Genomic DNA, 72,089 nt, shown 5'->3' with positions numbered 1-72,089 from the left:
TTTTCAACAGATATATTTTTGTGTCACAACAGTCAGGAGACACTACTGTTTTTCTTTACGGAAAAAACTACCAAAAACTGAATAATAGAGATTTTTTACCGTGGGATGGCAAAACCACAGTTATTGTTTACTGGGGTATACCACACTTTTTTAAATAGAGATATTTGCGGCTGATCAGTGAGAGACACACTCAAACTGCTTTTTTTTTAGATACCAAAGGCCCAAAACTGGATAGTACAGCGATTTGACCCGTGGAACTGCGAAACCACACTGGGATGTCGGGCCTACACAAGACTATTTTCAACAGATATATTTTTGTGTCACAAGAGTCAGGAGACACTACTCTTTTTCTTTACAGAAAATATACCAAAACCTGAATAATAGAGATTTTTTACCGTGGGATGGCAAAACCACAGTTATTGTTTACTGGGGTAAACCACATTTTTTTAAATAGAGATATTTGCGGCTGAACAGTGAGCGACACACTCAAACTGCTTTTTTTTTAGATACCAAAGGCCCAAAACTGGATAGTACAGCGATTTGACCCATGGAGCTGCGAAACCACACTGGGATGTCGGGCATACACAAGACTATTTTCAACAGATATATTTTTGTGTCACAACAGTCAGGAGACACTACTGTTTTTCTTTACGGAAAAAACTACCAAAAACTGAATAATAGAGATTTTTTACCGTGGGATGGCAAAACCACAGTTATTGTTTACTGGGGTATACCACACTTTTTTAAATAGAGATATTTGCGGCTGAACAGTGAGCGACACACTCAAACTGCTTTTTTTTAGATACCAAAGGCCCAAAACTGGATAGTACAGCGATTTGACCCGTGGAACTGCGAAACCACACTGGGATGTCGGGCCTACACAAGACTATTTTCAACAGATATATTTTTGTGTCACAACAGTCAGGAGACACTACTGTTTTTCTTTACGGAAAAAACTACCAAAAGCTGAATAATACAGATTTTTTACCGTGGGATGGCAAAACCACAGTTATTGTTTACTGGGGTATACCACACTTTTTTAAATAGAGATATTTGCGGCTGAACAGTGAGCGACACACTCAAACTGCTTTTTTTTTAGATACCAAAGGCCCAAAACTGGATAGTACAGCGATTTGACCCGTGGAACTGCGAAACCACACTGGGATGTCGGGCCTACACAAGACTATTTTCAACAGATATATTTTTGTATCACAACAGTCAGGAGACACTACTGTTTTTCTTTACGAAAAATATACCAAAACCTGAATAATAGAGATTTTTTACCGTGGGATGGCAAAACCACAGTTATTGTTTACTGGGGTAAACCACATTTTTTTAAATAGAGATATTTGCGGCTGAACAGTGAGCGACACACTCAAACTGCTTTTTTTTTAGATACCAAAGGCCCAAAACTGGATAGTACAGCGATTTGACCCATGGAACTGCGAAACCACACTGGGATGTCGGGCCTACACAAGACTATTTTCAACAGATATATTTTTGTGTCACAACAGTCAGGAGACACTACTATTTTTCTTTACGGAAAAAACTACCAAAAGCTGAATAATAGAGATTTTTTACCGTGGGATGGCAAAACCACAGTTATTGTTTACTGGGGTATACCACACTTTTTTAAATAGAGATATTTGCGGCTGAACAGTGAGCGACACACTCAAACTGCTTTTTTTTTAGATACCAAAGGCCCAAAACTGGATAGTACAGCGATTTGACCCGTGGAACTGCGAAACCACACTGGGATGTCGGGCCTACACAAGACTATTTTCAACAGATATATTTTTGTGTCACAACAGTCAGAAGACACTACTGTTTTTCTTTACGGAAAAAACTACCAAAAGCTGAATAATAGAGATTTTTTACCGTGGGATGGCAAAACCACAGTTATTGTTTACTGGGGTATACCACACTTTTTTAAATAGAGATATTTGCGGCTGAACAGTGAGCGACACACTCAAACTGCTTTTTTTTTAGATACCAAAGCCCCAAAACTGGATAGTACAGCGATTTGACCCGTGGAACTGCGAAACCACACTGGGATGTCGGGCCTACACAACACTACTTTCAACAGATATATTTTTGTGTCACAACAGTCAGGAGACACTACTGTTTTTCTTTACGGAAAAAACTCCCAAAAGCTGAATAATAGAGATTTTTTACCGTGGGATGGCAAAACCACAGTTATTGTTTACTGGGGTATACCACACTTTTCTAAATAGAGATATTTGCGGCTGAACAGTGAGCGACACACTCAAACTGCTTTTTTTTAGATACCAAAGGCCCAAAACTGGATAGTACAGCGATTTGACCCGTGGAACTGCGAAACCACACTGGCATGTCGGGCCTACAAAAGACTATTTTCAACAGATATGTTTTTGTGTCACAACAGTCAGGAGACACTACTCTTTTTCTTTACAGAAAATATACCAAAACCTGAATAATAGAGATTTTTTACCGTGGGATGGCAAAACCACAGTTATTGTTTACTGGGGTATACCACACTTTTTTAAATAGAGATATCTGCGGCTGAACAGTGAGCGACACACTCAAACTGCTTTTTTTTTAGATACCAAAGGCCCAAAACTGGATAGTACAGCGATTTGACCCATGGAACTGTGAAACCACATTGGGATGTCGGGCCTACACAAGACTATTTTCAACAGATATATTTTTGTGTCACAACAGTCAGGAGACACTACTGTTTTTCTTTACGGAAAAAACTACCAAAAACTGAATAATAGAGATTTTTTACCGTGGGATGGCAAAACCACAGTTATTGTTTACTGGGGTATACCACACTTTTTTAAATAGAGATATTTGCGGCTGATCAGTGAGCGACACACTCAAACTGCTTTTTTTTTAGATACCAAAGGCCCAAAACTGGATAGTACAGCGATTTGACCCGTGGAACTGCGAAACCACACTGGGATGTCGGGCCTACACAAGACTATTTTCAACAGATATATTTTTGTGTCACAAGAGTCAGGAGACACTACTGTTTTTCTTTACGGAAAAAACTACCAAAAGCTGAATAATAGAGATTTTTTACCATGGGATGGCAAAACCACATTTATTGTTTACTGGGGTATACCACACTTTTTTAAATAGAGATATTTGCGGCTGAACAGTGAGCGACACACTCAAACTGCTTTTTTTAGATACGAAAGGCCCAAAACTGGATAGTACAGCAATTTGACCCTTGGAACTGCGAAACAACACTGGGATGTCGGGCCTACACAAGACTATTTTCAACAGATATATTTTTGTGTCACAACAGTCAGGAGACACTACTGTTTTTCTTTACGGAAAAAACTACCAAAAGCTGAATAATAGAGATTTTTTACCGTGGGATGGCAAAACCACAGTTATTGTTTACTGGGGTATACCACACTTTTTTAAATAGAGATATTTGCGGCTGAACAGTGAGCGACACACTCAAACTGCTTTTTTTTTAGATACCAAAGGCCCAAAACTGGATAGTACAACGATTTGACCCGTGGAACTGCGAAACCACACTGGGATGTCGGGCCTACACAAGACTATTTTCAACAGATATATTTTTGTGTCACAACAGTCAGAAGACACTACTGTTTTTCTTTACGGAAAAAACTACCAAAAGCTGAATAATAGAGATTTTTTACCGTGGGATGGCAAAACCACAGTTATTGTTTACTGGGGTATACCACACTTTTTTAAATAGAGATATTTGCGGCTGAACAGTGAGCGACACACTCAAACTGCTTTTTTTTTAGATACCAAAGCCCCAAAACTGGATAGTACAGCGATTTGACCCGTGGAACTGCGAAACCACACTGGGATGTCGGGCCTACACAACACTATTTTCAACAGATATATTTTTGTGTCACAACAGTCAGGAGACACTACTCTTTTTCTTTACAGAAAATATACCAAAAGCTGAATAATAGAGATTTTTTACCGTGGGATGGCAAAACCACAGTTATTGTTTACTGGGGTATACCACACTTTTTTAAATAGAGATATTTGCGGCTGAACAGTGAGCGACACACTCAAACTGCTTTTTTTTTTAGATACCAAAGGCCCAAAACTGGATAGTACAGCGATTTGACCCGTGGAACTGCGAAACCACACTGGGATGTCGGGCCTACACAAGACTATTTTCAACAGATATATTTTTGTATCACAACAGTCAGGAGACACTACTGTTTTTCTTTACGAAAAATATACCAAAACCTGAATAATAGAGATTTTTTACCGTGGGATGGCAAAACCACAGTTATTGTTTACTGGGGTAAACCACATTTTTTTAAATAGAGATATTTGCGGCTGAACAGTGAGCGACACACTCAAACTGCTTTTTTTTTAGATACCAAAGGCCCAAAACTGGATAGTACAGCGATTTGACCCATGGAGCTGCGAAACCACACTGGGATGTCGGGCATACACAAGACTATTTTCAACAGATATATTTTTGTGTCACAACAGTCAGGAGACACTACTGTTTTTCTTTACGGAAAAAACTACCAAAAACTGAATAATAGAGATTTTTTACCGTGGGATGGCAAAACCACAGTTATTGTTTACTGGGGTATACCACACTTTTTTAAATAGAGATATTTGCGGCTGAACAGTGAGCGACACACTCAAACTGCTTTTTTTTAGATACCAAAGGCCCAAAACTGGTTAGTACAGCGATTTGACCCGTGGTACTGCGAAACCACACTGGGATGTCGGGCCTACACAAGACTATTTTCAACAGATATATTTTTGTGTCACAACAGTCAGGAGACACTACTGTTTTTCTTTACGGAAAAAACTACCAAAAGCTGAATAATACAGATTTTTTACCGTGGGATGGCAAAACCACAGTTATTGTTTACTGGGGTATACCACACTTTTTTAAATAGAGATATTTGCGGCTGAACAGTGAGCGACACACTCAAACTGCTTTTTTTTTAGATACCAAAGCCCCAAAACTGGATAGTACAGCGATTTGACCCGTGGAACTGCGAAACCACACTGGGATGTCGGGCCTACACAACACTACTTTCAACAGATATATTTTTGTGTCACAACAGTCAGGAGACACTACTGTTTTTCTTTACGGAAAAAACTCCCAAAAGCTGAATAATAGAGATTTTTTACCGTGGGATGGCAAAACCACAGTTATTGTTTACTGGGGTATACCACACTTTTCTAAATAGAGATATTTGCGGCTGAACAGTGAGCGACACACTCAAACTGCTTTTTTTTAGATACCAAAGGCCCAAAACTGGATAGTACAGCGATTTGACCCGTGGAACTGCGAAACCACACTGGCATGTCGGGCCTACAAAAGACTATTTTCAACAGATATGTTTTTGTGTCACAACAGTCAGGAGACACTACTCTTTTTCTTTACAGAAAATATACCAAAACCTGAATAATAGAGATTTTTTACCGTGGGATGGCAAAACCACAGTTATTGTTTACTGGGGTATACCACACTTTTTTAAATAGAGATATCTGCGGCTGAACAGTGAGCGACACACTCAAACTGCTTTTTTTTTAGATACCAAAGGCCCAAAACTGGATAGTACAGCGATTTGACCCATGGAACTGTGAAACCACATTGGGATGTCGGGCCTACACAAGACTATTTTCAACAGATATATTTTTGTGTCACAACAGTCAGGAGACACTACTGTTTTTCTTTACGGAAAAAACTACCAAAAACTGAATAATAGAGATTTTTTACCGTGGGATGGCAAAACCACAGTTATTGTTTACTGGGGTATACCACACTTTTTTAAATAGAGATATTTGCGGCTGATCAGTGAGCGACACACTCAAACTGCTTTTTTTTTAGATACCAAAGGCCCAAAACTGGATAGTACAGCGATTTGACCCGTGGAACTGCGAAACCACACTGGGATGTCGGGCCTACACAAGACTATTTTCAACAGATATATTTTTGTGTCACAAGAGTCAGGAGACACTACTGTTTTTCTTTACGGAAAAAACTACCAAAAGCTGAATAATAGAGATTTTTTACCATGGGATGGCAAAACCACATTTATTGTTTACTGGGGTATACCACACTTTTTTAAATAGAGATATTTGCGGCTGAACAGTGAGCGACACACTCAAACTGCTTTTTTTAGATACGAAAGGCCCAAAACTGGATAGTACAGCAATTTGACCCTTGGAACTGCGAAACAACACTGGGATGTCGGGCCTACACAAGACTATTTTCAACAGATATATTTTTGTGTCACAACAGTCAGGAGACACTACTGTTTTTCTTTACGGAAAAAACTACCAAAAGCTGAATAATAGAGATTTTTTACCGTGGGATGGCAAAACCACAGTTATTGTTTACTGGGGTATACCACACTTTTTTAAATAGAGATATTTGCGGCTGAACAGTGAGCGACACACTCAAACTGCTTTTTTTTTAGATACCAAAGGCCCAAAACTGGATAGTACAACGATTTGACCCGTGGAACTGCGAAACCACACTGGGATGTCGGGCCTACACAAGACTATTTTCAACAGATATATTTTTGTGTCACAACAGTCAGAAGACACTACTGTTTTTCTTTACGGAAAAAACTACCAAAAGCTGAATAATAGAGATTTTTTACCGTGGGATGGCAAAACCACAGTTATTGTTTACTGGGGTATACCACACTTTTTTAAATAGAGATATTTGCGGCTGAACAGTGAGCGACACACTCAAACTGCTTTTTTTTTAGATACCAAAGCCCCAAAACTGGATAGTACAGCGATTTGACCCGTGGAACTGCGAAACCACACTGGGATGTCGGGCCTACACAACACTATTTTCAACAGATATATTTTTGTGTCACAACAGTCAGGAGACACTACTCTTTTTCTTTACAGAAAATATACCAAAAGCTGAATAATAGAGATTTTTTACCGTGGGATGGCAAAACCACAGTTATTGTTTACTGGGGTATACCACACTTTTTTAAATAGAGATATTTGCGGCTGAACAGTGAGCGACACACTCAAACTGCTTTTTTTTTTAGATACCAAAGGCCCAAAACTGGATAGTACAGCGATTTGACCCGTGGAACTGCGAAACCACACTGGGATGTCGGGCCTACACAAGACTATTTTCAACAGATATATTTTTGTATCACAACAGTCAGGAGACACTACTGTTTTTCTTTACGAAAAATATACCAAAACCTGAATAATAGAGATTTTTTACCGTGGGATGGCAAAACCACAGTTATTGTTTACTGGGGTAAACCACATTTTTTTAAATAGAGATATTTGCGGCTGAACAGTGAGCGACACACTCAAACTGCTTTTTTTTTAGATACCAAAGGCCCAAAACTGGATAGTACAGCGATTTGACCCATGGAGCTGCGAAACCACACTGGGATGTCGGGCATACACAAGACTATTTTCAACAGATATATTTTTGTGTCACAACAGTCAGGAGACACTACTGTTTTTCTTTACGGAAAAAACTACCAAAAACTGAATAATAGAGATTTTTTACCGTGGGATGGCAAAACCACAGTTATTGTTTACTGGGGTATACCACACTTTTTTAAATAGAGATATTTGCGGCTGAACAGTGAGCGACACACTCAAACTGCTTTTTTTTAGATACCAAAGGCCCAAAACTGGTTAGTACAGCGATTTGACCCGTGGTACTGCGAAACCACACTGGGATGTCGGGCCTACACAAGACTATTTTCAACAGATATATTTTTGTGTCACAACAGTCAGGAGACACTACTGTTTTTCTTTACGGAAAAAACTACCAAAAGCTGAATAATACAGATTTTTTACCGTGGGATGGCAAAACCACAGTTATTGTTTACTGGGGTATACCACACTTTTTTAAATAGAGATATCTGCGGCTGAACAGTGAGCGACACACTCAAACTGCTTTTTTTTTAGATACCAAAGGCCCAAAACTGGATAGTGCAGCGATTTGACCCATGGAACTGTGTAACCACACTGGGATGTCGGGCCTACACAAGACTATTTTCAACAGATATATTTTTGTGTCACAACAGTCAGGAGACACTACTGTTTTTCTTTACGGAAAAAACTACCAAAAGCTGAATAATAGAGATTTTTTACCATGGGATGGCAAAACCACATTTATTGTTTACTGGGGTATACCACACTTTTTTAAATAGAGATATTTGAGGCTGAACAGTGAGCGACACACTCAAACTGCTTTTTTTTTAGATACCAAAGGCCCAAAACTGGATAGTACAGCGATTTGACCCGTGGAACTGCGAAACCACACTGGGATGTCGGGCCTACACAAGACTATTTTCAACAGATATATTTTTGTGTCACAACAGTCAGGAGACACTACTGTTTTTCTTTACGGAAAAAACTACCAAAAGCTGAATAATAGAGATTTTTTACCGTGGGATGGCAAAACCACAGTTATTGTTTACTGGGGTATACCACACTTTTTTAAATAGAGATATTTGCGGCTGATCAGTGAGCGACACACTCAAACTGCTTTTTTTTTAGATACCAAAGGCCCAAAACTGGATAGTACAGCGATTTGACCCGTGGAACTGCGAAACCACACTGGGATGTCGGGCCTACACAAGACTATTTTCAACAGATATATTTTTGTGTCACAAGAGTCAGGAGACACTACTGTTTTTCTTTACGGAAAAAACTACCAAAAGCTGAATAATAGAGATTTTTTACCATGGGATGGCAAAACCACATTTATTGTTTACTGGGGTATACCACACTTTTTTAAATAGAGATATTTGCGGCTGAACAGTGAGCGACACACTCAAACTGCTTTTTTTAGATACGAAAGGCCCAAAACTGGATAGTACAGCAATTTGACCCTTGGAACTGCGAAACAACACTGGGATGTCGGGCCTACACAAGACTATTTTCAACAGATATATTTTTGTGTCACAACAGTCAGGAGACACTACTGTTTTTCTTTACGGAAAAAACTACCAAAAGCTGAATAATAGAGATTTTTTACCGTGGGATGGCAAAACCACAGTTATTGTTTACTGGGGTATACCACACTTTTTTAAATAGAGATATTTGCGGCTGAACAGTGAGCGACACACTCAAACTGCTTTTTTTTTAGATACCAAAGGCCCAAAACTGGATAGTACAACGATTTGACCCGTGGAACTGCGAAACCACACTGGGATGTCGGGCCTACACAAGACTATTTTCAACAGATATATTTTTGTGTCACAACAGTCAGAAGACACTACTGTTTTTCTTTACGGAAAAAACTACCAAAAGCTGAATAATAGAGATTTTTTACCGTGGGATGGCAAAACCACAGTTATTGTTTACTGGGGTATACCACACTTTTTTAAATAGAGATATTTGCGGCTGAACAGTGAGCGACACACTCAAACTGCTTTTTTTTTAGATACCAAAGCCCCAAAACTGGATAGTACAGCGATTTGACCCGTGGAACTGCGAAACCACACTGGGATGTCGGGCCTACACAACACTATTTTCAACAGATATATTTTTGTGTCACAACAGTCAGGAGACACTACTCTTTTTCTTTACAGAAAATATACCAAAAGCTGAATAATAGAGATTTTTAACCGTGGGATGGCAAAACCACAGTTATTGTTTACTGGGGTATACCACACTTTTTTAAATAGAGATATTTGCGGCTGAACAGTGAGCGACACACTCAAACTGCTTTTTTTTTAGATACCAAAGGCCCAAAACTGGATAGTACAGCGATTTGACCCGTGGAACTGCGAAACCACACTGGGATGTCGGGCCTACACAAGACTATTTTCAACAGATATATTTTTGTATCACAACAGTCAGGAGACACTACTGTTTTTCTTTACGAAAAATATACCAAAACCTGAATAATAGAGATTTTTTACCGTGGGATGGCAAAACCACAGTTATTGTTTACTGGGGTAAACCACATTTTTTTAAATAGAGATATTTGCGGCTGAACAGTGAGCGACACACTCAAACTGCTTTTTTTTTAGATACCAAAGGCCCAAAACTGGATAGTACAGCGATTTGACCCATGGAGCTGCGAAACCACACTGGGATGTCGGGCATACACAAGACTATTTTCAACAGATATATTTTTGTGTCACAACAGTCAGGAGACACTACTGTTTTTCTTTACGGAAAAAACTACCAAAAACTGAATAATAGAGATTTTTTACCGTGGGATGGCAAAACCACAGTTATTGTTTACTGGGGTATACCACACTTTTTTAAATAGAGATATTTGCGGCTGAACAGTGAGCGACACACTCAAACTGCTTTTTTTTAGATACCAAAGGCCCAAAACTGGATAGTACAGCGATTTGACCCGTGGAACTGCGAAACCACACTGGGATGTCGGGCCTACACAAGACTATTTTCAACAGATATATTTTTGTGTCACAACAGTCAGGAGACACTACTGTTTTTCTTTACGGAAAAAACTACCAAAAGCTGAATAATAGAGATTTTTTACCGTGGGATGGCAAAACCACAGTTATTGTTTACTGGGGTATACCACACTTTTTTAAATAGAGATATCTGCGGCTGAACAGTGAGCGACACACTCAAACTGCTTTTTTTTTAGATACCAAAGGCCCAAAACTGGATAGTGCAGCGATTTGACCCATGGAACTGTGTAACCACACTGGGATGTCGGGCCTACACAAGACTATTTTCAACAGATATATTTTTGTGTCACAACAGTCAGGAGACACTACTGTTTTTCTTTATGGAAAAAACTACCAAAAGCTGAATAATAGAGATTTTTTACCATGGGATGGCAAAACCACATTTATTGTTTACTGGGGTATACCACACTTTTTTAAATAGAGATATTTGCGGCTGAACAGTGAGCGACACACTCAAACTGCTTTTTTTTTAGATACCAAAGGCCCAAAACTGGATAGTACAGCGATTTGACCCGTGGAACTGCGAAACCACACTGGGATGTCGGGCCTACACAAGACTATTTTCAACAGATATATTTTTGTGTCACAACAGTCAGGAGACACTACTGTTTTTCTTTACGGAAAAAACTACCAAAAGCTGAATAATAGAGATTTTTTACCGTGGGATGGCAAAACCACAGTTATTGTTTACTGGGGTATACCACACTTTTTTAAATAGAGATATTTGCGGCTGAACAGTGAGCGACACACTCAAACTGCTTTTTTTTTAGATACCAAAGGCCCAAAACTGGATAGTACAGCGATTTGACCCATGGAACTGTGAAACCACATTGGGATGTCGGGCCTACACAAGACTATTTTCAACAGATATATTTTTGTGTCACAACAGTCAGGAGACACTACTGTTTTTCTTTACGGAAAAAACTACCAAAAACTGAATAATAGAGATTTTTTACCGTGGGATGGCAAAACCACAGTTATTGTTTACTGGGGTATACCACACTTTTTTAAATAGAGATATTTGCGGCTGATCAGTGAGCGACACACTCAAACTGCTTTTTTTTTAGATACCAAAGGCCCAAAACTGGATAGTACAGCGATTTGACCCGTGGAACTGCGAAACCACACTGGGATGTCGGGCCTACACAAGACTATTTTCAACAGATATATTTTTGTGTCACAAGAGTCAGGAGACACTACTGTTTTTCTTTACGGAAAAAACTACCAAAAGCTGAATAATAGAGATTTTTTACCATGGGATGGCAAAACCACATTTATTGTTTACTGGGGTATACCACACTTTTTTAAATAGAGATATTTGCGGCTGAACAGTGAGCGACACACTCAAACTGCTTTTTTTAGATACGAAAGGCCCAAAACTGGATAGTACAGCAATTTGACCCTTGGAACTGCGAAACAACACTGGGATGTCGGGCCTACACAAGACTATTTTCAACAGATATATTTTTGTGTCACAACAGTCAGGAGACACTACTGTTTTTCTTTACGGAAAAAACTACCAAAAGCTGAATAATAGAGATTTTTTACCGTGGGATGGCAAAACCACAGTTATTGTTTACTGGGGTATACCACACTTTTTTAAATAGAGATATTTGCGGCTGAACAGTGAGCGACACACTCAAACTGCTTTTTTTTTAGATACCAAAGGCCCAAAACTGGATAGTACAACGATTTGACCCGTGGAACTGCGAAACCACACTGGGATGTCGGGCCTACACAAGACTATTTTCAACAGATATATTTTTGTGTCACAACAGTCAGAAGACACTACTGTTTTTCTTTACGGAAAAAACTACCAAAAGCTGAATAATAGAGATTTTTTACCGTGGGATGGCAAAACCACAGTTATTGTTTACTGGGGTATACCACACTTTTTTAAATAGAGATATTTGCGGCTGAACAGTGAGCGACACACTCAAACTGCTTTTTTTTTAGATACCAAAGCCCCAAAACTGGATAGTACAGCGATTTGACCCGTGGAACTGCGAAACCACACTGGGATGTCGGGCCTACACAACACTATTTTCAACAGATATATTTTTGTGTCACAACAGTCAGGAGACACTACTCTTTTTCTTTACAGAAAATATACCAAAAGCTGAATAATAGAGATTTTTTACCGTGGGATGGCAAAACCACAGTTATTGTTTACTGGGGTATACCACACTTTTTTAAATAGAGATATTTGCGGCTGAACAGTGAGCGACACACTCAAACTGCTTTTTTTTTTAGATACCAAAGGCCCAAAACTGGATAGTACAGCGATTTGACCCGTGGAACTGCGAAACCACACTGGGATGTCGGGCCTACACAAGACTATTTTCAACAGATATATTTTTGTATCACAACAGTCAGGAGACACTACTGTTTTTCTTTACGAAAAATATACCAAAACCTGAATAATAGAGATTTTTTACCGTGGGATGGCAAAACCACAGTTATTGTTTACTGGGGTAAACCACATTTTTTTAAATAGAGATATTTGCGGCTGAACAGTGAGCGACACACTCAAACTGCTTTTTTTTTAGATACCAAAGGCCCAAAACTGGATAGTACAGCGATTTGACCCATGGAGCTGCGAAACCACACTGGGATGTCGGGCATACACAAGACTATTTTCAACAGATATATTTTTGTGTCACAACAGTCAGGAGACACTACTGTTTTTCTTTACGGAAAAAACTACCAAAAACTGAATAATAGAGATTTTTTACCGTGGGATGGCAAAACCACAGTTATTGTTTACTGGGGTATACCACACTTTTTTAAATAGAGATATTTGCGGCTGAACAGTGAGCGACACACTCAAACTGCTTTTTTTTAGATACCAAAGGCCCAAAACTGGATAGTACAGCGATTTGACCCGTGGAACTGCGAAACCACACTGGGATGTCGGGCCTACACAAGACTATTTTCAACAGATATATTTTTGTGTCACAACAGTCAGGAGACACTACTGTTTTTCTTTACGGAAAAAACTACCAAAAGCTGAATAATACAGATTTTTTACCGTGGGATGGCAAAACCACAGTTATTGTTTACTGGGGTATACCACACTTTTTTAAATAGAGATATCTGCGGCTGAACAGTGAGCGACACACTCAAACTGCTTTTTTTTTAGATACCAAAGGCCCAAAACTGGATAGTGCAGCGATTTGACCCATGGAACTGTGTAACCACACTGGGATGTCGGGCCTACACAAGACTATTTTCAACAGATATATTTTTGTGTCACAACAGTCAGGAGACACTACTGTTTTTCTTTACGGAAAAAACTACCAAAAGCTGAATAATAGAGATTTTTTACCATGGGATGGCAAAACCACATTTATTGTTTACTGGGGTATACCACACTTTTTTAAATAGAGATATTTGCGGCTGAACAGTGAGCGACACACTCAAACTGCTTTTTTTTTAGATACCAAAGGCCCAAAACTGGTTAGTACAGCGATTTGACCCGTGGAACTGCGAAACCACACTGGGATGTCGGGCCTACACAAGACTATTTTCAACAGATATATTTTTGTGTCACAACAGTCAGGAGACACTACTGTTTTTCTTTACGGAAAAAACTACCAAAAGCTGAATAATAGAGATTTTTTACCGTGGGATGGCAAAACCACAGTTATTGTTTACTGGGGTATACCACACTTTTTTAAATAGAGATATTTGCGGCTGATCAGTGAGCGACACACTCAAACTGCTTTTTTTTTAGATACCAAAGGCCCAAAACTGGATAGTACAGCGATTTGACCCGTGGAACTGCGAAACCACACTGGGATGTAGGGCCTACACAAGACTATTTTCAACAGATATATTTTTGTGTCACAAGAGTCAGGAGACACTACTGTTTTTCTTTACGGAAAAAACTACCAAAAGCTGAATAATAGAGATTTTTTACCATGGGATGGCAAAACCACATTTATTGTTTACTGGGGTATACCACACTTTTTTAAATAGAGATATTTGCGGCTGAACAGTGAGCGACACACTCAAACTGCTTTTTTAGATACGAAAGGCCCAAAACTGGATAGTACAGCAATTTGACCCTTGGAACTGCGAAACAACACTGGGATGTCGGGCCTACACAAGACTATTTTCAACAGATATATTTTTGTGTCACAACAGTCAGGAGACACTACTGTTTTTCTTTACGGAAAAAACTACCAAAAGCTGAATAATAGAGATTTTTTACCGTGGGATGGCAAAACCACAGTTATTGTTTACTGGGGTATACCACACTTTTTTAAATAGAGATATTTGCGGCTGAACAGTGAGCGACACACTCAAACTGCTTTTTTTTTAGATACCAAAGGCCCAAAACTGGATAGTACAACGATTTGACCCGTGGAACTGCGAAACCACACTGGGATGTCGGGCATACACAAGACTATTTTCAACAGATATATTTTTGTGTCACAACAGTCAGAAGACACTACTGTTTTTCTTTACGGAAAAAACTACCAAAAGCTGAATAATAGAGATTTTTTACCGTGGGATGGCAAAACCACAGTTATTGTTTACTGGGGTATACCACACTTTTTTAAATAGAGATATTTGCGGCTGAACAGTGAGCGACACACTCAAACTGCTTTTTTTTTAGATACCAAAGCCCCAAAACTGGATAGTACAGCGATTTGACCCGTGGAACTGCGAAACCACACTGGGATGTCGGGCCTACACAACACTATTTTCAACAGATATATTTTTGTGTCACAACAGTCAGGAGACACTACTCTTTTTCTTTACAGAAAATATACCAAAAGCTGAATAATAGAGATTTTTTACCGTGGGATGGCAAAACCACAGTTATTGTTTACTGGGGTATACCACACTTTTTTAAATAGAGATATTTGCGGCTGAACAGTGAGCGACACACTCAAACTGCTTTTTTTTTAGATACCAAAGGCCCAAAACTGGATAGTACAGCGATTTGACCCGTGGAACTGCGAAACAACACTGGGATGTCGGGCCTACACAAGACTATTTTCAACAGATATATTTTTGTATCACAACAGTCAGGAGACACTACTGTTTTTCTTTACGAAAAATATACCAAAACCTGAATAATAGAGATTTTTTACCGTGGGATGGCAAAACCACAGTTATTGTTTACTGGGGTAAACCACATTTTTTTAAATAGAGATATTTGCGGCTGAACAGTGAGCGACACACTCAAACTGCTTTTTTTTTAGATACCAAAGGCCCAAAACTGGATAGTACAGCGATTTGACCCATGGAGCTGCGAAACCACACTGGGATGTCGGGCATACACAAGACTATTTTCAACAGATATATTTTTGTGTCACAACAGTCAGGAGACACTACTGTTTTTCTTTACGGAAAAAACTACCAAAAACTGAATAATAGAGATTTTTTACCGTGGGATGGCAAAACCACAGTTATTGTTTACTGGGGTATACCACACTTTTTTAAATAGAGATATTTGCGGCTGAACAGTGAGCGACACACTCAAACTGCTTTTTTTTAGATACCAAAGGCCCAAAACTGGATAGTACAGCGATTTGACCCGTGGAACTGCGAAACCACACTGGGATGTCGGGCCTACACAAGACTATTTTCAACAGATATATTTTTGTGTCACAACAGTCAGGAGACACTACTGTTTTTCTTTACGGAAAAAACTACCAAAAGCTGAATAATAGAGATTTTTTACCGTGGGATGGCAAAACCACAGTTATTGTTTACTGGGGTATACCACACTTTTTTAAATAGAGATATCTGCGGCTGAACAGTGAGCGACACACTCAAACTGCTTTTTTTTTAGATACCAAAGGCCCAAAACTGGATAGTGCAGCGATTTGACCCATGGAACTGTGTAACCACACTGGGATGTCGGGCCTACACAAGACTATTTTCAACAGATATATTTTTGTGTCACAACAGTCAGGAGACACTACTGTTTTTCTTTATGGAAAAAACTACCAAAAGCTGAATAATAGAGATTTCTTACCATGGGATGGCAAAACCACATTTATTGTTTACTGGGGTATACCACACTTTTTTAAATAGAGATATTTGCGGCTGAACAGTGAGCGACACACTCAAACTGCTTTTTTTTTAGATACCAAAGGCCCAAAACTGGATAGTACAGCGATTTGACCCGTGGAACTGCGAAACCACACTGGGATGTCGGGCCTACACAAGACTATTTTCAACAGATATATTTTTGTGTCACAACAGTCAGGAGACACTACTGTTTTTCTTTACGGAAAAAACTACCAAAAGCTGAATAATAGAGATTTTTTACCGTGGGATGGCAAAACCACAGTTATTGTTTACTGGGGTATACCACACTTTTTTAAATAGAGATATTTGCGGCTGAACAGTGAGCGACACACTCAAACTGCTTTTTTTTTAGATACCAAAGGCCCAAAACTGGATAGTACAGCGATTTGACCCGTGGAACTGCGAAACCACACTGGGATGTCGGGCCTACACAAGACTATTTTGAACAGATATATTTTTGTGTCACAACAGTCAGGAGACACTACTGTTTTTCTTTATGGAAAAAACTATCAAAAGCTGAATAATACAGATTTTTTACCGTGGGATGGCAAAACCACAGTTATTGTTTACTGGGGTATACCACACTTTTATAAATAGAGATATTTGCGGCTGAACAGTGAGCGACACACTCAAACTGCTTTTTTTTTAGATACCAAAGGCCCAAAACTGGATAGTACAGCGATTTGACCCGTGGAACTGCGAAACCACACTGGGATGTCGGGCCTACACAAGACTATTTTCAACAGATATATTTTTGTGTCACAACAGTCAGGAGACACTACTGTTTTTCTTTACGGAAAAAACTACCAAAAGCTGAATAATAGAGATTTTTTACCGTGGGACGGCAAAACCACAGTTATTGTTTACTGGGGTATACCACACTTTTTTAAATAGAGATATTTGCGGCTGAACAGTGAGCGACACACTCAAACTGCTTTTTTTTTAGATACCAAAGGCCCAAAACTGGATAGTACAGCGATTTGACCCGTGGAACTGCGAAACCACACTGGGATGTCGGGCCTACACAAGACTATTTTCAACAGATATATTTTTGTGTCACAACAGTCAGGAGACACTACTGTTTTTCTTTACGGAAAAAAGTACCAAAAGCTGACTAATAGAGATTTTTTACCGTGGGATGGCAAAACCACAGTTATTGTTTACTGGGGTATACCACACTTTTTTAAATAGAGATATTTGCGGCTGAACAGTGAGCGACACACTCAAACTGCTTTTTTTTTAGATACCAAAGGCCCAAAACTGGATAGTACAGCGATTTGACCCGTGGAACTGCGAAACCACACTGGGATGTCGGGCCTACACAAGACTATTTTCAACAGATATATTTTTGTGTCACAACAGTCAGGAGACACTACTGTTTTTCTTTACGGAAAAAACTACCAAAAGCTGAATAATAGAGATTTTTTACCGTGGGACGGAAAAACCACAGTTATTGTTTACTGGGGTATACCACACTTTTTTAAATAGAGATATTTGCGTCTGAACAGTGAGCGACACACTCAAACTGCTTTTTTTTTAGATACCAAAGGCCCAAAACTGGATAGTACAGCGATTTGACCCGTGGAACTGCGAAACCACACTGGGATGTCGGGCCTACACAAGACTATTTTCAACAGATATATTTTTGTGTCACAACAGTCAGGAGACACTACTGTTTTTCTTTACGGAAAAAACTACCAAAAGCTGAATAATAGAGATTTTTTACCGTGAGATGGCAAAACCACAGTTATTGTTTACTGGGGTATACCACACTTTTTAAATAGAGATATTTGCGGCTGAACAGTGAGCGACACACTCAAACTGCTTTTTTTTTAGATACCAAAGGCCCAAAACTGGATAGTACAGTGATTTGACCCGTGGAACTGCGAAACCACACTGGGATGTCGGGCCTACACAAGACTATTTTCAACAGATATATTTTTGTGTCACAACAGTCAGGAGACACTACTGTTTTTCTTTACAGAAAAAACTACCAAAAGCTGAATAATAGAGATTTTTTACCGTGGGATGGCAAAACCACAGTTATTGTTTACTGGGGTATACCACACTTTTTTAAATAGAGATATTTGCGGCTGAACAGTGAGCGACACACTCAAACTGCTTTTTTTTTAGATACCAAAGGCCCAAAACTGGATAGTACAGCGATTTGACCCGTGGAACTGCGAAACAACACTGGGATGTCGGGCCTACACAAGACTATTTTCAACAGATATATTTTTGTGTCACAACAGTCAGGAGACACTACTGTTTTTATTTACGGAAAAAACTACCAAAAGCTGAATAATAGAGATTTTTTACCGTGGGATGGCAAACCACAGTTATTGTTTACTGGGGTATACCACACTTTTTTAAATAGAGATATTTGCGGCTGAACAGTGAGCGACACACTCAAACTGCTTTTTTTTTAGATACCAAAGGCCCAAAACTGGATAGTACAGCGATTTGACCCATGGAACTGCGAAACCACACTGGGATGTCGGGCCTACACAAGACTATTTTCAACAGATATATTTTTGTGTCACAACAGTCAGGAGACACTACTGTTTTTCTTTACGGAATATATACCAAAACCTGAATAATAGAGATTTTTTACCGTGGGATGGCAAAACCAAAGTTATTGTTTACTGGGGTATACCACACTTTTTTAAATAGAGATATTTGCGGCTGAACAGTGAGTGACACACTCAAACTGCTTTTTTTTTAGATACCAAAGGCCCAAAACTGGATAGTACAGCGATTTGACCCGTGGAACTGCGAAACCACACTGGGATGTCGGGCCTACACAAGACTATTTTCAACAGATATATTTTTGTGTCACAACAGTCAGGAGACACTACTGTTTTTCTTTACGGAAAATATACCAAAACCTGAATAATAGAGATTTCTTACCGTGGGATGGCAAAACCACAGTTATTGTTTACTGGGGTATACCACACTTTTTTAAATAGAGATATTTGCGGCTGAACAGTGAGCGACACACTCAAACTGCTTTTTTTTTAGATACCAAAGGCCCAAAACTGGATAGTACAGCGATTTGACCCGTGGAACTGCGAAACCACACTGGGATGTCGGGCCTACACAAGACTATTTTCAACAGATATATTTTTGTGTCACAACAGTCAGGAGACACTACTCTTTTTCTTTACAGAAAATATACCAAAACCTGAATAATAGAGATTTTTTACCGTGGGAAGGCAAAACCACAGTTATTGTTTACTGGGGTATACCACACTTTTTTAAATAGAGATATCTGCGGCTGAACAGTGAGCGACACACTCAAACTGCTTTTTTTTTAGATACCAAAGGCCCAAAACTGGATAGTACAGCGATTTGACCCATGGAACTGTGAAACCACACTGGGATGTCGGGCCTACACAAGACTATTTTCAACAGATATATTTTTGTGTCACAACAGTCATTAGACACTACTGTTTTTCTTTACGGAAAAAACTACCAAAAGCTGAATAATAGAGATTTTTTACCATGGGATGGCAAAACCACATTTATTGTTTACTGGGGTATACCACACTTTTTTAAATGGAGATATTTGCGGCTGAACAGTGAGCGACACACTCAAACTGCTTTTTTTTTAGATACCAAAGTCCCAAAACTGGATAGTACAGCGATTTGACCCGTGGAACTGCGAAACCACACTGGGATGTCGGGCCTACACAAGACTATTTTCAACAGATATATTTTTGTGTCACAACAGTCAGGAGACACTACTGTTTTTCTTTATGGAAAAAACTACCAAAAGCTGAATAATAGAGATTTTTTACCGTGGGATGGCAAAACCACAGTTATTGTTTACTGGGGTATACCACACTTTTTTAAATAGAGATATTTGCGGCTGAACAGTGAGCGACACACTCAAACTTCTTTTTTTTTAGATACCAAAGGCCCAAAACTGGATAGTACAGCGATTTGACCCGTGGAACTGCAAGACCACACGGGGATGTCGGGCCTACACAAGACTATTTTCAACAGATATATTTTTGTGTCACAACAGTCAGGAGACACTACTGTTTTTCTTTACGGAAAAAACTACCAAAAGCTGAATAATAGAGATTTTTTACCGTGGGACGGAAAAACCACAGTTATTGTTTACTGGGGTATACCACACTTTTTTAAATAGAGATATTTGCGTCTGAACAGTGAGCGACACACTCAAACTGCTTTTTTTTTAGATACCAAAGGCCCAAAACTGGATAGTACAGCGATTTGACCCGTGGAACTGCGAAACCACACTGGGATGTCGGGCCTACACAAGACTATTTTCAACAGATATATTTTTGTGTCACAACAGTCAGGAGACACTACTGTTTTTCTTTACGGAAAAAACTACCAAAAGCTGAATAATAGAGATTTTTTACCGTGAGATGGCAAAACCACAGTTATTGTTTACTGGGGTATACCACACTTTTTAAATAGAGATATTTGCGGCTGAACAGTGAGCGACACACTCAAACTGCTTTTTTTTTAGATACCAAAGGCCCAAAACTGGATAGTACAGTGATTTGACCCGTGGAACTGCGAAACCACACTGGGATGTCGGGCCTACACAAGACTATTTTCAACAGATATATTTTTGTGTCACAACAGTCAGGAGACACTACTGTTTTTCTTTACAGAAAAAACTACCAAAAGCTGAATAATAGAGATTTTTTACCGTGGGATGGCAAAACCACAGTTATTGTTTACTGGGGTATACCACACTTTTTTAAATAGAGATATTTGCGGCTGAACAGTGAGCGACACACTCAAACTGCTTTTTTTTTAGATACCAAAGGCCCAAAACTGGATAGTACAGCGATTTGACCCGTGGAACTGCGAAACAACACTGGGATGTCGGGCCTACACAAGACTATTTTCAACAGATATATTTTTGTGTCACAACAGTCAGGAGACACTACTGTTTTTATTTACGGAAAAAACTACCAAAAGCTGAATAATAGAGATTTTTTACCGTGGGATGGCAAACCACAGTTATTGTTTACTGGGGTATACCACACTTTTTTAAATAGAGATATTTGCGGCTGAACAGTGAGCGACACACTCAAACTGCTTTTTTTTTAGATACCAAAGGCCCAAAACTGGATAGTACAGCGATTTGACCCATGGAACTGCGAAACCACACTGGGATGTCGGGCCTACACAAGACTATTTTCAACAGATATATTTTTGTGTCACAACAGTCAGGAGACACTACTGTTTTTCTTTACGGAAAATATACCAAAACCTGAATAATAGAGATTTCTTACCGTGGGATGGCAAAACCACAGTTATTGTTTACTGGGGTATACCACACTTTTTTAAATAGAGATATTTGCGGCTGAACAGTGAGCGACACACTCAAACTGCTTTTTTTTTAGATACCAAAGGCCCAAAACTGGATAGTACAGCGATTTGACCCGTGGAACTGCGAAACCACACTGGGATGTCGGGCCTACACAAGACTATTTTCAACAGATATATTTTTGTGTCACAACAGTCAGGAGACACTACTCTTTTTCTTTACAGAAAATATACCAAAACCTGAATAATAGAGATTTTTTACCGTGGGAAGGCAAAACCACAGTTATTGTTTACTGGGGTATACCACACTTTTTTAAATAGAGATATCTGCGGCTGAACAGTGAGCGACACACTCAAACTGCTTTTTTTTTAGATACCAAAGGCCCAAAACTGGATAGTACAGCGATTTGACCCATGGAACTGTGAAACCACACTGGGATGTCGGGCCTACACAAGACTATTTTCAACAGATATATTTTTGTGTCACAACAGTCATTAGACACTACTGTTTTTCTTTACGGAAAAAACTACCAAAAGCTGAATAATAGAGATTTTTTACCATGGGATGGCAAAACCACATTTATTGTTTACTGGGGTATACCACACTTTTTTAAATGGAGATATTTGCGGCTGAACAGTGAGCGACACACTCAAACTGCTTTTTTTTTAGATACCAAAGTCCCAAAACTGGATAGTACAGCGATTTGACCCGTGGAACTGCGAAACCACACTGGGATGTCGGGCCTACACAAGACTATTTTCAACAGATATATTTTTGTGTCACAACAGTCAGGAGACACTACTGTTTTTCTTTATGGAAAAAACTACCAAAAGCTGAATAATAGAGATTTTTTACCGTGGGATGGCAAAACCACAGTTATTGTTTACTGGGGTATACCACACTTTTTTAAATAGAGATATTTGCGGCTGAACAGTGAGCGGCACACTCAAACTTCTTTTTTTTTAGATACCAAAGGCCCAAAACTGGATAGTACAGCGATTTGACCCGTGGAACTGCAAGACCACACGGGGATGTCGGGCCTACACAAGACTATTTTCAACAGATATATTTTTGTGTCACAACAGTCAGGAGACACTACTGTTTTTCTTTACGGAAAAAACTACCAAAAGCTGAATAATACAGATTTTTTACCGTGGGATGGCAAAACCACAGTTATTGTTTACTGGGGTATACCACACTTTTTTAAATAGAGATATTTGCGGCTGAACAGTGAGCGACACACTCAAACTGCTTTTTTTTTAGATACCAAAGGCCCAAAACTGGATAGTAGAGCGATTTGACCCCTGGAACTGCGAAACCACACTGGGATGTCGGGCCTACACAAGACTATTTTCAACAGATATATTTTTGTGTCACAACAGTCAGGAGACACTACTGTTTTTCTTTACGGAAAATATACCAAAACCTGAATAATAGAGATTTCTTACCGTGGGATGGCAAAACCACAGTTATTGTTTACTGGGGTATACCACACTTTTTTAAATAGAGATATTTGCGGCTGAACAGTGAGCGACACACTCAAACTGCTTTTTTTTAGATACCAAAGGCCCAAAACTGGATAGTACAGCGATTTGACCCGTGGAACTGCAAAACCACACTGGGATGTCGGGCCTACACAAGACTATTTTCAACAGATATATTGTTGTGTCACAACAGTCAGGAGACACTACTGTTTTTCTTTACGGAAAAAACTACCAAAAGCTGAATAATAGAGATTTTTTACCGTGGGATGGCAAAACCACAGTTATTGTTTACTGGGGAATACCACACTTTTTTAAATAGAGATATTTGCGGCTGAACAGTGAGCGACACACTCAAACTGCTTTTTTTTTAGATACCAAAGGCCCAAAACTGGATAGTACAGCGATTTGACCCGTGGAACTGCGAAACCACACTGGGATGTCGGGCCTACACAAGACTATTCTCAACAGATATATTTTTGTGTCACAACAGTCAGGAGACACTAGTCTTTTTCTTTACAGAAAATATACCAAAACCTGAATAATAGAGATTTTTTACCGTGGGAAGGCAAAACCACAGTTATTGTTTACTGGGGTATACCACACTTTTTTAAATAGAGATATCTGCGGCTGAACAGTGAGCGACACACTCAAACTGCTTTTTTTTTAGATACCAAAGTCCCAAAACTAGATAGTACAGCGATTTGACCCGTGGAACTGCGAGACCACACGGGGATGTCGGGCCTACACAAGACTATTTTCAACAGATATATTTTTTTGTCACAACAGTAAGGAGACACTACTGTTTTTCTTTACGGAAAAAACTACCAAAAGCTGAATAATAGAAATTTTTTACCGAGGGATGGCAAAACCACAGTTATTGTTTACTGGGGTATACCACACTTTTTTAAATAGAGATATTTGCGGCTGAACAGTGAGCGACACACTCAAACTGCTTTTTTTTTAGATACCAAAGGCCCAAAACTGGATAGTACAGCGATTTGACCCGTGGAACTGCGAAACCACACTGGGATGTCGGGCCTACACAAGACTATTTTCAACAGATATATTTTTGTGTCACAACAGTCAGGAGACACTACTGTTTTTCTTTACGGAAAAAACTACCAAAAGCTGAATAATAGAGATTTTTTACCGTGGGACGGCAAAACCACAGTTATTGTTTCCTGGGGTATACCACACTTTTTTAAATAGAGATATTTGCGGCTGAACAGTGAGCGACACACTCAAACTGCTTTTTTTTTAGATACCAAAGGCCCAAAACTGGATAGTACAGCGATTTGACCCGTGGAACTGCGAAACCACACTGGGATGTCGGGCCTACACAAGACTATTTTCAACAGATATATTTTTGTGTCACAACAGTCAGGAGACACTACTGTTTTTCTTTACAGAAAAAACTACCAAAAGCTGAATAATAGAGATTTTTTACTGTGGGATCGCAAAACCACAGTTATTGTTTACTGGGGTATACCACACTTTTTTAAATAGAGATATTTGCGGCTGAACAGTGAGCGACACACTCAAACTGCTTTTTTTTTTAGATACCAAAGGCCCAAACCTGGATAGTACAGCGATTTGACCCGTGGAACTGCGAAACAACACTAGGATGTCGGGCCTACACAAGACTATTTTCAACAGATATATTTTTGTGTCACAACAGTCAGGACACACTACTGTTTTTCTTTACGGAAAAAACTACCAAAAGCTGAATAATAGAGATTTTTTACCGTGGGATGGCAAAACCACAGTTATTGTTTACTGGGGTATACCACACTTTTTTAAATAGAGATATTTGCGGCTGAACAGTGAGCGACACACTCAAACTGCTTTTTTTTTAGATACCAAAGGCCCAAAACTGGATAGTACAGCGATTTGACCCATGGAACTGCGAAACCACACTGGGATGTCGGGCCTACACAAGACTATTTTCAACAGATATATTTTTGTGTCACAACAGTCAGGAGACACTACTGTTTTTCTTTACGGAAAAAACTACCAAAAGCTGAATAATAGAGATTTTTTACCGTGGGACGGCAAAACCACAGTTATTGTTTACTGGGGTATACCACACTTTTTTAAATAGAGATATTTGCGGCTGAACAGTGAGGGACACACTCAAACTGCTTCTTTTTTAGATACCAAAGGCCCAAAACTGGATAGTACAGCGATTTGACCCGTGGAACTGCGAAACCACACTGGGATGACGGGCCTACACAAGACTATTTTCAGACTATTTTCAACAGATATATTTTTGTATCACAACAGTCAGGAGACACTACTGTTTTTCTTTACGGAAAATATACCAAAACCTGAATAATAGAGATTTTTTACCGTGGGATGGCAAAACCACAGTTATTGTTTACTGGGGTATACCACACTTTTTTAAATAGAGATATTTGCGGCTGAACAGTGAGCGACACACTCAAACTGCTTTTTTTTTACATACCAAAGGCCCAAAACTGGATAGTACAGCGATTTGACCCGTGGAACTGCGAAACCACACTGGGATGTCGGGCCTACACAAGACTATTTTCAACAGATATATTTTTGTGTCACAACAGTCAGGAGACACTACTGTTTTTCTTTACGGAAAAAACTACCAAAAGCTGAATAATAGAGATTTTTTACCGTGGGATGGCAAAACCACAGTTATTGTTTACTGGGGTATACCACACTTTTTTAAATAGAGATATTTGCGGCTGAACAGTGAGCGACACACTCAAACTGCTTTTTTTTTACATACCAAAGGCCCAAAACTGGATAGTACAGCGATTTGACCCGTGGAACTGCGAAACCACACTGGGATGTCGGGCCTACACAAGACTATTTTCAACAGATATATTTTTGTGTCACAACAGTCAGGAGACACTACTCTTTTTCTTTACAGAAAATATGCCAAAACCTGAATAATAGAGATTTTTTACCGTGGGATGGCAAAACCACAGTTATTGTTTACTGGGGTATACCACACTTTTTTAAATAGAGATATCTGCGGCTGAACAGTGAGCGACACACTCAAACTGCTTTTTTTTTAGATACCAAAGGCCCAAAACTGGATAGTACAGCGATTTGACCAATGGAACTGTGAAACCACACTGGGATGTCGGGCCTACACAAGACTATTTTCAACAGATATATTTTTGTGTCACAACAGTCAGGAGACACTACTGTTTTTCTTTACGGAAAAACCTACCAAAAGCTGAATAATAGAGATTTTTTACCATGGGATGGCAAAACCACATTTATTGTTTACTGGGGTATACCACACTTTTTTAAATAGAGATATTTGCGGCTGAACAGTGAGCGACACACTCAAACTGCTTTTTTTTTAGATACCAAAGGCCCAAAACTGGATAGTACAGTGATTTGACCCGTGGAACTGCGAAACCACACTGGGATGTCGGGCCTACACAAGACTATTTTCAACAGATATATTTTTGTGTCACAACAGTCAGGAGACACTACTGTATTTCTTTACGGAAAAAACTACCAAAAGCTGAATAATAGAGATTTTTTACCGTGGGATGGCAAAACCACATTTATTGTTTACTAGGGTATAACCCACTTTTTTAAATAGAGATATTTGCGGCTGAACAGTGAGCGACACACTCAAACTGCTTTTTTTTTAGATACCAAAGGCCCAAAACTGAATAGTACAGCGATTTGACCCGTGGAACTGCGAAACCACACTGGGATGTCGGGCCTACACAAGACTATTTCCAACAGATATATTTTTGTGTCACAACAGTCAGGAGACACTACTGTTTTTCTTTACGGAAAAAACTAGCAAAAGCTGAATAATAGAGATTTTTTACCGTGGGATGGCAAAACCACAGTTATTGTTTACTAGGGTATACCACACTTTTTTAAATAGAGACATTTGCGGCTGAACAGTGAGCGACACACTCAAACTGCTTTTTTTTTAGATACCAAAGGCCCAAAACTGGATAGTACAGCGATTTGACCCGTGGAACTGCGAAACCACACTGGGAAGTCGGGCCTACACAAGACTATTTTCAACAGATATATTTTTGTGTCACAACAGTCAGGAGACACTACTGTTTTTCTTTACGGAAAAAACTACCAAAAGCTGAATAATACAGATTTTTTACCGTGGGATGGCAAAACCACAGTTATTGTTTACTGGGGTATACCACACTTTTTTAAATAGAAATATTTGCGGCCGAACAGTGAGCGACACACTCAAACTGCTTTTTTTTTAGATACCAAAGGCCCAAAACTGGATATTACAGCGATTTGACCCGTGGAACTGCGAAACCACACTGGGATGTCGGGCCTACACAAGACTATTTTCAACAGATATATTTTTGTGTCACAACAGTCAGGAGACACTACTGTTTTTCTTTACGGAAAAAACTACCAAAAGCTGAATAATAGAGATTTTTTACCGTGGGATGGCAAAACCACAGTTATTGTTTACTGGGGTATACCACACTTTTTTAAATAGAGATATTTGTGGCTGAACAGTGAGCGACACACTCAAACTGCTTTTTTTTTAGATACCAAAGGCCCAAAACTGGATAGTACAGCGATTTGACCCGTGGAACTGCGAAACCACACTGGGATGTCGGGCCTACACAAGACTATTTTCAACAGATATATTTTTGTGTCACAACAGTCAGGAGACACTACTGTTTTACTTTACGGAAAAACTACCAAAAGCTGAATAATAGAGATTTTTTACCGTGGGATGGCAAAACCACAGTTATTGTTTACTGGGGTATACCACACTCTTTTAAATAGAGATATTTGCGGCTGAACAGTGAGCGACACACTCAAACTGCTTTTTTTTTAGATACCAAAGGCCCAAACCTGGATAGTACAGCGATTTGACCCGTGGAACTGCGAAACAACACTAGGATGTCGGGCCTACACAAGACTATTTTCAACAGATATATTTTTGTGTCACAACAGTCAGGACACACTACTGTTTTTCTTTACGGAAAAAACTACCAAAAGCTGAATAATAGAGATTTTTTACCGTGGGATGGCAAAACCACAGTTATTGTTTACTGGGGTATACCACACTTTTTTAAATAGAGATATTTGCGGCTGAACAGTGAGCGACACACTCAAACTGCTTTTATTTTAGATACCAAAGGCCCAAAACTGGATAGTACAGCGATTTGACCCATGGAACTGCGAAACCACACTGGGATGTCGGGCCTACACAAGACTATTTTCAACAGATATATTTTTGTGTCACAACAGTCAGGAGACACTACTGTTTTTCTTTACGGAAAAAACTACCAAAAGCTGAATAATAGAGATTTTTTACCGTGGGACGGCAAAACCACAGTTATTGTTTACTGGGGTATACCACACTTTTTTAAATAGAGATATTTGCGGCTGAACAGTGAGGGACACACTCAAACTGCTTCTTTTTTAGATACCAAAGGCCCAAAACTGGATAGTACAGCGATTTGACCCGTGGAACTGCGAAACCACACTGGGATGACGGGCCTACACAAGACTATTTTCAGACTATTTTCAACAGATATATTTTTGTATCACAACAGTCAGGAGACACTACTGTTTTTCTTTACGGAAAATATACCAAAACCTGAATAATAGAGATTTTTTACCGTGGGATGGCAAAACCACAGTTATTGTTTACTGGGGTATACCACACTTTTTTAAATAGAGATATTTGCGGCTGAACAGTGAGCGACACACTCAAACTGCTTTTTTTTTACATACCAAAGGCCCAAAACTGGATAGTACAGCGATTTGACCCGTGGAACTGCGAAACCACACTGGGATGTCGGGCCTACACAAGACTATTTTCAACAGATATATTTTTGTGTCACAACAGTCAGGAGACACTACTGTTTTTCTTTACGGAAAAAACTACCAAAAGCTGAATAATAGAGATTTTTTACCGTGGGATGGCAAAACCACAGTTATTGTTTACTGGGGTATACCACACTTTTTTAAATAGAGATATTTGCGGCTGAACAGTGAGCGACACACTCAAACTGCTTTTTTTTTACATACCAAAGGCCCAAAACTGGATAGTACAGCGATTTGACCCGTGGAACTGCGAAACCACACTGGGATGTCGGGCCTACACAAGACTATTTTCAACAGATATATTTTTGTGTCACAACAGTCAGGAGACACTACTCTTTTTCTTTACAGAAAATATGCCAAAACCTGAATAATAGAGATTTTTTACCGTGGGATGGCAAAACCACAGTTATTGTTTACTGGGGTATACCACACTTTTTTAAATAGAGATATCTGCGGCTGAACAGTGAGCGACACACTCAAACTGCTTTTTTTTTAGATACCAAAGGCCCAAAACTGGATAGTACAGCGATTTGACCAATGGAACTGTGAAACCACACTGGGATGTCGGGCCTACACAAGACTATTTTCAACAGATATATCTTTGTGTCACAACAGTCAGGAGACACTACTGTTTTTCTTTACGGAAAAACCTACCAAAAGCTGAATAATAGAGATTTTTTACCATGGGATGGCAAAACCACATTTATTGTTTACTGGGGTATACCACACTTTTTTAAATAGAGATATTTGCGGCTGAACAGTGAGCGACACACTCAAACTGCTTTTTTTTTAGATACCAAAGGCCCAAAACTGGATAGTACAGTGATTTGACCCGTGGAACTGCGAAACCACACTGGGATGTCGGGCCTACACAAGACTATTTTCAACAGATATATTTTTGTGTCACAACAGTCAGGAGACACTACTGTTTTTCTTTACGGAAAAAACTACCAAAAGCTGAATAATAGAGATTTTTTACCGTGGGATGGCAAAACCACATTTATTGTTTACTAGGGTATAACACACTTTTTTAAATAGAGATATTTGCGGCTGAACAGTGAGCGACACACTCAAACTGCTTTTTTTTTAGATACCAAAGGCCGAAAACTGAATAGTACAGCGATTTGACCCGTGGAACTGCGAAACCACACTGGGATGTCGGGCCTACACAAGACTATTTCCAACAGATATATTTTTGTGTCACAACAGTCAGGAGACACTACTGTTTTTCTTTACGGAAAAAACTAGCAAAAGCTGAATAATAGAGATTTTTTACCGTGGGATGGCAAAACCACAGTTATTGTTTACTAGGGTATACCACACTTTTTTAAATAGAGACATTTGCGGCTGAACAGTGAGCGACACACTCAAACTGCTTTTTTTTTAGATACCAAAGGCCCAAAACTGGATAGTACAGCGATTTGACCCGTGGAACTGCGAAACCACACTGGGAAGTCGGGCCTACACAAGACTATTTTCAACAGATATATTTTTGTGTCACAACAGTCAGGAGACACTACTGTTTTTCTTTACGGAAAAAATTACCAAAAGCTGAATAATACAGATTTTTTACCGTGGGATGGCAAAACCACAGTTATTGTTTACTGGGGTATACCACACTTTTTTAAATAGAAATATTTGCGGCTGAACAGTGAGCGACACACTCAAACTGCTTTTTTTTTAGATACCAAAGGCCCAAAACTGGATATTACAGCGATTTGACCCGTGGAACTGCGAAACCACACTGGGATGTCGGGCCTACACAAGACTATTTCCAACAGATATATTTTTGTGTCACAACAGTCAGGAGACACTACTGTTTTTCTTTACGGAAAAAACTAGCAAAAGCTGAATAATAGAGATTTTTTACCGTGGGATGGCAAAACCACAGTTATTGTTTACTAGGGTATACCACACTTTTTTAAATAGAGACATTTGCGGCTGAAGAGTGAGCGACACACTCAAACTGCTTTTTTTTTAGATACCAAAGGCCCAAAACTGGATAGTACAGCGATTTGACCCGTGGAACTGCGAAACCACACTGGGAAGTCGGGCCTACACAAGACTATTTTCAACAGATATATTTTTGTGTCACAACAGTCAGGAGACACTACTGTTTTTCTTTACGGAAAAAACTACCAAAAGCTGAATAATACAGATTTTTTACCGTGGGATGGCAAAACCACAGTTATTGTTTACTGGGGTATACCACACTTTTTTAAATAGAAATATTTGCGGCTGAACAGTGAGCGACACACTCAAACTGCTTTTTTTTTAGATACCAAAGGCCCAAAACTGGATATTACAGCGATTTGACCCGTGGAACTGCGAAACCACACTGGGATGTCGGGCCTACACAAGACTATTTTCAACAGATATATTTTTGTGTCACAACAGTCAGGAGACACTACTGTTTTTCTTTACGGAAAAAACTACCAAAAGCTGAATAATAGAGATTTTTTACCGTGGGATGGCAAAACCACAGTTATTGTTTACTGGGGTATACCACACTTTTTTAAATAGAGATATTTGTGGCTGAACAGTGAGCGACACACTCAAACTGCTTTTTTTTTAGATACCAAAGGCCCAAAACTGGATAGTACAGCGATTTGACCCGTGGAACTGCGAAACCACACTGGGATGTCGGGCCTACACAAGACTATTTTCAACAGATATATTTTTGTGTCACAACAGTCAGGAGACACTACTGTTTTTCTTTACGGAAAAACTACCAAAAGCTGAATAATAGAGATTTTTTACCGTGGGATGGCAAAACCACAGTTATTGTTTACTGGGGTATACCACACTCTTTTAAATAGAGATATTTGCGGCTGAACAGTGAGCGACACACTCAAACTGCTTTTTTTTTAGATACCAAAGGCCCAAAACTGGATAGTACAGCGATTTGACCCGTGGAACTGCGAAACCACACTGGGATGTCGGGCCTACACAAGACTATTTTCAACAGATATATTTTTGTGTCACAACAGTCAGGAGACACTACTGTTTTTCTTTACAGAAAAAACTACCAAAAGCTGAATAATAGAGATTTTTTACCGTGGGATGGCAAAACCACAGTTATTGTTTACTGGGGTATACCACACTTTTTTAAATAGAGATATTTGCGGCTGAACAGTGAGCGACACACTCAAACTGCTTTTTTTTTAGATACCAAAGGCCCAAAACTGGATAGTACAGCGATTTGACCCGTGGAACTGCGAAACCACACTGGGATGTCGGGCCTACACAAGACTATTTTCAACAGATATATTTTTGTGTCACAACAGTCAGGAGACACTACTGTTTTTCTTTACGGAAAAAACTACCAAAAGCTGAATAATAGAGATTTTTTACCGTGGGACGGCAAAACCACAGTTATTGTTTACTGGGGTATACCACACTTTTTTAAATAGAGATATTAGCGGCTGAACAGTGAGCGACACACTCAAACTGCTTTTTTTTTAGATACCAAAGGCCCAAAACTGGATGGTACAGCGATTTGACCCGTGGAACTGCGAAACCACACTGGGATGTCGGGCCTACACAAGACTATTTTCAACAGATATATTTTTGTGTCACAACAGTCAGGAGACACTACTGTTTTTCTTTACGGAAAAAACTACCAAAAGCTGAATAATAGAGAATTTTTACTGTGGGACGGCAAAACCACAGTTATTGTTTACTTGGGTATACCACACTTTTTTAAATAGAGATATTTGCGGCTGAACAGTGAGCGACACACTCAAACTGCTTTTTTTTTAGATACCAAAGGCCCAAAACTGGATATTACAGCGATTTGACCCGTGGAACTGCGAAACCACACTGGGATGTCGGGCCTACACAAGACTATTTTCAACAGATATATTTTTGTGTCACAACAGTCAGGAGACACTACTGTTTTTCTTTACGGAAAATATACCAAAACCTGAATAATAGAGATTTTTCACCGTGGGATGGCAAAACCACAGTTATTGTTTACTGGGGTATACCACACTTTTTTAAATAGAGATATTTGCGGCTGAACAGTGAGCGACACACTGAAACTGCTGTTTTTTTTAGATAGCAAAGGCCCAAAACTGGATAGTACAGCGATTTGACCCATGGAACTGCAAAACCCAACTGGGATGTCTGGCCTACACAAGACTATTTTCAACAGATATATTTTTGTGTCACAACATTCAGGAGACACTACTGTTTTTCTTTACGGAAAAAACTACCAAAAGCTGAATAATAGAGATTTTTTACCGTGGGATGGCAAAACCACAGTTATTGTTTACTGGGGAATACCACACTTTTTTAAATAGAGATATTTGCGGCTGAACAGTGAGCGACACACTCAAACTGCTTTTTTTTTAGATACCAAAGGCCCAAAACTGGATAGTACAGCGATTTGACCCGTGGAACTGCGAAACCACACTGGGATGTCGGGCCTACACAAGACTATTCTCAACAGATATATTTTTGTGTCACAACAGTCAGGAGACACTAGTCTTTTTCTTTACAGAAAATATACCAAAACCTGAATAATAGAGATTTTTTACCGTGGGAAGGCAAAACCACAGTTATTGTTTACTGGGGTATACCACACTTTTTTAAATAGAGATATCTGCGGCTGAACAGTGAGCGACACACTCAAACTGCTTTTTTTTTAGATACCAAAGTCCCAAAACTGGATAGTACAGCGATTTGACCCGTGGAACTGCGAAACCACACTGGGATGTCGGGCCTACACAAGACTATTTTCAACAGATATATTTTTGTGTCACAACAGTCAGGAGACACTACTGTTTTTCTTTATGGAAAAAACTACCAAAAGCTGAATAATAGAGATTTTTTACCGTGGGATGGCAAAACCACAGTTATTGTTTACTGGGGTATACCACACTTTTTTAAATAGAGATATTTGCGGCTGAACAGTGAGCGACACACTCAAACTGCTTTTTTTTTAGATACCAAAGGCCCAAAACTAGATAGTACAGCGATTTGACCCGTGGAACTGCGAGACCACACGGGGATGTCGGGCCTACACAAGACTATTTTCAACAGATATATTTTTTTGTCACAACAGTAAGGAGACACTACTGTTTTTCTTTACGGAAAAAACTACCAAAAGCTGAATAATAGAAATTTTTTACCGTGGGATGGCAAAACCACAGTTATTGTTTACTGGGGTATACCACACTTTTTTAAATAGAGATATTTGCGGCTGAACAATGAGCGACACACTCAAACTGCTTTTTTTTTAGATACCAAAGGCCCAAAACTGGATAGTACAGCGATTTGACCCGTGGAACTGCGAAACCACACTGGGATGTCGGGCCTACACAAGACTATTTTCAACAGATATATTTTTGTGTCACAACAGTCAGGAGACACTACTGTTTTTCTTTACGGAAAAAACTACCAAAAGCTGAATAATACAGATTTTTTACCGTGGGATGGCAAAACCACAGTTATTGTTTACTGGGGTATACCACACTTTTTTAAATAGAGATATTTGCGGCTGAACAGTGAGCGACACACTCAAACTGCTTTTTTTTTAGATACCAAAGGCCCAAAACTGGATAGTACAGCGATTTGACCCGTGGAACTGCGAAACCACACTGGGATGTCGGGCCTACACAAGACTATTTTCAACAGATATATTTTTGTGTCACAACAGTCAGGAGACACTACTGTTTTTCTTTACGGAAAAAACTACCAAAAGCTGAATAATAGAGATTTTTTACCGTGGGACGGCAAAACCACAGTTATTGTTTCCTGGGGTATACCACACTTTTTTAAATAGAGATATTTGCGGCTGAACAGTGAGCGACACACTCAAACTGCTTTTTTTTTAGATACCAAAGGCCCAAAACTGGATAGTACAGCGATTTGACCCGTGGAACTGCGTAACCACACTGGGATGTCGGGCCTACACAAGACTATTTTCAACAGATATATTTTTGTGTCACAACAGTCAGGAGACACTACTGTTTTTCTTTACAGAAAAAACTACCAAAAGCTGAATAATAGAGATTTTTTACTGTGGGATCGCAAAACCACAGTTATTGTTTACTGGGGTATACCACACTTTTTTAAATAGAGATATTTGCGGCTGAACAGTGAGTGACACACTCAAACTGCTTTTTTTTTTAGATACCAAAGGCCCAAACCTGGATAGTACAGCGATTTGACCCGTGGAACTGCGAAACAACACTAGGATGTCGGGCCTACACAAGACTATTTTCAACAGATATATTTTTGTGTCACAACAGTCAGGACACACTACTGTTTTTCTTTACGATAAAAACTACCAAAAGCTGAATAATAGAGATTTTTTACCGTGGGATGGCAAAACCACAGTTATTGTTTACTGGGGTATACCACACTTTTTTAAATAGAGATATTTGCGGCTGAACAGTGAGCGACACACTCAAACTGCTTTTTTTTTAGATACCAAAGGCCCAAAACTGGATAGTACAGCGATTTGACCCATGGAACTGCGAAACCACACTGGGATGTCGGGCCTACACAAGACTATTTTCAACAGATATATTTTTGTGTCACAACAGTCAGGAGACACTACTGTTTTTCTTTACGGAAAAAACTACCAAAAGCTGAATAATAGAGATTTTTTACCGTGGGACGGCAAAACCACAGTTATTGTTTAGTGGGGTATACCACACTTTTTTAAATAGAGATATTTGCGGCTGAACAGTGAGGGACACACTCAAACTGCTTTTTTTTTAGATACCAAAGGCCCAAAACTGGATATTACAGCGATTTGACCCGTGGAACTGCGAAACCACACTGGGATGTCGGGCCTACACAAGACTATTTTCAACAGATATATTTTTGTGTCACAACAGTCAGGAGACACTACTGTTTTTCTTTACGGAAAATATACCAAAACCTGAATAATAGAGATTTTTCACCGTGGGATGGCAAAACCACAGTTATTGTTTACTGGGGTATACCACACTTTTTTAAATAGAGATATTTGCGGCTGAACAGTGAGCGACACACTGAAACTGCTGTTTTTTTTAGATAGCAAAGGCCCAAAACTGGATAGTACAGCGATTTGACCCATGGAACTGCAAAACCCAACTGGGATGTCTGGCCTACACAAGACTATTTTCAACAGATATATTTTTGTGTCACAACATTCAGGAGACACTACTGTTTTTCTTTACGGAAAAAACTACCAAAAGCTGAATAATAGAGATTTTTTACCGTGGGATGGCAAAACCACAGTTATTGTTTACTGGGGAATACCACACTTTTTTAAATAGAGATATTTGCGGCTGAACAGTGAGCGACACACTCAAACTGCTTTTTTTTTAGATACCAAAGGCCCAAAACTGGATAGTACAGCGATTTGACCCGTGGAACTGCGAAACCACACTGGGATGTCGGGCCTACACAAGACTATTCTCAACAGATATATTTTTGTGTCACAACAGTCAGGAGACACTAGTCTTTTTCTTTACAGAAAATATACCAAAACCTGAATAATAGAGATTTTTTACCGTGGGAAGGCAAAACCACAGTTATTGTTTACTGGGGTATACCACACTTTTTTAAATAGAGATATCTGCGGCTGAACAGTGAGCGACACACTCAAACTGCTTTTTTTTTAGATACCAAAGTCCCAAAACTGGATAGTACAGCGATTTGACCCGTGGAACTGCGAAACCACACTGGGATGTCGGGCCTACACAAGACTATTTTCAACAGATATATTTTTGTGTCACAACAGTCAGGAGACACTACTGTTTTTCTTTATGGAAAAAACTACCAAAAGCTGAATAATAGAGATTTTTTACCGTGGGATGGCAAAACCACAGTTATTGTTTACTGGGGTATACCACACTTTTTTAAATAGAGATATTTGCGGCTGAACAGTGAGCGACACACTCAAACTGCTTTTTTTTTAGATACCAAAGGCCCAAAACTAGATAGTACAGCGATTTGACCCGTGGAACTGCGAGACCACACGGGGATGTCGGGCCTACACAAGACTATTTTCAACAGATATATTTTTTTGTCACAACAGTAAGGAGACACTACTGTTTTTCTTTACGGAAAAAACTACCAAAAGCTGAATAATAGAAATTTTTTACCGTGGGATGGCAAAACCACAGTTATTGTTTACTGGGGTATACCACACTTTTTTAAATAGAGATATTTGCGGCTGAACAATGAGCGACACACTCAAACTGCTTTTTTTTTAGATACCAAAGGCCCAAAACTGGATAGTACAGCGATTTGACCCGTGGAACTGCGAAACCACACTGGGATGTCGGGCCTACACAAGACTATTTTCAACAGATATATTTTTGTGTCACAACAGTCAGGAGACACTACTGTTTTTCTTTACGGAAAAAACTACCAAAAGCTGAATAATACAGATTTTTTACCGTGGGATGGCAAAACCACAGTTATTGTTTACTGGGGTATACCACACTTTTTTAAATAGAGATATTTGCGGCTGAACAGTGAGCGACACACTCAAACTGCTTTTTTTTTAGATACCAAAGGCCCAAAACTGGATAGTACAGCGATTTGACCCGTGGAACTGCGAAACCACACTGGGATGTCGGGCCTACACAAGACTATTTTCAACAGATATATTTTTGTGTCACAACAGTCAGGAGACACTACTGTTTTTCTTTACGGAAAAAACTACCAAAAGCTGAATAATAGAGATTTTTTACCGTGGGACGGCAAAACCACAGTTATTGTTTCCTGGGGTATACCACACTTTTTTAAATAGAGATATTTGCGGCTGAACAGTGAGCGACACACTCAAACTGCTTTTTTTTTAGATACCAAAGGCCCAAAACTGGATAGTACAGCGATTTGACCCGTGGAACTGCGTAACCACACTGGGATGTCGGGCCTACACAAGACTATTTTCAACAGATATATTTTTGTGTCACAACAGTCAGGAGACACTACTGTTTTTCTTTACAGAAAAAACTACCAAAAGCTGAATAATAGAGATTTTTTACTGTGGGATCGCAAAACCACAGTTATTGTTTACTGGGGTATACCACACTTTTTTAAATAGAGATATTTGCGGCTGAACAGTGAGTGACACACTCAAACTGCTTTTTTTTTTAGATACCAAAGGCCCAAACCTGGATAGTACAGCGATTTGACCCGTGGAACTGCGAAACAACACTAGGATGTCGGGCCTACACAAGACTATTTTCAACAGATATATTTTTGTGTCACAACAGTCAGGACACACTACTGTTTTTCTTTACGATAAAAACTACCAAAAGCTGAATAATAGAGATTTTTTACCGTGGGATGGCAAAACCACAGTTATTGTTTACTGGGGTATACCACACTTTTTTAAATAGAGATATTTGCGGCTGAACAGTGAGCGACACACTCAAACTGCTTTTTTTTTAGATACCAAAGGCCCAAAACTGGATAGTACAGCGATTTGACCCATGGAACTGCGAAACCACACTGGGATGTCGGGCCTACACAAGACTATTTTCAACAGATATATTTTTGTGTCACAACAGTCAGGAGACACTACTGTTTTTCTTTACGGAAAAAACTACCAAAAGCTGAATAATAGAGATTTTTTACCGTGGGACGGCAAAACCACAGTTATTGTTTAGTGGGGTATACCACACTTTTTTAAATAGAGATATTTGCGGCTGAACAGTGAGGGACACACTCAAACTGCTTCTTTTTTAGATACCAAAGGCCCAAAACTGGATAGTACAGCGATTTGACCCGTGGAACTGCGAAACCACACTGGGATGACGGGCCTACACAAGACTATTTTCAGACTATTTTCAACAGATATATTTTTGTATCACAACAGTCAGGAGACACTACTGTTTTTCTTTACGGAAAATATACCAAAACCTGAATAATAGAGATTTTTTACCGTGGGATGGCAAAACCACAGTTATTGTTTACTGGGGTATACCACACTTTTTTAAATAGAGATATTTGCGGCTGAACAGTGAGCGACACACTCAAACTGCTTTTTTTTTACATACCAAAGGCCCAAAACTGGATAGTACAGCGATTTGACCCGTGGAACTGCGAAACCACACTGGGATGTCGGGCCTACACAAGACTATTTTCAACAGATATATTTTTGTGTCACAACAGTCAGGAGACACTACTGTTTTTCTTTACGGAAAAAACTACCAAAAGCTGAATAATAGAGATTTTTTACCGTGGGATGGCAAAACCACAGTTATTGTTTACTGGGGTATACCACACTTTTTTAAATAGAGATATTTGCGGCTGAACAGTGAGCGACACACTCAAACTGCTTTTTTTTTACATACCAAAGGCCCAAAACTGGATAGTACAGCGATTTGACCCGTGGAACTGCGAAACCACACTGGGATGTCGGGCCTACACAAGACTATTTTCAACAGATATATTTTTGTGTCACAACAGTCAGGAGACACTACTCTTTTTCTTTACAGAAAATATGCCAAAACCTGAATAATAGAGATTTTTTACCGTGGGATGGCAAAACCACAGTTATTGTTTACTGGGGTATACCACACTTTTTTAAATAGAGATATTTGCGGCTGAACAGTGAGCGACACACTCAAACTGCTTTTTTTTTAGATACCAAAGGCCCAAAACTAGATAGTACAGCGATTTGACCCGTGGAACTGCGAGACCACACGGGGATGTCGGGCCTACACAAGACTATTTTCAACAGATATATTTTTTTGTCACAACAGTAAGGAGACACTACTGTTTTTCTTTACGGAAAAAACTACCAAAAGCTGAATAATAGAAATTTTTTACCGTGGGATGGCAAAACCACAGTTATTGTTTACTGGGGTATACCACACTTTTTTAAATAGAGATATTTGCGGCTGAACAATGAGCGACACACTCAAACTGCTTTTTTTTTAGATACCAAAGGCCCAAAACTGGATAGTACAGCGATTTGACCCGTGGAACTGCGAAACCACACTGGGATGTCGGGCCTACACAAGACTATTTTCAACAGATATATTTTTGTGTCACAACAGTCAGGAGACACTACTGTTTTTCTTTACGGAAAAAACTACCAAAAGCTGAATAATACAGATTTTTTACCGTGGGATGGCAAAACCACAGTTATTGTTTACTGGGGTATACCACACTTTTTTAAATAGAGATATTTGCGGCTGAACAGTGAGCGACACACTCAAACTGCTTTTTTTTTAGATACCAAAGGCCCAAAACTGGATAGTACAGCGATTTGACCCGTGGAACTGCGAAACCACACTGGGATGTCGGGCCTACACAAGACTATTTTCAACAGATATATTTTTGTGTCACAACAGTCAGGAGACACTACTGTTTTTCTTTACGGAAAAAACTACCAAAAGCTGAATAATAGAGATTTTTTACCGTGGGACGGCAAAACCACAGTTATTGTTTCCTGGGGTATACCACACTTTTTTAAATAGAGATATTTGCGGCTGAACAGTGAGCGACACACTCAAACTGCTTTTTTTTTAGATACCAAAGGCCCAAAACTGGATAGTACAGCGATTTGACCCGTGGAACTGCGTAACCACACTGGGATGTCGGGCCTACACAAGACTATTTTCAACAGATATATTTTTGTGTCACAACAGTCAGGAGACACTACTGTTTTTCTTTACAGAAAAAACTACCAAAAGCTGAATAATAGAGATTTTTTACTGTGGGATCGCAAAACCACAGTTATTGTTTACTGGGGTATACCACACTTTTTTAAATAGAGATATTTGCGGCTGAACAGTGAGTGACACACTCAAACTGCTTTTTTTTTTAGATACCAAAGGCCCAAACCTGGATAGTACAGCGATTTGACCCGTGGAACTGCGAAACAACACTAGGATGTCGGGCCTACACAAGACTATTTTCAACAGATATATTTTTGTGTCACAACAGTCAGGACACACTACTGTTTTTCTTTACGATAAAAACTACCAAAAGCTGAATAATAGAGATTTTTTACCGTGGGATGGCAAAACCACAGTTATTGTTTACTGGGGTATACCACACTTTTTTAAATAGAGATATTTGCGGCTGAACAGTGAGCGACACACTCAAACTGCTTTTTTTTTAGATACCAAAGGCCCAAAACTGGATAGTACAGCGATTTGACCCATGGAACTGCGAAACCACACTGGGATGTCGGGCCTACACAAGACTATTTTCAACAGATATATTTTTGTGTCACAACAGTCAGGAGACACTACTGTTTTTCTTTACGGAAAAAACTACCAAAAGCTGAATAATAGAGATTTTTTACCGTGGGACGGCAAAACCACAGTTATTGTTTAGTGGGGTATACCACACTTTTTTAAATAGAGATATTTGCGGCTGAACAGTGAGGGACACACTCAAACTGCTTCTTTTTTAGATACCAAAGGCCCAAAACTGGATAGTACAGCGATTTGACCCGTGGAACTGCGAAACCACACTGGGATGACGGGCCTACACAAGACTATTTTCAGACTATTTTCAACAGATATATTTTTGTATCACAACAGTCAGGAGACACTACTGTTTTTCTTTACGGAAAATATACCAAAACCTGAATAATAGAGATTTTTTACCGTGGGATGGCAAAACCACAGTTATTGTTTACTGGGGTATACCACACTTTTTTAAATAGAGATATTTGCGGCTGAACAGTGAGCGACACACTCAAACTGCTTTTTTTTTACATACCAAAGGCCCAAAACTGGATAGTACAGCGATTTGACCCGTGGAACTGCGAAACCACACTGGGATGTCGGGCCTACACAAGACTATTTTCAACAGATATATTTTTGTGTCACAACAGTCAGGAGACACTACTGTTTTTCTTTACGGAAAAAACTACCAAAAGCTGAATAATAGAGATTTTTTACCGTGGGATGGCAAAACCACAGTTATTGTTTACTGGGGTATACCACACTTTTTTAAATAGAGATATTTGCGGCTGAACAGTGAGCGACACACTCAAACTGCTTTTTTTTTACATACCAAAGGCCCAAAACTGGATAGTACAGCGATTTGACCCGTGGAACTGCGAAACCACACTGGGATGTCGGGCCTACACAAGACTATTTTCAACAGATATATTTTTGTGTCACAACAGTCAGGAGACACTACTCTTTTTCTTTACAGAAAATATGCCAAAACCTGAATAATAGAGATTTTTTACCGTGGGATGGCAAAACCACAGTTATTGTTTACTGGGGTATACCACACTTTTTTAAATAGAGATATTTGCGGCTGAACAGTGAGCGACACACTCAAACTGCTTTTTTTTTAGATACCAAAGGCCCAAAACTAGATAGTACAGCGATTTGACCCGTGGAACTGCGAGACCACACGGGGATGTCGGGCCTACACAAGACTATTTTCAACAGATATATTTTTTTGTCACAACAGTAAGGAGACACTACTGTTTTTCTTTACGGAAAAAACTACCAATAGCTGAATAATAGAAATTTTTTACCGTGGGATGGCAAAACCACAGTTATTGTTTACTGGGGTATACCACACTTTTTTAAATAGAGATATTTGCGGCTGAACAATGAGCGACACACTCAAACTGCTTTTTTTTTAGATACCAAAGGCCCAAAACTGGATAGTACAGCGATTTGACCCGTGGAACTGCGAAACCACACTGGGATGTCGGGCCTACACAAGACTATTTTCAACAGATATATTTTTGTGTCACAACAGTCAGGAGACACTACTGTTTTTCTTTACGGAAAAAACTACCAAAAGCTGAATAATACAGATTTTTTACCGTGGGATGGCAAAACCACAGTTATTGTTTACTGGGGTATACCACACTTTTTTAAATAGAGATATTTGCGGCTGAACAGTGAGCGACACACTCAAACTGCTTTTTTTTTAGATACCAAAGGCCCAAAACTGGATAGTACAGCGATTTGACCCGTGGAACTGCGAAACCACACTGGGATGTCGGGCCTACACAAGACTATTTTCAACAGATATATTTTTGTGTCACAACAGTCAGGAGACACTACTGTTTTTCTTTACGGAAAAAACTACCAAAAGCTGAATAATAGAGATTTTTTACCGTGGGACGGCAAAACCACAGTTATTGTTTCCTGGGGTATACCACACTTTTTTAAATAGAGATATTTGCGGCTGAACAGTGAGCGACACACTCAAACTGCTTTTTTTTTAGATACCAAAGGCCCAAAACTGGATAGTACAGCGATTTGACCCGTGGAACTGCGTAACCACACTGGGATGTCGGGCCTACACAAGACTATTTTCAACAGATATATTTTTGTGTCACAACAGTCAGGAGACACTACTGTTTTTCTTTACAGAAAAAACTACCAAAAGCTGAATAATAGAGATTTTTTACTGTGGGATCGCAAAACCACAGTTATTGTTTACTGGGGTATACCACACTTTTTTAAATAGAGATATTTGCGGCTGAACAGTGAGCGACACACTCAAACTGCTTTTTTTTTTAGATACCAAAGGCCCAAACCTGGATAGTACAGCGATTTGACCCGTGGAACTGCGAAACAACACTAGGATGTCGGGCCTACACAAGACTATTTTCAACAGATATATTTTTGTGTCACAACAGTCAGGACACACTACTGTTTTTCTTTACGATAAAAACTACCAAAAGCTGAATAATAGAGATTTTTTACCGTGGGATGGCAAAACCACAGTTATTGTTTACTGGGGTATACCACACTTTTTTAAATAGAGATATTTGCGGCTGAACAGTGAGCGACACACTCAAACTGCTTTTTTTTTAGATACCAAAGGCCCAAAACTGGATAGTACAGCGATTTGACCCATGGAACTGCGAAACCACACTGGGATGTCGGGCCTACACAAGACTATTTTCAACAGATATATTTTTGTGTCACAACAGTCAGGAGACACTACTGTTTTTCTTTACGGAAAAAACTACCAAAAGCTGAATAATAGAGATTTTTTACCGTGGGACGGCAAAACCACAGTTATTGTTTACTGGGGTATACCACACTTTTTTAAATAGAGATATTTGCGGCTGAACAGTGAGGGACACACTCAAACTGCTTCTTTTTTAGATACCAAAGGCCCAAAACTGGATAGTACAGCGATTTGACCCGTGGAACTGCGAAACCACACTGGGATGACGGGCCTACACAAGACTATTTTCAGACTATTTTCAACAGATATATTTTTGTATCACAACAGTCAGGAGACACTACTGTTTTTCTTTACGGAAAATATACCAAAACCTGAATAATAGAGATTTTTTACCGTGGGATGGCAAAACCACAGTTATTGTTTACTGGGGTATACCACACTTTTTTAAATAGAGATATTTGCGGCTGAACAGTGAGCGACACACTCAAACTGCTTTTTTTTTACATACCAAAGGCCCAAAACTGGATAGTACAGCGATTTGACCCGTGGAACTGCGAAACCACACTGGGATGTCGGGCCTACACAAGACTATTTTCAACAGATATATTTTTGTGTCACAACAGTCAGGAGACACTACTGTTTTTCTTTACGGAAAAAACTACCAAAAGCTGAATAATAGAGATTTTTTACCGTGGGATGGCAAAACCACAGTTATTGTTTACTGGGGTATACCACACTTTTTTAAATAGAGATATTTGCGGCTGAACAGTGAGCGACACACTCAAACTGCTTTTTTTTTACATACCAAAGGCCCAAAACTGGATAGTACAGCGATTTGACCCGTGGAACTGCGAAACCACACTGGGATGTCGGGCCTACACAAGACTATTTTCAACAGATATATTTTTGTGTCACAACAGTCAGGAGACACTACTCTTTTTCTTTACAGAAAATATGCCAAAACCTGAATAATAGAGATTTTTTACCGTGGGATGGCAAAACCACAGTTATTGTTTACTGGGGTATACCACACTTTTTTAAATAGAGATATTTGCGGCTGAACAGTGAGCGACACACTCAAACTGCTTTTTTTTTAGATACCAAAGGCCCAAAACTGAATAGTACAGCGATTTGACCCGTGGAACTGCGAAACCACACTGGGATGTCGGGCCTACACAAGACTATTTCCAACAGATATATTTTTGTGTCACAACAGTCAGGAGACACTACTGTTTTTCTTTACGGAAAAAACTAGCAAAAGCTGAATAATAGAGATTTTTTACCTTGGGATGGCAAAACCACAGTTATTGTTTACTAGGGTATACCACACTTTTTTAAATAGAGACATTTGCGGCTGAACAGTAAGCGACACACTCAAACTGCTTTTTTTTTAGATACCAAAGGCCCAAAACTGGATAGTACAGCGATTTGACCCGTGGAACTGCGAAACCACACTGGGATGTCGGGCCTACACAAGACTATTTTCAACAGATATATTTTTGTGTCACAACAGTCAGGAGACACTACTGTTTTTCTTTACGGAAAAAACTACCAAAAGCTGAATAATAGAGATTTTTTACCGTGGGATGGCAAAACCACAGTTATTGTTTACTGGGGTATACCACACTTTTTTAAATAGAAATATTTGCGGCTGAACAGTGAGCGACACACTCAAACTGCTTTTTTTTTAGATACCAAAGGCCCAAAACTGGATATTACAGCGATTTGACCAATGGAACTGTGAAACCACACTGGGATGTCGGGCCTACACAAGACTATTTTCAACAGATATATTTTTGTGTCACAACAGTCAGGAGACACTACTGTTTTTCTTTACGGAAAAACCTACCAAAAGCTGAATAATAGAGATTTTTTACCGTGGGATGGCAAAACCACAGTTATTGTTTACTGGGGTATACCACACTTTTTTAAATAGAGATATTTGCGGCTGAACAGTGAGCGACACACTCAAACTGCTTTTTTTTTACATACCAAAGGCCCAAAACTGGATAGTACAGCGATTTGACCCGTGGAACTGCGAAACCACACTGGGATGTCGGGCCTACACAAGACTATTTTCAACAGATATATTTTTGTGTCACAACAGTCAGGAGACACTACTCTTTTTCTTTACAGAAAATATGCCAAAACCTGAATAATAGAGATTTTTTACCGTGGGATGGCAAAACCACAGTTATTGTTTACTGGGGTATACCACACTTTTTTAAATAGAGATATCTGCGGCTGAACAGTGAGCGACACACTCAAACTGCTTTTTTTTTAGATACCAAAGGCCCAAAACTGGATAGTACAGCGATTTGACCCGTGGAACTGCGAAACCACACTGGGATGTCGGGCCTACACAAGACTATTTTCAACAGATATATTTTTGTGTCACAACAGTCAGGAGACACTACTGTTTTTCTTTACGGAAAAAACTACCAAAAGCTGAATAATAGAGATTTTTTACCGTGGGACGGCAAAACCACAGTTATTGTTTCCTGGGGTATACCACACTTTTTTAAATAGAGATATTTGCGGCTGAACAGTGAGCGACACACTCAAACTGCTTTTTTTTTAGATACCAAAGGCCCAAAACTGGATAGTACAGCGATTTGACCCGTGGAACTGCGTAACCACACTGGGATGGCGGGCCTACACAAGACTATTTTCAACAGATATATTTTTGTGTCACAACAGTCAGGAGACACTACTGTTTTTCTTTACAGAAAAAACTACCAAAAGCTGAATAATAGAGATTTTTTACTGTGGGATCGCAAAACCACAGTTATTGTTTACTGGGGTATACCACACTTTTTTAAATAGAGATATTTGCGGCTGAACAGTGAGCGACACACTCAAACTGCTTTTTTTTTTAGATACCAAAGGCCCAAACCTGGATAGTACAGCGATTTGACCCGTGGAACTGCGAAACAACACTAGGATGTCGGGCCTACACAAGACTATTTTCAACAGATATATTTTTGTGTCACAACAGTCAGGACACACTACTGTTTTTCTTTACGATAAAAACTACCAAAAGCTGAATAATAGAGATTTTTTACCGTGGGATGGCAAAACCACAGTTATTGTTTACTGGGGTATACCACACTTTTTTAAATAGAGATATTTGCGGCTGAACAGTGAGTGACACACTCAAACTGCTTTTTTTTTAGATACCAAAGGCCCAAAACTGGATAGTACAGCGATTTGACCCATGGAACTGCGAAACCACACTGGGATGTCGGGCCTACACAAGACTATTTTCAACAGATATATTTTTGTGTCACAACAGTCAGGAGACACTACTGTTTTTCTTTACGGAAAAAACTACCAAAAGCTGAATAATAGAGATTTTTTACCGTGGGACGGCAAAACCACAGTTATTGTTTACTGGGGTATACCACACTTTTTTAAATAGAGATATTTGCGGCTGAACAGTGAGGGACACACTCAAACTGCTTCTTTTTTAGATACCAAAGGCCCAAAACTGGATAGTACAGCGATTTGACCCGTGGAACTGCGAAACCACACTGGGATGACGGGCCTACACAAGACTATTTTCAGACTATTTTCAACAGATATATTTTTGTATCACAACAGTCAGGAGACACTACTGTTTTTCTTTACGGAAAATATACCAAAACCTGAATAATAGAGATTTTTTACCGTGGGATGGCAAAACCACAGTTATTGTTTACTGGGGTATACCACACTTTTTTAAATAGAGATATTTGCGGCTGAACAGTGAGCGACACACTCAAACTGCTTTTTTTTTACATACCAAAGGCCCAAAACTGGATAGTACAGCGATTTGACCCGTGGAACTGCGAAACCACACTGGGATGTCGGGCCTACACAAGACTATTTTCAACAGATATATTTTTGTGTCACAACAGTCAGGAGACACTACTGTTTTTCTTTACGGAAAAAACTACCAAAAGCTGAATAATAGAGATTTTTTACCGTGGGATGGCAAAACCACAGTTATTGTTTACTGGGGTATACCACACTTTTTTAAATAGAGATATTTGCGGCTGAACAGTGAGCGACACACTCAAACTGCTTTTTTTTTACATACCAAAGGCCCAAAACTGGATAGTACAGCGATTTGACCCGTGGAACTGCGAAACCACACTGGGATGTCGGGCCTACACAAGACTATTTTCAACAGATATATTTTTGTGTCACAACAGTCAGGAGACACTACTCTTTTTCTTTACAGAAAATATGCCAAAACCTGAATAATAGAGATTTTTTACCGTGGGATGGCAAAACCACAGTTATTGTTTACTGGGGTATACCACACTTTTTTAAATAGAGATATTTGCGGCTGAACAGTGAGCGACACACTCAAACTGCTTTTTTTTTAGATACCAAAGGCCCAAAACTGAATAGTACAGCGATTTGACCCGTGGAACTGCGAAACCACACTGGGATGTCGGGCCTACACAAGACTATTTCCAACAGATATATTTTTGTGTCACAACAGTCAGGAGACACTACTGTTTTTCTTTACGGAAAAAACTAGCAAAAGCTGAATAATAGAGATTTTTTACCTTGGGATGGCAAAACCACAGTTATTGTTTACTAGGGTATACCACACTTTTTTAAATAGAGACATTTGCGGCTGAACAGTAAGCGACACACTCAAACTGCTTTTTTTTTAGATACCAAAGGCCCAAAACTGGATAGTACAGCGATTTGACCCGTGGAACTGCGAAACCACACTGGGATGTCGGGCCTACACAAGACTATTTTCAACAGATATATTTTTGTGTCACAACAGTCAGGAGACACTACTGTTTTTCTTTACGGAAAAAACTACCAAAAGCTGAATAATAGAGATTTTTTACCGTGGGATGGCAAAACCACAGTTATTGTTTACTGGGGTATACCACACTTTTTTAAATAGAAATATTTGCGGCTGAACAGTGAGCGACACACTCAAACTGCTTTTTTTTTAGATACCAAAGGCCCAAAACTGGATATTACAGCGATTTGACCAATGGAACTGTGAAACCACACTGGGATGTCGGGCCTACACAAGACTATTTTCAACAGATATATTTTTGTGTCACAACAGTCAGGAGACACTACTGTTTTTCTTTACGGAAAAACCTACCAAAAGCTGAATAATAGAGATTTTTAACCGTGGGATGGCAAAACCACAGTTATTGTTTACTGGGGTATACCACACTTTTTTAAATAGAGATATTTGCGGCTGAACAGTGAGCGACACACTCAAACTGCTTTTTTTTTACATACCAAAGGCCCAAAACTGGATAGTACAGCGATTTGACCCGTGGAACTGCGAAACCACACTGGGATGTCGGGCCTACACAAGACTATTTTCAACAGATATATTTTTGTGTCACAACAGTCAGGAGACACTACTCTTTTTCTTTACAGAAAATATGCCAAAACCTGAATAATAGAGATTTTTTACCGTGGGATGGCAAAACCACAGTTATTGTTTACTGGGGTATACCACACTTTTTTAAATAGAGATATCTGCGGCTGAACAGTGAGCGACACACTCAAACTGCTTTTTTTTTAGATACCAAAGGCCCAAAACTGGATAGTACAGCGATTTGACCAATGGAACTGTGAAACCACACTGGGATGTCGGGCCTACACAAGACTATTTTCAACAGATATATTTTTGTGTCACAACAGTCAGGAGACACTACTGTTTTTCTTTACGGAAAAACCTACCAAAAGCTGAATAATAGAGATTTTTTACCATGGGATGGCAAAACCACATTTATTGTTTACTGGGGTATACCACACTTTTTTAAATAGAGATATTTGCGGCTGAACAGTGAGCGACACACTCAAACTGCTTTTTTTTTAGATACCAAAGGCCCAAAACTGGATAGTACAGTGATTTGACCCGTGGAACTGCGAAACCACACTGGGATGTCGGGCCTACACAAGACTATTTTCAACAGATATATTTTTGTGTCACAACAGTCAGGAGACACTACTGTTTTTCTTTACGGAAAAAACTACCAAAAGCTGAATAATAGAGATTTTTTACCGTGGGATGGCAAAACCACATTTATTGTTTACTAGGGTATAACACACTTTTTTAAATAGAGATATTTGCGGCTGAACAGTGAGCGACACACTCAAACTGCTTTTTTTTTAGATACCAAAGGCCCAAAACTGAATAGTACAGCGATTTGACCCGTGGAACTGCGAAACCACACTGGGATGTCGGGCCTACACAAGACTATTTCCAACAGATATATTTTTGTGTCACAACAGTCAGGAGACACTACTGTTTTTCTTTACGGAAAAAACTAGCAAAAGCTGAATAATAGAGATTTTTTACCTTGGGATGGCAAAACCACAGTTATTGTTTACTAGGGTATACCACACTTTTTTAAATAGAGACATTTGCGGCTGAACAGTAAACGACACACTCAAACTGCTTTTTTTTTAGATACCAAAGGCCCAAAACTGGATAGTACAGCGATTTGACCCGTGGAACTGCGAAACCACACTGGGATGTCGGGCCTACACAAGACTATTTTCAACAGATATATTTTTGTGTCACAACAGTCAGGAGACACTACTGTTTTTCTTTACGGAAAAAACTACCAAAAGCTGAATAATAGAGATTTTTTACCGTGGGATGGCAAAACCACAGTTATTGTTTACTGGGGTATACCACACTCTTTTAAATAGAGATATTTGTGGCTGAACAGTGAGCGACACACTCAAACTGCTTTTTTTTTAGATACCAAAGGCCCAAAACTGGATAGTACAGCGATTTGACCCGTGGAACTGCGAAACCACACTGGGATGTCGGGCCTACACAAGACTATTTTCAACAGATATATTTTTGTGTCACAACAGTCAGGAGACACTACTGTTTTTCTTTACGGAAAAACTACCAAAAGCTGAATAATAGAGATTTTTTACCGTGGGATGGCAAAACCACAGTTATTGTTTACTGGGGTATACCACACTCTTTTAAATAGAGATATTTGCGGCTGAACAGTGAGCGACACACTCAAACTGCTTTTTTTTTAGATACCAAAGGCCCAAAACTGGATAGTACAGCGATTTGACCCGTGGAACTGCGAAACCACACTGGGATGTCGGGCCTACACAAGACTATTTTCAACAGATATATTTTTGTGTCACAACAGTCAGGAGACACTACTGTTTTTCTTTACAGAAAAAACTACCAAAAGCTGAATAATAGAGATTTTTTACCGTGGGATGGCAAAACCACAGTTATTGTTTACTGGGGTATACCACACTTTTTTAAATAGAGATATTTGCGGCTGAACAGTGAGCGACACACTCAAACTGCTTTTTTTTTAGATACCAAAGGCCCAAAACTGGATAGTACAGCGATTTGACCCGTGGAACTGCGAAACCACACTGGGATGTCGGGCCTACACAAGACTATTTTCAACAGATATATTTTTGTGTCACAACAGTCAGGAGACACTACTGTTTTTCTTTACGGAAAAAACTACCAAAAGCTGAATAATAGAGATTTTTTACCGTGGGACGGCAAAACCACAGTTATTGTTTACTGGGGTATACCACACTTTTTTAAATAGAGATATTTGCGGCTGAACAGTGAGCGACACACTCAAACTGCTTTTTTTTTAGATACCAAAGGCCCAAAACTGGATGGTACAGCGATTTGACCCGTGGAACTGCGAAACCACACTGGGATGTCGGGCCTACACAAGACTATTTTCAACAGATATATTTTTGTGTCACAACAGTCAGGAGACACTACTGTTTTTCTTTACGGAAAAAACTACCAAAAGCTGAATAATAGAGAATTTTTACTGTGGGACGGCAAAACCACAGTTATTGTTTACTTGGGTATACCACACTTTTTTAAATAGAGATATTTGCGGCTGAACAGTGAGCGACACACTCAAACTGCTTTTTTTTTAGATACCAAAGGCCCAAAACTGGATATTACAGCGATTTGACCCGTGGAACTGCGAAACCAAACTGGGATGTCGGGCCTACACAAGACTATTTTCAACAGATATATTTTTGTGTCACAACAGTCAGGAGACACTACTGTTTTTCTTTACGGAAAATATACCAAAACCTGAATAATAGAGATTTTTCACCGTGGGATGGCAAAACCACAGTTATTGTTTACTGGGGTATACCACACTTTTTTAAATAGAGATATTTGCGGCTGAACAGTGAGCGACACACTCAAACTGCTGTTTTTTTTAGATAGCAAAGGCCCAAAACTGGATAGTACAGCGATTTGACCCATGGAACTGCAAAACCCAACTGGGATGTCTGGCCTACACAAGACTATTTTCAACAGATATATTTTTGTGTCACAACATTCAGGAGACACTACTGTTTTTCTTTACGGAAAAAACTACCAAAAGCTGAATAATAGAGATTTTTTACCGTGGGATGGCAAAACCACAGTTATTGTTTACTGGGGTATACCACACTTTTTTAAATAGAGATATTTGCGGCTGAACAGTGAGCGACACACTCAAACTGCTTTTTTTTTTAGATACCAAAGGCCCAAAACTGGATAGTACAGCGATTTGACCCGTGGAACTGCGAAACCACACTGAGATGACGGGCCTACACAAGAATATTTTCAGACTATTTTCAACAGATATATTTTTGTATCACAACAGTCAGGAGACACTACTGTTTTTCTTTACGGAAAATATACCAAAACCTGAATAATAGAGATTTTTTACCATGGGATGGCAAAACCACAGTTATTGTTTACTGGGGTATACCACACTTTTTTAAATAGAGATATTTGCGGGCTGAACAGTGAGCGACACACTCAAACTGCTGTTTTTTTTAGATAGCAAAGGCCCAAAACTGGATAGTACAGCGATTTGACCCATGGAACTGCAAAACCCAACTGGGATGTTTGGCCTACACAAGACTATTTTCAACAGATATATTTTTGTGTCACAACATTCAGGAGACACTACTGTTTTTCTTTACGGAAAAAACTACCAAAAGCTGAATAATAGAGATTTTTTACCGTGGGATGGCAAAACCACAGTTATTGTTTACTGGGGTATACCACACTTTTTTAAATAGAGATATTTGCGGCTGAACAGTGAGCGACACACTCAAACTGCTTTTTTTTTAGATACCAAAGGCCCAAAACTGGATAGTACAGCGATTTGACCCGTGGAACTGCGAAACCACACTGGGATGTCGGGCCTACACAAGACTATTTTCAACAGATATATTTTTGTGTCACAACAGTCAGGAGACACTACTCTTTTTCCTTACAGAAAATATACCAAAACCTGAATAATAGAGATTTTTTACCGTGGGATGGCAAAACCACAGTTATTGTTTACTGGGGTATACCACACTTTTTTAAATAGAGATATCTGCGGCTGAACAGTGAGCGACACACTCAAACTGCTTTTTTTTTAGATACCAAAGGCCCAAAACTGGATAGTACAGCGATTTGAGCAATGGAACTGTGAAACCACACTGGGATGTCGGGCCTACACAAGACTATTTTCAACAGATATATTTTTGTGTCACAACAGTCAGGAGACACTACTGTTTTTCTTTACGGAAAAAACTACCAAAAGCTGAATAATAGAGATTTTTTACCGTGGGATGGCAAAACCACAGTTATTGTTTACTGGGGTATACCACACTTTTTTAAATAGAGATATTTGCGGCTGAACAGTGAGCGACACACTCAAACTGCTTTTTTTTTAGATACCAAAGGCCCAAAACTGGATAGTACAGCGATTTGACCCGTGGAACTGCGAAACCACACTGGGATGTCGGGCCTACACAAGACTATTTTCAACAGATATATTTTTGTGTCACAACAGTCAGGAGACACTACTGTTTTTCTTTACGGAAAAAACTACCAAAAGCTGAATAATAGAGATTTTTTACCGTGGGACGGCAAAACCACAGTTATTGTTTACTGGGGTATACCACACTTTTTTAAATAGAGATATTTGCGGCAGAACAGTGAGGGACACACTCAAACTGCTTTTTTTTTAGATACCAAAGGCCCAAAACTGGATAGTACAGCGATTTGACCCGTGGAACTGCGAAACCACACTGGGATGACGGGCCTACACAAGAATATTTTCAGACTATTTTCAACAGATATATTTTTGTATCACAACAGTCAGGAGACACTACTGTTTTTCTTTACGGAAAATATACCAAAACCTGAATAATTGAGATTTTTTACCGTGGGATGGCAAAACCACAGTTATTGTTTACTGGGGTATACCACACTTTTTTAAATAGAGATATTTGCGGCTGAACAGTGAGCGACACACTCAAACTGCTGTTTTTTTTAGATAGCAAAGGCCCAAAACTGGATAGTACAGCGATTTGACCCATGGAACTGCAAAACCCAACTGGGATGTCTGGCCTACACAAGACTATTTTCAACAGATATATTTTTGTGTCACAACATTCAGGAGACACTACTGTTTTTCTTTACGGAAAAAACTACCAAAAGCTGAATAATAGAGATTTTTTACCGTGGGATGGCAAAACCACAGTTATTGTTTACTGGGGTATACCACACTTTTTTAAATAGAGATATTTGCGGCTGAACAGTGAGCGACACACTCAAACTGCTTTTTTTTTTAGATACCAAAGGCCCAAAACTGGATAGTACAGCGATTTGACCCGTGGAACTGCGAAACCACACTGGGATGTCGGGCCTACACAAGACTATTTTCAACAGATATATTTTTGTGTCACAACAGTCAGGAGACACTACTGTTTTTCTTTACGGAAAAAACTACCAAAAGCTGAATAATAGAGATTTTTTACCGTGGGATGGCAAAACCACAGTTATTGTTTACTGGGGTATACCACACTTTTTTAAATAGAGATATTTGCGGCTGAACAGTGAGTGACACACTCAAACTGCTTTTTTTTTAGATACCAAAGGCCCAAAACTGGATAGTACAGCGATTTGACCCGTGGAACTGCGAAACCACACTGGGATGTCGGGCCTACACAAGACTATTTTCAACAGATATATTTTTGTGTCACAACAGTCAGGAGACACTACTGTTTTTCTTTACGGAAAATATACCAAAACCTGAATAATAGAGATTTCTTACCGTGGGATGGCAAAACCACAGTTATTGTTTACTGGGGTATACCACACTTTTTTAAATAGAGATATTTGCGGCTGAACAGTGAGCGACACACTCAAACTGCTTTTTTTTAGATACCAAAGGCCCAAAACTGGATAGTACAGCGATTTGACCCGTGGAACTGCGAAACCACACTGGGATGTCGGGCCTACACAAGACTATTTTCAACAGATATATTTTTGTGTCACAACAGTCAGGAGACACTACTGTTTTTCTTTACGGAAAAAACTACCAAAAGCTGAATAATAGAGATTTTTTACCGTGGGATGGCAAAACCACAGTTATTGTTTACTGGGGTATACCACACTTTTTTAAATAGAGATATTTGCGGCTGAACAGTGAGCGACACACTCAAACTGCTTTTTTTTTAGATACCAAAGGCCCAAAACTGGATAGTACAGCGATTTGACCCGTGGAACTGCGAAACCACACTGGGATGTCGGGCCTACACAAGACTATTTTCAACAGATATATTTTTGTGTCACAACAGTCAGGAGACACTACTCTTTTTCTTTACAGAAAATATACCAAAACCTGAATAATAGAGATTTTTTACCGTGGGATGGCAAAACCACAGTTATTGTTTACTGGGGTATACCATACTTTTTTAAATAGAGATATCTGCAGCTGAACAGTGAGCGACACACTCAAACTGCTTTTTTTTTAGATACCAAAGGCCCAAAACTGGATAGTACAGCGATTTGACCAATGGAACTGTGAAACCACACTGGGATGTCGGGCCTACACAAGACTATTTTCAACAGATATATTTTTGTGTCACAACAGTCAGGAGACACTACTGTTTTTCTTTACGGAAAAAACTACCAAAAGCTGAATAATAGAGATTTTTTACCATGGGATGGCAAAACCACATTTATTGTTTACTGGGGTATACCACACTTTTTTAAATAGAGATATTTGCGGCTGAACAGTGAGCGACACACTCAAACTGCTTTTTTTTTAGATACCAAAGGCCCAAAACTGGATAGTACAGTGATTTGACCCGTGGAACTGCGAAACCACACTGGGATGTCGGGCCTACACAAGACTATTTTCAACAGATATATTTTTGTGTCACAACAGTCAGGAGACACTACTGTTTTTCTTTACGGAAAAAACTACCAAAAGCTGAATAATACAGATTTTTTACCGTGGGATGGCAAAACCACAGTTATTGTTTACTGGGGTATACCACACTTTTTTAAATAGAGATATTTGCGGCTGAACAGTGAGCGACACACTCAAACTGCTTTTTTTTTTAGATACCAAAGGTCCAAAACTGGATAGTACAGCGATTTGACCCATGGAACTGCGAAACCACACCGGGATGTCGGGCCTACACAAGACTATTTTCAACAGATATATTTTTGTGTCACAACAGTCAGGAGACACTACTGTTTTTCTTTACGAAAAAAACTACCAAAAGCTGAATAATAGAGAATTTTTACTGTGGGACGGCAAAACCACAGTTATTGTTTACTTGGGTATACCACACTTTTTTAAATAGAGATATTTGCGGCTGAATAGTGAGCGACACACTCAAACTGCTTTTTTTTTAGATACCAAAGGCCCAAAACTGGATAGTACAGCGATTTGACCCGTGGAACTGCGAAACCACATTGGGATGTCGGGCCTACACAAGACTATTTTCAACAGATATATTTTTGCGTCACAACAGTCAGGAGACACTACTGTTTTTCTTTACTGAAAAACTACCAAAAGCTGAATAATAGAGATTTTTTACCGTGGGATGGCAAAACCACAGTTATTGTTTACTGGGGTATACCACACTTTTTTAAATAGAGATATCTGCGGCTGATCAGTGAGCGACACACTCAAACTGTTTTTTTTTTAGATACCAAAGGCCCAAACCTGGATAGTACAGCGATTTGACCCGTGGAACTGCGAAACAACACTGGGATGTCGGGCCTACACAAGACTATTTTCAACAGATATATTTTTGTGTCACAACAGTCAGGAGACACTACTGTTTTTCTTTACGGAAAAAACTACCAAAAGCTGAATAATAGAGATTTTTTACCGTGGGATGGCAAAACCACAGTTATTGTTTACTGGGGTATACCACACTTTTTTAAATAGAGATATTTGCGTCTGAACAGTGAGCGACACACTCAAACTGCTTTTTTTTTAGATACCAAAGGCCCAAAACTGGATAGTACAGCTATTTGACCCGTGGAACTGCGAAACCACACTGGGATGTCGGGCCTACACAAGACTATTTTCAACAGATATATTTTTGTGTCACAATAGTCAGGAGACACTACTGTTTTTCTTTACGGAAAATATACCAAAACCTGAATAATAGAGATTTTTTACCGTGGGATGGCAAAACCAAAGTTATTGTTTACTGGGGTATACCACACTTTTTTAAATAGAGATATTTGCGGCTGAACAGTGAGCGACACACTCAAACTGTTGTTTTTTTTAGATAGCAAAGGCCCAAAACTGGATAGTACAGCGATTTGACCCATGGAACTGCGAAACCCAACTGGGATGTCTGGCCTACACAAGACTATTTTCAACAGATATATTTTTGTGTCACAACAGTCAGGAGACACTACTGTTTTTCTTTACGGAAAAAACTACCAAAAGCTGAATAATAGAGATTTTTTACCGTGGGATGGCAAAACCACAGTTATTGTTTACTGGGGTATACCACACTTTTTTAAATAGAGATATTTGCGGCTGAACAGTGACTGACACACTCAAACTGCTTTTTTTTTAGATACCAAAGGCCCAAAACTGGATAGTACAGCAATTTGACCCGTGGAACTGCGAAACCACACTGGGATGTCGGGCCTACACAAAACTATTTTCAACAGATATATTTTTGTGTCACAACAGTCAGGAGACACTACTGTTTTACTTTACGGAAAAAACTACCAAAAGCTGAATAATAGAGATTTTTTACCGTGGGATGGCAAAACCACAGTTATTGTTTACTGGGGTATACCACACTTTTTTAAATAGAGATATCTGCGGCTGAACAGTGAGCGACACACTCAAACTGCTTTTTTTTTAGATACCAAAGGCCCAAAGCTGGATAGTACAGCGATTTGACCCATGGAACTGTGAAACCACACTGGGATGTCGGGCCTACACAAGACTATTTTCAACAGATATATTTTTGTGTCACAACAGTCAGGAGACACTACTGTTTTTCTTTACAGAAAAAACTACCAAAAGCTGAATAATAGAGATTTTTTACCATGGGATGGCAAAACCACATTTATTGTTTACTGGGGTATACCACACTTTTTTAAATAGAGATATTTGCGGCTGAACAGTGAGCAACACACTCAAACTGCTTTTTTTTAGATACGAAAGGCCCAAAACTGGATAGTACAGCGATTTGACCCTTGGAACTGCGAAACCACACTGGGATGTCGGGCCTACACAAGACTATTTTCAACAGATATATTTTTGTGTCACAACAGTCAGGAGACACTACTGTTTTACTTTACGGAAAAAACTACCAAAAGCTGAATAATAGAGATTTTTTACCGTGGGATGGCAAAACCACAGTTATTGTTTACTGGGGTATACCACACTTTTTAAATAGAGATATCTGCGGCTGAACAGTGAGCGACACACTCAAACTGCTTTTTTTTTAGATACCAAAGGCCCAAAGCTGGATAGTACAGCGATTTGACCCATGGAACTGTGAAACCACACTGGGATGTCGGGCCTACACAAGACTATTTTCAACAGATATATTTTTGTGTCACAACAGTCAGGAGACACTACTGTTTTTCTTTACGGAAAATATACCAAAACCTGAATAATAGAGATTTTTTACCGTGGGATGGCAAAACCAAAGTTATTGTTTACTGGGGTATACCACACTTTTTTAAATAGAGATATTTGCGGCTGAACAGTGAGCGACACACTCAAACTGCTGTTTTTTTAGATAACAAAGGCCCAAAACTGGATAGTACAGCGATTTGACGCATGGAACTGCGAAACCCAACTGGGATGTCGGGCCTACACAAGACTATTTTCAACAGATATATTTTTGTGTCACAACAGTCAGGAGACACTACTGTTTTTCTTTACGGAAAAAACTACCAAAAGCTGAATAATAGAGATTTTTTACCGTGGGATGGCAAAACCACAGTTATTGTTTACTGGGGTATACCACACTTTTTTAAATAGAGATATTTGCGGCTGAACAGTGAGTGACACACTCAAACTGCTTTTTTTTTAGATACCAAAGGCCCAAAACTGGATAGTACAGCGATTTGACCCGTGGAACTGCGAAACCACACTGGGATGTCGGGCCTACACAAGACTATTTTCAACAGATATATTTTTGTGTCACAACAGTCAGGAGACACTACTGTTTTACTTTACGGAAAAAACTACCAAAAGCTGAATAATAGAGATTTTTTACCGTGGGATGGCAAAACCACAGTTATTGTTTACTGGGGTATACCACACTTTTTTAAATAGAGATATCTGCGGCTGAACAGTGAGCGACACACTCAAACTGCTTTTTTTTTAGATACCAAAGGCCCAAAGCTGGATAGTACAGCGATTTGACCCATGGAACTGTGAAACCACACTGGGATGTCGGGCCTACACAAGACTATTTTCAACAGATATATTTTTGTGTCACAACAGTCAGGAGACACTACTGTTTTTCTTTACAGAAAAAACTACCAAAAGCTGAATAATAGAGATTTTTTACCATGGGATGGCAAAACCACATTTATTGTTTACTGGGGTATACCACACTTTTTTAAATAGAGATATTTGCGGCTGAACAGTGAGCGACACACTCAAACTGCTTTTTTTTAGATACGAAAGGCCCAAAACTGGATAGTACAGCGATTTGACCCTTGCAACTACGAAACCACACTGGGATGTCGGGCCTACAGAAGACTATTTTCAACAGATATATTTTTGTGTCACAACAGTCAGGAGACACTACTGTTTTACTTTACGGAAAAAACTACCAAAAGCTGAATAATAGAGATTTTTTACCGTGGGATGGCAAAACCACAGTTATTGTTTACTGGGGTATACCACACTTTTTAAATAGAGATATCTGCGGCTGAACAGTGAGCGACACACTCAAACTGCTTTTTTTTTAGATACCAAAGGCCCAAAGCTGGATAGTACAGCGATTTGACCCATGGAACTGTGAAACCACACTGGGATGTCGGGCCTACACAAGACTATTTTCAACAGATATATTTTTGTGTCACAACAGTCAGGAGACACTACTGTTTTTCTTTACAGAAAAAACTACCAAAAGCTGAATAATAGAGATTTTTTACCATGGGATGGCAAAAAAACCACATTTATTGTTTACTGGGGTATACCACACTTTTTTAAATAGAGATATTTGCGGCTGAACAGTGAGCGACACACTCAAACTGCTTTTTTTTAGATACGAAAGGCCCAAAACTGGATAGTACAGCGATTTGACCCTTGGAACTGCGAAACCACACTGGGATGTCGGGCCTACACAAGACTATTTTCAACAGATATATTTTTGTGTCACAACAGTCAGGAGACACTACTGTTTTTCTTTATGGAAAAAACTACCAAAAGCTGAATAATAGAGATTTTTTACCGTGGGACGGCAAAACCACAGTTATTGTTTACTGGGGTATACCACACTTTTTTAAATAGAGATATTTGCGGCTGAACAGTGAGCGACACACTCAAACTGCTTTTTTTTTAGATACCAAAGGCCCAAAACTGGATGGTACAGCGATTTGACCCATGGAACTGCGAAACCACTCTGGGATGTCGGGCCTACACAAGACTATTTTCAACAGATATATTTTTGTGTTACAACAGTCAGGAGACACTACTGTTTTTTTCGTTACGAAAAAAACTACCAAAAGCTGAATAATAGAGATTTTTTACCGTGGGATGGCAAAACCACAGTTATTGTTTACTGGGGTATACCACACTTTTTTAAATAGAGATATTTGCGGCTGAACAGTGAGCGACACACTCAAACTGCTTTTTTTTTAGATACCAAAGGCCCAAAACTGGATAGTACAGCGATTTGACCCGTGGAACTGCGAAACCACACTGGGATGTCGGGCCTACACAAGACTATTTTCAACAGATATATTTTTGTGTTACAACAGTCAGGAGACACTACTGTTTTTCTTTACGGAAAAAACTACCAAAAGCTGAATAATAGAGATTTTTTACCATGGGATGGCAAAACCACAGTTATTGTTTACTGGGGTAAACCACACTTTTTTAAATAGAGATATTTGCGGCTGAACAGTGAGTGACACACTCAAACTTCTTTTTTTTTAGATACCAAAGGCCCAAAACTGGATAGTACAGTGATTTGACCCGTGGAACTGCGAAACCACACTGGGATGTCGGGCCTACACAAGACTACTTTCAACAGATATATTTTTGTGTCACAACAGTCAGGAGACACTACTGTTTTTTTTTACAGAAAAAACTACCAAAAGCTGAATAATAGAGATTTTTTACTGTGGGATGGCAAAACCACAGTTATTGTTTACTGGGGTATACCACACTTTTTTAAATAGAGATATTTGCGGCTGAACAGTGAGTGACACACTCAAACTGCTTTTTTTTTAGATACCAAAGGCCCAAACCTGGATAGTACAGCGATTTGACCCGTGGAACTGCGAAACAACACTAGGATGTCGGGCCTACACAAGACTATTTTCAACAGATATATTTTGTGTCACAACAGTCAGGACACACTACTGTTTTTCTTTACGGAAAAAACTACCAAAAGCTGAATAATAGAGATTTTTTACCGTGGGACGGCAAAACCACAGTTATTGTTTACTGGGGTATACCACACTTTTTTAAATAGAGATATTTGCGGCTGAACAGTGAGCGACACACTCAAACTGCTTTTTTTTTAGATACCAAAGGCCCAAAACTGGATGGTACAGCGATTTGACCCGTGGAACTGCGAAACCACTCTGGGATGTCGGGCCTACACAAGACTATTTTCAACAGATATATTTTTGTTTTACAACAGTCAGGAGACACTACTGTTTTTTTCTTTACGAAAAAAACTACCAAAAGCTGAATAATAGAGATTTTTTACCGTGGGATGGCAAAACCACAGTTATTGTTTACTGGGGTATACCACACTTTTTTAAATAGAGATATTTGCGGCTGAACAGTGAGCGACACACTCAAACTGCTTTTTTTTTAGATACCAAAGGCCCAAAACTGGATAGTACAGCGATTTGACCCGTGGAACTGCGAAACCACACTGGGATGTCGGGCCTACACAAGACTATTTTCAACAGATATATTTTTGTGTCACAACAGTCAGGAGACACTACTGCTTTTCTTTACGGAAAAAACTACCAAAAGCTGAATAATAGAGATTTTTTACCGTGGGACGGCAAAACCACAGTTATTGTTTACTGGGGTATACCACACTTTTTTAAATAGAGATATTTGCGGCTGAACAGTGAGGGACACACTCAAAGTGCTTTTTTTTTAGATACCAAAGGCCCAAAACTGGATAGTACAGCGATTTGACCCGTGGAACTGCGAAACCACACTGGGATGACGGGCCTACACAAGACTATTTTCAGACTCTTTTCAACAGATATATTTTTGTATCACAACAGTCAGGAGACACTACTGTTTTTCTTTACGGAAAATATACCAAAACCTGAATAATAGAGATTTTTTACCGTGGGATGGCAAAACCACAGTTATTGTTTACTGGGGTATACCACACTTTTTTAAATAGAGATATTTGCGGCTGAACAGTGAGCGACACACTCAAACTGCTTTTTTTTTTAGATACCAAAGGCCCAAAACTGGATAGTACAGCGATTTGACGCGTGGAACTGCGAAACCACACTGGGATGTCGGGCCTACACAAGACTATTTTCAACAGATATATTTTTGTGTCACAACAGTCAGGAGACACTACTGTTTTTCTTTACGGAAAAAACTACCAAAAGCTGAATAATAGAGATTTTTTACCGTGGGATGGCAAAACCACAGTTATTCTTTACTGGGGTATACCACACTTTTTTAAATAGAGATATTTGCGGCTGAACAGTGAGTGACACACTCAAACTGCTTTTTTTTTAGATACCAAAGGCCCAAAGCTGGATAGTACAGCGATTTGACCCATGGAACTGTGAAACCACACTGGGATGTCGGGCCTACACAAGACTATTTTCAACAGATATATTTTTGTGTCACAACAGTCAGGAGACACTACTGTTTTTCTTTACAGAAAAAACTACCAAAAGCTGAATAATAGAGATTTTTTACCATGGGATGGCAAAACCACATTTATTGTTTACTGGGGTATACCACACTTTTTTAAATAGAGATATTTGCGGCTGAACAGTGAGCGACACACTCAAACTGCTGTTTTTTTAGATAGCAAAGGCCCAAAACTGGATAGTACAGCGATTTGACGCATGGAACTGCGAAACCCAACTGGGATGTCGGGCCTACACAAGACTATTTTCAACAGATATATTTTTGTGTCACAACAGTCAGGAGACACTACTGTTTTTCTTTACGGAAAAAACTACCAAAAGCTGAATAATAGAGATTTTTTACCGTGGGATGGCAAAACCACAGTTATTCTTTACTAGGGTATACCACACTTTTTTAAATAGAGATATTTGCGGCTGAACAGTGAGTGACACACTCAAACTGCTTTTTTTTTAGATACCAAAGGCCCAAAGCTGGATAGTACAGCGATTTGACCCATGGAACTGTGAAACCACACTGGGATGTCGGGCCTACACAAGACTATTTTCAACAGATATATTTTTGTGTCACAACAGTCAGGAGACACTACTGTTTTTCTTTACAGAAAAAACTACCAAAAGCTGAATAATAGAGATTTTTTACCATGGGATGGCAAAACCACATTTATTGTTTACTGGGGTATACCACACTTTTTTAAATAGAGATATTTGCGGCTGAACAGTGAGCGACACACTCAAACTGCTGTTTTTTTAGATAGCAAAGGCCCAAAACTGGATAGTACAGCGATTTGACGCATGGAACTGCGAAACCCAACTGGGATGTCGGGCCTACACAAGACTATTTTCAACAGATATATTTTTGTGTCACAACAGTCAGGAGACACTACTGTTTTTCTTTACGGAAAAAACTACCAAAAGCTGAATAATAGAGATTTTTTACCGTGGGATGGCAAAACCACAGTTATTGTTTACTGGGGTATACCACACTTTTTAAATAGAGATATCTGCTGCTGAACAGTGAGCGACACACTCAAACTGCTTTTTTTTTAGATACCAAAGGCCCAAAGCTGGATAGTACAGCGATTTGACCCATGGAACTGTGAAACCACACTGGGATGTCGGGCCTACACAAGACTATTTTCAACAGATATATTTTTGTGTCACAACTGTCAGGAGACACTACTGTTTTTCTTTACAGAAAAAACTACCAAAAGCTGAATAATAGAGATTTTTTACCATGGGATGGCAAAAAAAACACATTTATTGTTTACTGGGGTATACCACACTTTTTTAAATAGAGATATTTGCGGCTGAACAGTGAGCGACACACTCAAACTGCTTTTTTTTAGATACGAAAGGCCCAAAACTGGATAGTACAGCGATTTGACCCTTGGAACTGCGAAACCACACTGGGATGTCGGGCCTACACAAGACTATTTTCAACAGATATATTTTTGTGTCACAACAGTCAGGAGACACTACTGTTTTTCTTTACGGAAAAAACTACCAAAAGCTGAATAATAGAGATTTTTTACCGTGGGACGGCAAAACCACAGTTATTGTTTACTGGGGTATACCACACTTTTTTAAATAGAGATATTTGCGGCTGAACAGTGAGCGACACACTCAAACTGCTTTTTTTTTAGATACCAAAGGCCCAAAACTGGATGGTACAGCGATTTGACCCGTGGAACTGCGAAACCACTCTGGGATGTCGGGCCTACACAAGACTATTTTCAACAGATATATTTTTGTGTTACAACAGTCAGGAGACACTACTGTTTTTTTCTTTACGAAAAAAACTACCAAAAGCTGAATAATAGAGATTTTTTACCGTGGGATGGCAAAACCACAGTTATTGTTTACTGGGGTATACCACACTTTTTTAAATAGAGATATTTGCGGCTGAACAGTGAGCAACACACTCAAACTGCTTTTTTTTTAGATACCAAAGGCCCAAAACTGGATAGTACAGCGATTTGACCCGTGGAACTGCGAAACCACACTGGGATGTCGGGCCTACACAAGACTATTTTCAACAGATATATTTTTGTGTTACAACAGTCAGGAGACACTACTGTTTTTCTTTACGGAAAAAACTACCAAAAGCTGAATAATAGAGATTTTTTACCGTGGGATGGCAAAACCACAGTTATTGTTTACTGGGGTAAACCACACTTTTTTAAATAGAGATATTTGCGGCTGAACAGTGAGCGACACACTCAAACTTCTTTTTTTTTAGATACCAAAGGCCCAAAACTGGATAGTACAGTGATTTGACCCGTGGAACTGCGAAACCACACTGGGATGTCGGGCCTACACAAGACTACTTTCAACAGATATATTTTTGTGTCACAACAGTCAGGAGACACTACTGTTTTTCTTTACAGAAAAAACTACCAAAAGCTGAATAATAGAGATTTTTTACTGTGGGATGGCAAAACCACAGTTATTGTTTACTGGGGTATACCACACTTTTTTAAATAGAGATATTTGCGGCTGAACAGTGAGTGACACACTCAAACTGCTTTTTTTTTAGATACCAAAGGCCCAAATCTGGATAGTACAGCGATTTGACCCGTGGAACTGCGAAACAACACTAGGATGTCGGGCCTACACAAGACTATTTTCAACAGATATATTTTGTGTCACAACAGTCAGGACACACTACTGTTTTTCTTTACGGAAAAAACTACCAAAAGCTGAATAATAGAGATTTTTTACCGTGGGACGGCAAAACCACAGTTATTGTTTACTGGGGTATACCACACTTTTTTAAATAGAGATATTTGCGGCTGAACAGTGAGCGACACACTCAAACTGCTTTTTTTTTAGATACCAAAGGCCCAAAACTGGATGGTACAGCGATTTGACCCGTGGAACTGCGAAACCACTCTGGGATGTCGGGCCTACACAAGACTATTTTCAACAGATATATTTTTGTGTTACAACAGTCAGGAGACACTACTGTTTTTTTCTTTACGAAAAAAACTACCAAAAGCTGAATAATAGAGATTTTTTACCGTGGGATGGCAAAACCACAGTTATTGTTTACTGGGGTATACCACACTTTTTTAAATAGAGATATTTGCGGCTGAACAGTGAGCGACACACTCAAACTGCTTTTTTTTTAGATACCAAAGGCCCAAAACTGGATAGTACAGCGATTTGACCTGTGGAACTGCGAAACCACACTGGGATGTCGGGCCTACACAAGACTATTTTCAACAGATATATTTTTGTGTTACAACAGTCAGGAGACACTACTGTTTTTCTTTACGGAAAAAACTACCAAAAGCTGAATAATAGAGATTTTTTACCGTGGGATGGCAAAACCACAGTTATTGTTTACTGGGGTAAACCACACTTTTTTAAATAGAGATATTTGCGGCTGAACAGTGAGCGACACACTCAAACTTCTTTTTTTTTAGATACCAAAGGCCCAAAACTGGATAGTACAGCGATTTGACCCGTGGAACTGCGAAACCACACTGGGATGTCGGGCCTACACAAGACTACTTTCAACAGATATATTTTTGTGTCACAACAGTCAGGAGACACTACTGTTTTTCTTTACAGAAAAAACTACCAAAAGCTGAATAATAGAGATTTTTTACTGTGGGATGGCAAAACCACAGTTATTGTTTACTGGGGTATACCACACTTTTTTTAAATAGAGATATTTGCGGCTGAACAGTGAGTGACACACTCAAACTGCTTTTTTTTTAGATACCAAAGGCCCAAACCTGGATAGTACAGCGATTTGACCCGTGGAACTGCGAAACCACACTGGGATGTCGGGCCTACACAAGACTATTTTCAACAGATATATTTTTGTGTCACAACAGTCAGGAGACACTACTGTTTTTCTTTACGGAAAAAACTACCAAAAGCTGAATAATAGAGATTTTTTACCGTGGGACGGCAAAACCACAGTTGTTGTTTACTGGGGTATACCACACTTTTTTAAATAGAGATATTTGCGGCTGAACAGTGAGGGACACACTCAAAGTGCTTTTTTTTTAGATACCAAAGGCCCAAAACTGGATAGTACAGCGATTTGACCCGTGGAACTGCGAAACCACACTGGGATGACGGGCCTACACAAGACTATTTTCAGACTCTTTTCAACAGATATATTTTTGTATCACAACAGTCAGGAGACACTACTGTTTTTCTTTACGGAAAATATACCAAAACCTGAATAATAGAGATTTTTTACCGTGGGATGGCAAAACCACAGTTATTGTTTACTGGGGTATACCACACTTTTTTAAATAGAGATATTTGCGGCTGAACAGTGAGCGACACACTCAAACTGCCTTTTTTTTTAGATACCAAAGGCCCAAAACTGGATAGTACAGCGATTTGACCCGTGGAACTGCGAAACCACACTGGGATGTCGGGCCTACACAAGACTATTTTCAACAGATATATTTTTGTGTCACAACAGTCAGGAGACACTACTGTTTTTCTTTACGGAAAAAACTACCAAAAGCTGAATAATAGAGATTTTTTACCGTGGGATGGCAAAACCACAGTTATTGTTTACTGGGGTATACCACACTTTTTTAAATAGAGATATTTGCGGCTGAACAGTGAGTGACACACTCAAACTGCTTTTTTTTTAGATACCAAAGGCCCAAAGCTGGATAGTACAGCGATTTGACCCATGGAACTGTGAAACCACACTGGGATGTCGGGCCTACACAAGACTATTTTCAACAGATATATTTTTGTGTCACAACAGTCAGGAGACACTACTGTTTTTCTTTACAGAAAAAACTACCAAAAGCTGAATAATAGAGATTTTTTACCATGGGATGGCAAAACCACATTTATTGTTTACTGGGGTATACCACACTTTTTTAAATAGAGATATTTGCGGCTGAACAGTGAGTGACACACTCAAACTGCTTTTTTTTAGATACGAAAGGCCCAAAACTGGATAGTACAGCGATTTGACCCTTGGAACTGCGAAACCACACTGGGATGTCGGGCCTACACAAGACTATTTTCAACAGATATATTTTTGTGTCACAACAGTCAGGAGACACTACTGTTTTACTTTACGGAAAAAACTACCAAAAGCTGAATAATAGAGATTTTTTACCGTGGGATGGCAAAACCACAGTTATTGTTTACTGGGGTATACCACACTTTTTAAATAGAGATATCTGCGGCTGAACGGTGAGCGACAAACTCAAACTGCTTTTTTTTTAGATACCAAAGGCCCAAAGCTGGATAGTACAGCGATTTGACCCATGGAACTGTGAAACCACACTGGGATGTCGGGCCTACACAAGACTATTTTCAACAGATATATTTTTGTGTCACAACAGTCAGGAGACACTACTGTTTTTCTTTACGGAAAATATACCAAAACCTGAATAATAGAGATTTTTTACCGTGGGATGGCAAAACCAAAGTTATTGTTTACTGGGGTATACCACACTTTTTTAAATAGAGATATTTGCGGCTGAACAGTGAGCGACACACTCAAACTGCTGTTTTTTTAGATAGCAAAGGCCCAAAACTGGATAGTACAGCGATTTGACCCATGGAACTGCGAAACCCAACTGGGATGTCTGGCCTACACAAGACTATTTTCAACAGATATATTTTTGTGTCACAACACTCAGGAGACACTACTGTTTTTCTTTACGGAAAAAACTACCAAAAGCTGAATAATAGAGATTTTTTACCGTGGGATGGCAAAACCACAGTTATTGTTTACTGGGGTATACCACACTTTTTTAAATAGAGATATTTGCGGCTGAACAGTGAGTGACACACTCAAACTGCTTTTTTTTTAGATACCAAAGGCCCAAAACTGGATAGTACAGCGATTTGACCCGTGGAACTGCGAAACCACACTGGGATGTCGGGCCTACACAAGACTATTTTCAACAGATATATTTTTGTGTCACAACAGTCAGGAGACACTACTGTTTTACTTTACGGAAAAAACTACCAAAAGCTGAATAATAGAGATTTTTTACCGTGGGATGGCAAAACCACAGTTATTGTTTACTGGGGTATACCACACTTTTTTAAATAGAGCTATCTGCGGCTGAACAGTGAGCGACACACTCAAACTGCTTTTTTTTTAGATACCAAAGGCCCAAAGCTGGATAGTACAGCGATTTGACCCATGGAACTGTGAAACCACACTGGGATGTCGGGCCTACACAAGACTATTTTCAACAGATATATTTTTGTGTCACAACAGTCAGGAGACACTACTGTTTTTCTTTACAGAAAAAACTACCAAAAGCTGAATAATAGAGATTTTTTACCATGGGATGGCAAAAAAAACATATTTATTGTTTACTGGGGTATACCACACTTTTTTAAATAGAGATATTTGCGGCTGAACAGTGAGCGACACACTCAAACTGCTTTTTTTTAGATACGAAAGGCCCAAAACTGGATAGTACAGCGATTTGACCCTTGGAACTGCGAAACCACACTGGGATGTTGGGCCTACACAAGACTATTTTCAACAGATATATTTTTGTGTCACAACAGTCAGGAGACACTACTGTTTTTCTTTACGGAAAAAACTACCAAAAGCTGAATAATAGAGATTTTTTACCGTGGGATGGCAAAACCACAGTTATTGTTTACTGGGGTATACCACACTTTTTTAAATAGAGATATTTGCGGCTGAACAGTGAGCGACACACTCAAACTGCTTTTTTTTTAGATACCAAAGGCCCAAAACTGGATAGTACAGCGATTTGACCCGTGGAACTGCGAAACCACACTGGGATGTCGGGCCTACACAAGACTATTTTCAACAGATATATTTTTGTGTCACAACAGTCAGGAGACACTACTGTTTTTCTTTACGGAAAAAACTACCAAAAGCTGAATAATAGAGATTTTTTACCGTGGGACGGCAAAACCACAGTTATTGTTTACTGGGGTATACCACACTTTTTTAAATAGAGATATTTGCGGCTGAACAGTGAGCGACACACTCAAACTGCTTTTTTTTTAGATACCAAAGGCCCAAAACTGGATGGTACAGCGATTTGACCCGTGGAACTGCGAAACCACTCTGGGATGTCGGGCCTACACAAGACTATTTTCAACAGATATATTTTTGTGTTACAACAGTCAGGAGACACTACTGTTTTTCTTTACGAAAAAAACTACCAAAAGCTGAATAATAGAGATTTTTTACCGTGGGATGGCAAAACCACAGTTATTGTTTACTGGGGTATACCACACTTTTTTAAATAGAGATATTTGCGGCTGAACAGTGAGCGACACACTCAAACTGCTTTTTTTTTAGATACCAAAGGCCCAAAACTGGATAGTACAGCGATTTGACCCGTGGAACTGCGAAACCACACTGGGATGTCGGGCCTACACAAGACTATTTTCAACAGATATATTTTTGTGTTACAACAGTCAGGAGACACTACTGTTTTTCTTTACGGAAAAAACTACCAAAAGCTGAATAATAGAGATTTTTTACCGTGGGATGGCAAAACCACAGTTATTGTTTACTGGGGTATACCACACTTTTTTAAATAGAGCTATCTGCGGCTGAACAGTGAGCGACACACTCAAACTGCTTTTTTTTTAGATACCAAAGGCCCAAAGCTGGATAGTACAGCGATTTGACCCATGGAACTGTGAAACCACACTGGGATGTCGGGCCTACACAAGACTATTTTCAACAGATATATTTTTGTGTCACAACAGTCAGGAGACACTACTGTTTTTCTTTACAGAAAAAACTACCAAAAGCTGAATAATAGAGATTTTTTACCATGGGATGGCAAAAAAAACATATTTATTGTTTACTGGGGTATACCACACTTTTTTAAATAGAGATATTTGCGGCTGAACAGTGAGCGACACACTCAAACTGCTTTTTTTTAGATACGAAAGGCCCAAAACTGGATAGTACAGCGATTTGACCCTTGGAACTGCGAAACCACACTGGGATGTTGGGCCTACACAAGACTATTTTCAACAGATATATTTTTGTGTCACAACAGTCAGGAGACACTACTGTTTTTCTTTACGGAAAAAACTACCAAAAGCTGAATAATAGAGATTTTTTACCGGGGGATGGCAAAACCACAGTTATTGTTTACTGGGGTATACCACACTTTTTTAAATAGAGATATTTGCGGCTGAACAGTGAGCGACACACTCAAACTGCTTTTTTTTTAGATACCAAAGGCCCAAAACTGGATAGTACAGCGATTTGACCCGTGGAACTGCGAAACCACACTGGGATGTCGGGCCTACACAAGACTATTTTCAACAGATATATTTTTGTGTCACAACAGTCAGGAGACACTACTGTTTTTCTTTACGGAAAAAACTACCAAAAGCTGAATAATAGAGATTTTTTACCGTGGGACGGCAAAACCACAGTTATTGTTTACTGGGGTATACCACACTTTTTTAAATAGAGATATTTGCGGCTGAACAGTGAGCGACACACTCAAACTGCTTTTTTTTTAGATACCAAAGGCCCAAAACTGGATGGTACAGCGATTTGACCCGTGGAACTGCGAAACCACTCTGGGATGTCGGGCCTACACAAGACTATTTTCAACAGATATATTTTTGTGTTACAACAGTCAGGAGACACTACTGTTTTTCTTTACGAAAAAAACTACCAAAAGCTGAATAATAGAGATTTTTTACCGTGGGATGGCAAAACCACAGTTATTGTTTACTGGGGTATACCACACTTTTTTAAA

Source organism: Phyllobates terribilis, unplaced genomic scaffold (genome assembly GCF_046119375.1).
Source record: "Phyllobates terribilis strain yellow unplaced genomic scaffold, ASM4611937v1 Scaffold_1__5_contigs__length_1240528914, whole genome shotgun sequence".
In the NCBI taxonomy this organism is placed as follows: Eukaryota; Metazoa; Chordata; class Amphibia; order Anura; family Dendrobatidae; genus Phyllobates; species Phyllobates terribilis.
The sequence above is the reverse complement of the archived record's forward strand: the minus strand, read 5'-3'. Positions refer to the sequence as shown.